The sequence below is a fragment of the Pelmatolapia mariae genome, unplaced genomic scaffold, assembly GCF_036321145.2.
Source record: "Pelmatolapia mariae isolate MD_Pm_ZW unplaced genomic scaffold, Pm_UMD_F_2 NODE_ptg000244l+_length_82687_cov_1, whole genome shotgun sequence".
In the NCBI taxonomy this organism is placed as follows: Eukaryota; Metazoa; Chordata; class Actinopteri; order Cichliformes; family Cichlidae; genus Pelmatolapia; species Pelmatolapia mariae.
In genome coordinates this window covers 1-70,275 of record NW_027051934.1, presented here as the reverse complement: position 1 = coordinate 70,275, position 70,275 = coordinate 1, and the positions used below count along the sequence as shown (strand labels likewise).

The window sequence follows — 70,275 nt, the reverse complement described above, 5'->3', positions numbered from 1 at the left end:
CTGCAGGTAGTTTATTTCACTGCCACATTTCCATATGTGATGCTGGTGGTGTTGCTTGTTCGTGGGCTCACGTTGCCTGGGGCCATAGATGGGATCAAGTTTTACCTGTACCCAGATCCATCCCGTCTCGCTGACCCCCAGGTACAAACATCATTCATGACTTCCCATTGTAAATAAAATGTGGTTTTACTCTTTAACTCCTGCTTAACCATGTTGCATCATCAAAATTCTTACAAACAGTGATGGGTTACTTATGTGTGTGTTAAACTGTGTTACAACTTTCAGTGCATTTGCAAATGATTGCTTTGCTGATGTCACATAGGGTAAAACATTAGCAAATGTTCTGTACAGATGCACTACGTGCAGTCCAACACACACACGCAGACACACATAATAAAAATAAATAAATTTCTCATGTAATTTAATGTAGGGGTGGAAAAATGACCTTTTTTTTTTTCTTTTGCAGGTGTGGATGGATGCTGGCACACAAATATTTTATTCCTATGCTATTTGCATTGGGTGTCTAATTGCTCTTGGCAGCTATAATAAGTACAACAATGACTGCTACAAGTAAGTAAAATGTGTTTTGTTTTTTAATGTAAGAATATCACAAAATATCACAGTTTTAATGAAAGAAGAAGAATGTAACATAAAACATGTAAAATCATTATGACAAAACTGGAAAAAAGCAGGTTTCTTTAATGCTTTTTACTAAGAAAATAACTTTCTTCTTATATTTACCATTATCCAAAAATATCTCCCTTGAGTCATGTGTCATGCCATGGGCGACTGATATGGAAAAAAACAAAAAAAACAAAAAAAAAAAAACAGGTTGTGTGTCACAGTTAGGCAAGAAACATGCAAACCGTGGTTCAGGGGATTGGGAAGCTCATCTTGTAATTGGAAGGTTGCCAGTTTGATCCCCTGCTCTGTCTGTCTTGGTCGTTGTGTCCTTGGGCAAGACACTTCACCTACCGCCTACTGGTGTTGGCCAGAGGGGCCTGTCAAGGCTTGCGGGATGAGCTGTGTGGAATTTAATGAGGACCCAAGATGCAGGCAGCTGAGATGCAGGGGAGTTTTTATTGAGAAGGTGGAGATACAAACAGAAACGGCAGAGGAGCGGAGGAAACTAAACAAAGCCTAAACTGGAAAAAACTAACAAAACAAACCTGAAGCGCTAACTGGAGACCTGGAGGAAACATAGAAACACGCAGGGAGAAACACAGGTTGACGCAGGGAATTAACGCAGACGAACCGGCAACATGCAGGAGAACACACAGGGCTTAAATACACACAGCAGTAATCAAGGGATGGGAGACAGGAGGGGAGCACACCTGGGAGAAATCACAGCTGACGAGACAGGGGAAACGTAAACTGAACACACTCACATGAGACAAGGACCTTCAGAATAAAACAGGAAACTAACAGACACAGAGGACCAGACAAGACACTGAACTTAACAGACTCACGAGCAGACACAGTGACACCATGGGCAGACAGAGGGAACACAGGCAGGCATGAAACAAAATCCTAACACATAGCAAACCTAAACAAAAGACATAACAGAATAAACAAGAACATAGAATAATATAAAGAAACACAAAACACTGAGTCGTCAGACTCAGGACCATGACAGGGCCGATGGCGCGATATGGCAGCCTCGCTTCTGTCAGTCTGCCCCAGGGCAGCTGTGGCTACAACTGTAGCTTGCCTCCACCAGTGTGTGAATGTGAGAGTGAATGAATAGTGGAATTGTAAAGCACTTTGAGGGTCTCGAAAATCGCTATATAAATGCAATCCATTATTATTATTATTATAAACCCTTACTGACTTTAATACAAAATAATTTGATGTAATTTGTTCTCTTTTTATTTTAGGGATTGTGTGTATTTGTGCCTTCTGAACAGTGGGACCAGCTTTGTTGCTGGCTTTGCCATATTCTCTGCACTTGGATTCATGGCATATGAGCAGAACACAGATATATCCAAAGTGGCAGAGTCAGGTGAGTTTATAAAAGAAAGTGTGAAAAGACACAAGGAGCTTTACAATGAACAATTTAGACCTGACAGCATTTATGGATATAATATTATTTACATGTTCGTATGGGAGAATGTTACAAGCTTGTCTTTGTATGTGTAGTGGATGGTGTTTCTCATCTGTTTTTAGAAGAGGATAAATGCCAGCTACACTTTACACCTTACAATCAATATATGCGTGTATACACTCACCGACCTCTGTTAGGTATAACTGGTTAGTAGCAGGTTGGGCTTCCGTTTCCACTGTATTCTCTTATTCTCTCTCATGGGAAATTAATTTCCCACGTGTGGGACTAATAAAGGTTATCTTATCTTATCTTAGGTCCTGGCTTGGCATTCATTGCCTATCCTCGAGCCGTCGCCATGATGCCTTTTCCTCAGATCTGGGCAGTATTTTTTTTCGTTATGATCATCTTGCTGGGGCTGGACAGTGAGGTAGGCTCTGTTTTGGGTTTTTTTTGGGGGGGGGGGGGGGGGTGAAGGGGGAGGGACAGCAGAAAAAAACTGAAATGGAATTATTTTTTAAAAAAGAATTTTAAACTTACTTACGTTCCACTAAATATGATCGTTATCTGGCTCAGGCCTGGTGCAGGTTCTCTGTTCAGATGCAAATTAAAACAGTTTAATCTTGAGCAAAAATTATGCATTTTTAATGGTAAGTATATAACTTAGAGGTTTGTGTTTCAGTTTGTGGGTCTGGAAGCTCTCACAACAGCCATTTCCGACATGAATCCAGCCTTCTTCCATGTCGGCCACCGACGTAAACTCTTGCTGCTTGCTGTCAGTGTTGTCAGTTTCTTCATCGGCCTTGTGATGGTTACAGAGGTGAGAACAAATTTAAAAGTCACATGTTTGTCACAATAACTGCATTTATTTTATATGCTAAAGCTCGAAAGCTAATGAAACTGCTCCACACACAGGGTGGACTATACATCTTCCAGGTGTTTGACTACTATGCCTGCAGTGGAATGACTTTACTTCTCATTGCCATACTGCAGTCTGTAGGTGTTGGATGGGTATATGGTAAGTTCATGAATTACAGAAATATCAAAGTGTCTTCATAATGAAACAAATTTTTCCTCAACTCTGTGTTTCCATCTTTTCACAGGTGCAGACCGATTTTATGACAACTTAGAGGACATGATTGGATACAAGCCTTTACCCCTAATAAAGTACTGTTTGAAATATGTCACTCCAGTAATTTGCACGGTGAGTTGCAGCAAAAGTTAGTAATGCTCTGCAGCCCTTCCCACCCATTCTTGCACAGCACATGTCAGTAATGTCAGACAGACATTATTGATCGAGACAAACTCTCTTATCTAGTAGGTGATCATCAGTTTTGCTGACTTAAATGGTAGCTGTTAGTGCAATATCTTATTAACTCTGACTGACTTCATTACTTAAGTTAGTATTAGTTCTGTGAGCTGGTGAAAAACTCTCCATCTGAAAGTAAAAAATGTCAGTATGTGTTCCAGCATTTATATTCCATCAAAGTAAAATCACATTATTTGGTTATTTTTAGTAATGAACCTAGACAAAAATCCTTCATGGGGAAGTATCATTTTAGCATTTACTAGCCAACAATTTTGGGTGTACAGCTAGCCATGCAGTCTCCCATTATTTGTGAATGAATGAGAAGAGCTTACTGAATTTGAGCATGGTAATGTCATAGGGTCCCACCTTTGCAACACGTCATAAAATTCATGACATTTCTTCCTTCCTAGATATTCCATGACTAAGTGTTACTTTTGGAAAATTGTTAGGTTAAGTACCACAGCAACTGATGGCGTCAGACCACATGAAGTTACAGAGCAAGGTTGCTGACTGCTGAGGTGCATAGTGTGTAAAAGTCTCCAACACTCTGCTGACTCAATAACCATAGAGCTCTGAGCCACCACTGGCGTTAACATAAGCAGAAAAACTGTGGACTAGGAGCCTTATGAGATGGGTTTCCATTCCCCACATAGTATGTAATTTATTCCATATTTAACTCTTCCATTGTAATTTTCAGGGAACATTTATTTTCTCCTTGGTCAAATACACTCCACTGAAGTTCAACAACACACTAGAGTATCCATGGTGGGGTTATGCTCTAGGCTGGTGGTTTACACTCTCCTCTACACTCATGGTTCCCTTCTGGATGCTGTACAATATGAGCATCACTCCTGGTACACTGCGACAGGTGAGCTATTTGTGTATGAATATAAATTTCCAAAAAAACGTTTCCGTTCATCTTTTATTAAAACCAATATTCTTCTTTGTTAGAGGTTCTCCATCTTATGTACTCCAGCCGAAGACCTCCCTCTGACCAAATCAGAGAAAAAGGCTCTTGAACTGCTTGACTTGCCATCATCCTTCGATAACACAGTGTTCTAGAATAAACATGAAAAGTGAAGCAAACTCAGATGCATTTAACAATTAACACAGTTATAAGGAAAATCTAACATTAAATCCAGTGGCTCAACCCTCTGTAGCGCTGCATCATTCCAGTCTGTTCGGAATTTAACCCCTTAAAACACTGATATTTATTTTGTGTCCCCATCTAACTGGCTAGATAAACCAGTGAGATTGATTCAACCAAAAACTACAACCTGAATGAATTCACACAAACAAGAGGTGATTGTAAAAAACTGCGTAAAGACAGTCTGAGCACAAATGTGTAGTTTCCCTGAGTTCGGGATGGCATCTTCATCATCTGATTTACAGTCCAAAACCAGAAGAGGAAACCACAGAAACGTCAGAAATAAGAATATGGAACCAGAGAGGATGTGGAGTTTTGCTTAAAGAAAACGGTTTAGGCCATGATTTCATTTTCTATATTATTGCTTCTGACGATTGTCTTGTTCATGTTTGTTCTGATAACCCATCTCCACAGCAAGGACTAGTTCTGAAATTTCCCTCGTGGCCATTTGCACTGAGCATATTATTTGACATATTAAATTGCTTTAAATTTTAAATTACATTTTAAAGTTCATTGGTAAGAAGCATATTTTTTTCAGGCTTACCCTCATCTGAGTATATTGAACTATCTGCTTTTTCTGTGTCTGATTACAAAGCTCTTTTTTAAACCCCAGCTATTCGTACATCTTTATGATACTAGCACTGTTGTTAATCATAATTTATATCAGAGCTATTAGTGGAATACTTAACATGATATTCATGTGATGAATCGCTGGGAAATTTGTCATGTGGTGAAAAATTTTATGTACCTTTAGCATACGGTACACTGTTTCTGATGCCATAGTTAGAGAAGGGAGAGAAGTTGATGCCTGATTAGTTCTGTCACATTAAAATGTTGCATTTACAATCATGAAAAAAAAATAATGGTGTATTTATTATGAAAATCCTTCTTCTTTTAAATAAAAGGCAGCACAGGGTATTTACACCTACACAAACGTGCCTCATGTTTAAATCAAAGTCTTTTTGGGACTATTGCCTGTTATGGTTTCAAGCAACACCATTTTGCAAACACTCATCCTTTTGTAATGAGCACTTATTAAGAAGAGACAGTGAAATGAAAGGTTTTTGTATACCAAGTGTTTTTGTCTCTTACATTGTATTATTACATTTTGTGGTCAAGGCCTCAGGCTGTAGAACTCTTTGGAGTAAAATAATACTGACAGTTACTTGGCAAACCCTTACAGATCTAACACCTTAGTTACTTTAAGGCCAGTATGAATTATACAGATGGTATAAATTGTAACTAAAAAACAATGACAGAAGGGAGTTTGTCAGGCAATAAGCATCCAATCAATTGAAACCCTGAACACTGTGTTTATCTGAGCCATCTGGCTGTCCCAATACAGAAGTGTTTGTGACCTCTACAAAGTACTGATACTGTAAATATTGTATATGGGTTTTTCATGTAGGCAGTAAATGCAGCATTACGATAACTGCGTTGTGTATTATAAACCTGTTAGAACCAAGGAAAACTCGATATGGTAATAATAATATTGATATAAAAGGCGTTTTTCTGCTGTATTCTCAACTTTCTTTCTTTTCAGAAACCTTCCTTATCAAGTGTCCAAGTTAATATTTTTAATATTTTGTATCATATGTCATTGACAGTTGTGGCAACATTTTTATGTATAACATGTGGAGTGTGATCTAAAAGTTCTGGGAACTGGCCTTTAAAAATCAAAGCAGTGGCGACCCTGAATGGTGATCCTAAGGATTGGTCAGAGGCCAGCTTGAAATCTTTTATGTTGTTGTTTTTTTCTTTGTTGTTGTTTTTATTGTTTTTTCTTTCTTTAAAAAGAAGGTTCTCTGAACTTTTGAATCACACCTCTGCACTGTACAAATTTTGTAATAACACATTTTTTCATGTGAGAAATCATATTCACATTTACACTGTAATTTTTTTTATAATCCACTGTTGCCACTAGATACAACAGGAACAAAAAGGTTTGCTTTTTTTTTTTTTTTTTTTTGAAGTGTTGGTATGATGAACTGAATCATAGCTTTGGTTTGTAAATGTTAATTGAATGATTTTATTAAACAATGTGCCATTCTTTAAATCTGATCTATAATGAGATAATCATATGTTAATATGATAAATATTATTTATGTATTTCCTCATGTCTTCCTATTACTATTTGGTTAAACTGACATGAGAATCATTCCTTAGGATTTACTGCAGCAATGATCAATGAGGTGACTGTGGTAAAATTATCATCTACAGACAGACTTAATAAAATGTATAAAATCTTAATAGATTCACAACTGTTTTGCTTTTTGATTGACACTACACAGATCCAGAGGAGAGTCTGAAAAAGTAAAAATGGCAGTTTTTCTGTGTCCTTGAATGACATGAGAACATTTTAATTTTCTGCTAATGCTTTTAAGAAAACAAGGTTACCTTTAATTCTTCACCTGAATTGTTCAGTCTTGCAGATATGTAATGATAGATTTATTTTATACATCTCTTTTCTTTTCTCTTTAAACATTCCTTTTTTCATTTTGAACATGTAAAGGACATCCACTTTTTCATCCACGCTGTCTAAAATCTGACGTCATACTTGACCTTGGAACCAGGAACAGTGTCATTACATCATCCATTTAATAGCTTTCTAATATCACTGTATCACATGAACCCTCCTTCATTGTTTTTTAACCCAAGATGCATGAATTAACCTAAGAAAAACCTTTAAAAACAAAAACTGTTTACTAAATAGACCTTTTTTATAAGAGGAGAAAAATGCAATGAGTTATCAAATCTAACACCCAGTTTAATCAAGTTCATTTTTTATGTCCTGCAGATTGACCTTTTTTTCAGCTGATGCCATGGAGACAGTAAAACACTACTGCAAACATCTTTGTGTTCATCTTATCCTTTTAATGTTCATGCATGCACCAGTAAAGCTGTGGTCATGGTAATTCTGAATTTCTTTCCTTTAAGTGGTGCCTAATTTTAAATGCAATGTTTCACACAGCTCGATAAATGTCACTACAGTCTGTGTACTAACTAAAGGTAGAGTTTATGTAGTTTCCAGAGAGGCAAAACAAAGCTTAAATTGTGATAAGTTCACTCAAAGGCGATAGAAAAAGATGTAAGTCGAGATGTCGAGAAATTATTTTAAAAGGCAAGGATGAAGCATTCGTAAAACTGGAAATTTAAAGATTGCGTGTAATGTACTTTATGTTTTTTACCTGAACAGTTGATGTGTTTCTAAAGTAGGTTGTTTCCCAATGACATAATGTCTGAGAGCAAGGTAAATTGTGGTACTTTTATGTTTTTCAAAGGTTATGTGGGACAGTGAACATGGGGTACTTTGTAGTATTGTGGTACAGTTCCAGGTGATGGATGCTGGAGTAAGGCCAGACTGTGATTTCCATGGTCACTACCAGGTTAAGACTTGGATAACAGCAGAGATATAAGAGAGAGACACAGCACTGAATAATTATTAATTATAAATTATGGGATAATTTTGAATCAGTAAGGATAGTGTTAGAAATGTATCACTATATTTGTATTAGAATTGGCTAGATATTTTGTATACACAGTTTTTATGATACAGTACTACTGGAATGAAATTTCCTTTAGACAACTGCCCCAGAAAGTACCTGTATACAGTAGATTATAGCACAGCTGCTGAGCTACAGGACTTGCTTCTACAGTAGAAGAGCTTTAGGTGGAGTCATCAGTTTGAATTTACCACTCTTTAGTAACGCTAAAGCCAAATTTACCCTTTATACTGCTCTTATCAGTACCACCTAGGGGTTGGTCAGGAGTTCTAATGGCTCACATATTATCTGCCTATATACTGTAGTCTGCAGTTGGCTGAAAGAGTGGTAACCTTCAGAACTAACACAGGTTAGCTGGCCACAGCCACAAAGAAAAACAAATCTACGGGAGCTTCTATCACAAAGGATTACTGTCCCACTTTAGTGCCTGGACACCATTATTGAATATATTCAATATAAAACAGCTTTTTCCTTTTTTTTTATCTGTACAGAGCTCAGACTGTGTGAAAACTGGACCCGAATTACCCGAACAGGTAGATGATGAAACGTGTTAAAAGCCAGGTGTGTAATTAAAGTTGCTAAGACTTTTTTTCAAGCCATATAATAAACTGGTGACCCTCATTCAGAGGGCCCACCTGTGACACACAATGATATAAGCTTAAGAAAATGGTTGGCTAGATGGATCTTTTTCAAAGACTTATTCTAAATTTCAAATATAAAAATACATACATTATGTTGAATCTATGGCATGAAGAATTAAGGCTGTTCTGGAGGCAAAAGTGGGTGTAACCCCATACTTGGAGGTGTACCTAATGGGCTGGCCGGTAAGTGTAAGTGCAAGTGTAGAAAACTTAGCATCTGATTAATAGTGTCTCAACAAAAAATGTTTCCCTATTTATCAATGTGCTCTTTAAAAATATAATTGGATCATAAAATAGTGGCCTAGAAGATGATCTGTCTATTTGAATACAACAGTTTAATTAATTTATTTATTTATTTGTTTGGTTTTAGAGTGTATATATATATATATATATATATATGTATATATATATATATATGAAGAACACATGAACAAAGGTACCATATGTATTTTGCGGGGGGTTTGTGTGAAAATATATCATATGTCTACATGGCAACGATCATCCAAATATATATGAACATATTTTATGTCATATCTCTAATCTCACATTAGCCATGCCACTGTTTTTCCACTTGTAGGCCAAAAATTCTCCAGCACTTCCAAGTTCTACAGAGCTTTCAGATGTAGCTGAAAGTGTGGTGAAATAGTACGTACATTACGATGTACAATTTATAAAAGCTAGAAAAAAGTACTACTAATCAACACTGCACAAACTGTTTAAATGTTTAGAGCCAGCAGTAGTTGAAAACATTTAGCAACAATCTGCTTACAAACCACACAACAATAATATAGACTAGCACACACACGCACACACACACAAGTAATTGTTTTACACAACATATTTAAGACAGCTAAGGTTTTCATTCTGAACCAGCCAATGTTTATAAAACATTTCAATATTATTGTCCAGACTCTGTCCAGATATTTTATGAAAAGAAAACAGTGTTGGTTTTACAGTTTCCAAAGTGGACAGTTGTCTGATACACATTCACACTCTCGAGATAAAGAAAAACCTGTTTCCAGACTGCACCGACATAGTTGATCACATTATAAAACATACGTTTTTATGAGGTGAAAAAGACTGCAAAATTAATGCTTTATGTATTTACCTTCTAAATTATGATTTTATGTACTCTAAAAGTTATGCCTTTAGCCTGATAAGACTAAACAGGTCAGGAAATATGATGAATGCACCAGAAGAAGAAAGACTGACTCCTTATACACTAAATTCAACTCAAGCTCAGTAGGAGAAATATTCAATTTTATATAGAGTATGATTATTTTGCCTTTAATGTTTTTACAGCTGCCATCAGTTTAACAGACTTAAATTGTGAAGTTCTCCCTGTCATCTTTTTTTTTACTTGATCAATTACAATACCAAACTGGCTTTTTACAAAATAAAGTGTCGTTATTGACTCATGTCTTTAACCGTTAGGATATAAAAGAGTACCTCACAACAGGAATAAATTATTTTAGTGCATGACCACTTTCAGATGCATCTTAGAAAAATAAATAATTCTTGCTCAAAACACAAAAGCTAAATTTGAATTTTATATGTAAAAATAGGCACTCCATGCCAAAGTCTTGCAGGTGTTGATAAAGACCAGAACTAATTTGGCTTCACAGGAAGCAGAAGTTACACGCAATAACCAAATACAGTAAATTTTACATTTCAGAAAAGCAACTAGGATTTTCTTCAGCTTATTTTATTTATGACAGTATTAAGTTTTGGCCAAAGCAAAAATACTGAATTTATTGTTTTTGTTTGTTTGTTTGTTTTTTACTCACCATACTAACAGGACTTGTTACACCAAAAGTACATATTGCACATATAAAATTAGCAAAGTTCAAGTCTGAATCAAAAACACCTTGTGATGCATGCAGCTGCTCCAAACAGGCTTAAAAACAAATACAGATCATGAACGTGGTTTTACAATCAGAAACACTGTGGAGGCACTTCAACACAGTAGCCTAAGGACAAAGTAATTGTGTTTCTTGCATTTTGAGGAAAATAAAAATATATTCTTTCAGGATAAAAGGTGAGGGCTAAAAGTGTTTGCCAGTCTTAACTCAATGTTTCTGTCTCCACTGGAAGGTACGCTCTGGCAGTTCAATAGTCCTTGTGACAGGGGAAAGGCTGTTTGGCTTGCAAATGTCCCTGCTTACAGTCTGCTTTATATGCAGGAATGGTCACGCTGGATTTTGGGATAAAAAAAAGGGTTTGGTTTGGAGGCTTTTTTTTTCATCTTCATTCTTGCCTCTGCTCCCTGGACTTGGAAAGCAAAAAGAAGCTTTCTCTTATCCCTTTCAAATGTCCCCATTACGACGGGCAGTCCTGACTCCTCCGGCGTTGTTTAATGCTCACTTCACCATTGAAGCTGGTCCTCGCACTGTCATCCCACCTTCTCTTTGTCTTCCCAGTCTGTTCAGAAGATACAGGGCTTCAGGTGAATTGCAAATGACTGAAAAAATATACATTAAGACCATTTCCTATAAGGGAAAACTGATAGAAATATTGTGAAAAGAAAAATCAAATCATGGACTCTACACAGCCAAACTATCCAATGGCATAAACTGACATCATCATTTAGATACATGCAGTTAATATTGTTATGTAATCTTGCTTTTTTGCACATGGCATTTTACCTTACTTTAACAGAGATTAATGGGTGAAAGAATCAACCTAACCACTAGAGGTCAGTATAACATTGAAGAAGTACATGAACAATCCAGCCAGACAATTTTACAAATAAATAAACGTAAAAAAAAAATTTTAAAACATTCTTCTAATGTAAAACTTTTAAACCTATGGATCGTGTAGTAAACATCAAATCATTCTGATATTATTCTAGCACATAGTGGTGGATGTCTTCAGAGTGCACGAGTATCTCACACCATGAAATACGAAATGGCTGAACACTAGTTGTAAATGCAAACGTTTTGACAAGTGTGACAGAATGTGGCTCTCCTTAAAGGATGTAAAATGCAAAATTGTCTTCTCCACTTTCTAACAGTTCTGAAGTTTAGTTGCTATCGGTGCCAGGAAAGCATCAGAAAAAAAAGTGTTTTAAATGGGGCTATATGAATATTTGTTAGATTAATTACATTATTATTGTTAATTATTATTACTTATTTTTTAAGTATTTTTAAGTACATTTACTTAAAGAATCATAAACATGTCAGAAAAGAAAAGAAAAAGGAAAGGAAAGGAAAGGAAAGGAAAGGAAAAGAGAAAAACACAAAAACAAGTCATGCTGACTTTCTAAATTTGTCTACAGACCTTGGCGTCCCGTTCTGCAAATTTCTGGAACATGTTAGCATAGGTCTTTTTGTCTTTTTCGTGATGTTCCTTAATCTTGCTTTGACAAATGGAAATCTGAGCACGAGCTGCTCGATTTGCTGAGTTGACTTGCAGCACTTGCTGAAAGTCTGCCAAGGCCAGGCTGAACTCATTGCGGCAGAGCCAGGCTTCCCCACGACGATACAAAGCCTTCTCATTGTTTTCATCAATCTCAATGACCTTTAACGGACACAAAATAAATGAACAGTATAGTAATAGTATAGTAGCAGTTAAACATTCATCAGCTACACGCACAGGAGATGGGCAGACATCAGCTCACCTTGTTGCAGTTGTCCACTGCTTGTGTGAACTCTTTTAATCGCAGGAAACACAAGGCCAAGTTAAGGTGGGAAGTCAGAATATAATCTTGTATCTTCTTCCGTTGCATGTCTCCGGTACCATACTCTATCTCTAGCCACGAAATGATGCGCTGGTACTGGATGACTGCCTGGTAATACCGCCCTGCCTGATGAAGGAACAGAATATATCTTTATAAATCTAAGATCTAAAAAAAACAAACAAAAAAATCGTTTACTGACTTGAGTGAGCACCAGGAGCTGTACCTTAAAATACTGATTCCCTTTACTCTTTACTTCAGCAGACAGATCTAGCTTTTCTTTCAAGTCCATTTCCCAGGAATCTTTAGCCTTGTGAAAACACAGAAAGAGCATAATGACTTTTTTTAGTTGGAGTTAGTGAACTGAAAATATGTCTATAAAATCTATGAGATCAAGTTTGCCTCCAACAAAACTTAAACACATTTATTCCATTTACTTAAACACATTTATCAAACAACATTTATTCCAGTCTCATCTCATCTTATTCAGTAGAAACTAGTGCTCACCCTTTGGAAGTCTTTAAGAGTAATCTCATATACGATTTCTTTGTCTGGTCCTATTTTGTATTCTGGTTTGCCTTCGCTTCCAAAACCATACCTGTAAGCATAAAAATGACCACCTGATTATACTAAACAATAATTACTATTTTGAAGCATGCAATTTCTGCATACCAACATCTGTGTCAACAGTTGACCCGAACCACTTGACATTCAAGCTCCAATTTGTGACATGATTTAAAACTGCTGCTGAAAATTCCCCACATGCTATAACCATCAAACATTTCTAGTAAATACACAAACCCTTTGAAATGACATCAAAGGAATTTTATTTAACTTTTTTTAGATCTGAATTTCTGAATGATATCATTTCTGGATGACATCATTGGACAACTGCTTTCAGTGAAGTTGAATATGGATACAGGGCATATATTTTGAGTGTTTCGAATAAATATAAATCAATTGCAGAACATACAGAACATACACACTGATGATATGCACTGACATATATACTCGGAAAAATGGTGTGTAGTACTTAATGGAAAGGTTTAAATAAACCAAAAAAATGCAAATGTTGTATGTAATTGTAACCTTAATAGGATAAAAGAAAGATTTTATTATATCGGTGAAAAGTCTGTTTACATCTGCAAAAATAGAGAGCTCTGAACCAGATATTAAGAAAATATTTTCTTTAAGGTTTCTTCCTTTGTTAGCTGATTAGTGACTTCACTATATTTAATGTTTATCACTAATATATTTTTTTTTAATTATTGAGAAATATTGAAAAATACAATAAAATTACTTGAAAAAAGCTTTAATAGCTTTGATATTTATGAAATAAAAATGAGATATAAAATAATTAAATTAAAGTTATCATCATCTTACAGGAACCTACAGTCCTACAGTTAAGACACCTTAAATAAAAATTTCATGAGCTAATAATAAACAAAGCGCACATAAATAATTACTGATTGTATTTCATTAACAAAGTGACATGACATTTTTACATTTGTTAGGAACTTACTTTGGTTTTAAGTAAAGTAAACAGCACTCTCCTTTCTGCATCTTGTCCATGGCTCGGTCCACTCCCAGAGGAATGCTTTTATCTTCAGCCTGACCGACAATAAAGCTGACGTCCCTGCAGTCAAACAGTCGGTCACCACACCTTCCCTCCAGGTGCACTGTGAGACACAGGGCACAATTTAATCTATGATGTTGTCAATTACTATACAGATCGTTTATCAAACTGGCACAATGCCAATTATTGATGAATAAACAAATCATGTCGTTACCGTTCACAATTGATCCATCGTTGGGATTAGTGTAACCTTCCCCCTTGACCTTTATTCTTCTCACAATTCCACCATCGCCTGTAAGTACCTCGCCTTCAAACTTAATTAGCTCCATCTGTGTGAACATAGGATATGCCATCACTATACTAACAAATGGTGGTAAACGCAAAATACAAAATTACAGCTCTGCAGAACTTTCAGTAGGTGTGGGAGGTGAATTAATACATAACTAAAAATAAGTAGGAGTTATCACTGAAAAGAAAAAAATTAATGACTTATGATAATGAAATAATAAGAAACGAAGCAAGTACACTGTGTAACCAGACACATACTGTTTCTATGCCTTCTATGTCATAACTAGCCAGCTAGCTAAGAAAACCAAGCCTCACGTATGAAAACATCAGTTTTATCTGTTTTATTTCACTGTAGATCGGTTTAAAGTTGGGAAAGAATATTAAATTTAACTTTTTCTGTATATATGTTTAAAAAAATTATAAATGCTCAAGCATTTTAAGGATAACTAACTACATCTGCAAACCCAAGACTCTCTTGATGTTTGGCTGGAATTCAAACTTCAAAGTTCTGTCAGGTTTGGGGCTAAGTATGATGTCCCAGTAGTCTCAAAACCTGTGCACATGAAAACCAGACATGTGCACACAATTTGAGTACATGAAACAATATGAACAACCAGAAAACCACCGAATGTGGAGCATTCTACGCAGTGCATATCCAGCTCTCTCATATGTGCTAAATACTGAAGTAGTTCATACTTTTTCAGTGTATGTGTATTTTTTTCAATGAGAGCAAAACTTGGTAATGTTTTTTTTTATAATCCTTTATACTCTCTTTTAAGAGTATAAATAAAAAACATATATTGATAAATTTATTAGCTGATTATGTCTGCTTGAGCAACATTTGATGAACCTACAAAGTGAAAGCTGAACTGAAATTACAGAGTTGAATCACCAACTGGGAGAGTAAAACAATCCTTTTTCATGAATATATTGCATTTAATGGAGCCAACATGAAAAGCAGATCAGAAAACTAAATTATACTTAACACTGATTATTCAGGAAAGAGAAGATCTGAACTTTAGTCTCACTGAGCCCCAAACACACTTGTAAAGGTGGCATATGAAACTATGCTGGCTGTATGACTGAGGGGGATTAAAATAGACAAACAAGTTAATTTTGTGACCAGCGAGTTCCATCTGCAGAGACATGCTCCTAAATTATCAAAGGCCCTCAGTGCAATGCTGGATTAATGCGTCACACAAATGACAGCGCCTACCTCAAATACTACTGAAGAGCTGGGAGGAATTTTGTCAGGATTTCCAGCAGCTCCATAAGCATACTCGGGTTTGCACAGCAGTGTGCACACCTCTCCTCTCTGCATGGACAACACAGCAATGTCCCAAGCCCTGAGGACTTGTCCTGTGAGTAGATCAAAAATATTTAAACAATTAAACAAGACTTTGTTGGCTCGTTCGATAAGTTCAAAGGTTATATTACATCATTCAGATATATAAATTTAAAGCAACAATTTTTCCTGCACACATTTCAAACCGATCATTTTGCTGAGGATTACATGAAAATATTGATATTTGTAAATATAAAATATCTAGCTTAGCTTAAAGACTGAAAGAGTTCAACAAATCAGCCAGCATCTCTAAAGCTTACTTATTAAAATTATATGTCTGTTTGTTTAATGCGTAAAAAAATCGAAGTTCTGACAGGCTGATTTTGTTTTCGCTTGAAATGGAGAGCCTTGCATCTTTCCATATATACTGCTTAGGTAAGCTAATCTGATTAAATTAAGCAAACGTGGGAGTTAATACAAGGATCTGACATGCATCGTCAGAACCTTTGTCAGGTCTTTGCTGGATATTTTCCTCTTTCCAAAAGACATGACTTTCAGATGCTGTCTGTCTGAATTTCTTTAGGCCTGTCACTGCTTCTTTTTTTTTTGTCCTTCACTTATTCAGTTTTCTCAAATTTTTCAAGGACATACTGCACACCATTGCCAAGATCACAGCAAAACATGTAATAAAAAATGTGAAGGCACGCTGGTCCACTTCTACATGCATGTCCAAGTTTTGGAGAAGTTGCAATAAGTTGCAGTCAGCTGCAGTACCAGCAGAGGAAGATATTTTATTTCAGTCCAACTTGAAATTAATCACAGGAAAGTGTTTAATCAAACATTGCTAACACATGTAAGTACATACATACAATACAATACAATACATACAATCATTTGTGGCAATTAAGAGCCCTGGAATACAGTTCATACCTTCCTTACTCACTAGCTAGTTCTTGCCTTTAAGTATATTATCTCCCCCTGCTGGTACTGCAACTTCTGTGTGCACGTCCATGTCACGCTTTGGAAAAGTATGTGTGAAATGGATACGGTGGACCGACATATGAATTATACATTTTGCTGTGATATTGGGTTGCAAGTTTTCAGTAGTGTGTTGCTGCAAAACTACTATGCCTCTCAAACTGGCATAGTAGTTGAATTTTTTATGTAAATTAAAGGACTGGACTAAAAATAAGTGAAGGAAATATACATCATGAACATCTTTGAAAGACCTTCCAAAATTCTGGAGAACTATTGGTTGAAACTACTTAAAGGTACAGAATTACAAAGACTGGCTCCTTGGTAGCAAAATATAATACAATACTGCATTTACCTTTAATTAATCAACAGTTAGGGACAGTCATGCCAGTCACCTACCTTTGCCCACATTGAAACAAAAGGGCTCTTTGCGCTCTCGACTACAATCAAATTTCTTCCCAGTGACCAGTTTCCCAGTGTAGTGAACTGTTACTCTGTCCCCAATCATGGGCCTGTCTCCATCTACCCCTGCACGCTTTATAACCTGCAGAAAGAAAGACAAGTGTCTCCTTTAACAATAAAAACTTCTACCATTTAAGAAAGAAAATAAAAAAGATAACTCCTAGATCTAAAAGGGAACAGATAAAAAAAAACATGATGTGCCATATGGTGGAACAATGAGTCCTACTTGTGAATGAATGTCAACAGTCACATGATGACAGTATTGTAAATACCTTGATAACTCCTTGGTCTTTATTGGTTGTTACATCAATGCCCTTTGCAGCAAATAGGGCTGTGGCTGACTGGTGATCCATTGGCAAATCCTGATCAGTTGTCATTTCTGCGCGTGGAAAACCGATATATAACACTGCCAATGATACAAACACACAAGCCTAGATGTTAGCTATCTGACTGACTGCTTGGTCATTAAATTTCCTTGCATCTAATGTTTAAATGGGAAAATTGTGCATAATATAGATCAAATTTGTGGAGCAGGGCTAGAAAAATCACGATATAGGATAAAAATATCAATGTGATCACCACAATCCACCCAGCGAATATGACTTTTACTTCACCTTATATAACTTGAAGCTATTTTAGGGACACATGCTCTAAATCAGTATCTTGTACAAGAAATATATTTACAGTTATTGTTAGCAGCATCCACATCATCATTGATCCCAGCTTTAAGAGGAACACATTTGTAGGCTATCGCACCTTTTCTGATCCCCCAACCCCCCAAAAGATAAAGTAATTACATAACTGTGAATCTAAGTGAAAGTGAACAGCAAGTTGCTCACTTCACTCATTTTATTTTGTAGCACACTCTGTACTCACAGAGTACACGGAGTACTCGCAAAGTGTGTATCTCCAAGACCATTACTTAATGACCTTTGTGTGTGCTTGGAAAAATATATAAACACATCTGGATTTTTATTGGACTCCAAAATGAATTCTTCAGAACCTCATTCGCATAGTTTTACTGTTTATTTTTAAAAAATCCTTTTTAACGTAGCAGAGCCTTCCATCTAAAAGCCTCACATGCACAGGGGAAACACACACCGCAACGCTAAACCTGCAGCATCCTAAACAGCCACATGATCTTCCCAGTGTTTATGATGACACAGATAAAAGTGTTGAATTCAGTCAAGGATCTGAGGTGATACACTAATAAAATATCACAACATGAGGCCCCACACTGTCTGGCTTTCTCTGGTAATGCAATACAGCTCAAACATTGTCTCTTGTGAATCATTTAAGCGGCATCAATGTCAGATTAAAAATTTCACACAACTAGGTGTCATGTGAATTTCTGTTATGCTGCTGACAGTACAAGCACTGACACCTAACCGAAAAATTTTACAGTTCAAAGATTATTGGAAATGTTTTAAACCAGAGACGATACAAAGCTTCGGTTTCTTCATACCAAAGCACTTTAGATTTGGACAAAAATAGTTTTAACAAAATGTGGAAACACAAGCAGCCAAATACGTAAACTGGCTAAAGTCAAAAGTATACAAATGGCAAATTCCAAATAATAAACTTGCTGTTAAAAAAAAAACCTTTGTATATCAAAAACACTTAATATTCAGCCTGATGAAAGGTTTGCTGGCAATAATTTCAATAGCAGCTTTGCCAGACCCATAAAAACTGTAATGACATGTTGGACATGTTGCTTCTCTCATCAAAGCAGCAATCACTGTCTGCATGCTGCTTCTCCCATACACAAAACTACCGTCTCCTCTGGCACAATAATGTTGACATTGTTTGAAAAAAGGCAACATAGTTATGTTAAGCATGTTGGCAAACACCGTTTGCTGATTGTTATCATATGCAGCTGTTGACACATTAACACTTTCTCACATGTCATCGTGCTAGGGATGTTACTAAGGCTAGCACTTTTTTTTCTGCTTTACCACACTCAGAAGCACACTGTCCAGAGAGGCAAACTAAGCAAACACCCTTTGGTCTCCTAACAAAAAGAGAAGCTTCTAATTAGGCTCTCCTATTGGCACATTTTGCAGTGATAACTATAAAACCCTCTTAAAGGAGACCTATTAAGCTTTTCCTTATTTTCTCTCATACAAATGGCTATTAAAGATTCAAAAAAATGAGATGAGCATATGTGCAAGTAATGCCTGTAAAACACCAAAAGCTCAGGCTTAGTATAACATCTCTTATACGGTCATCACAGTGGTTGAACATTGGAGATGCACCAATGGCCCCACCATAAGGACATAAATAAGGAACTGTGAATCATTCAAAGCTACTTAGGTAGGGTCAAAGAATGAGAAGTGTTGAGAGTACACGTACTCCTGCAAAGGCACTACATAGTATAGAACCGTTGCCTTACTGGGGCTCCGTAGTTAGATTACAGAAGCCCCACATGCAAAGAACAACAGCTGTATTTTTTAATGTGAGAGAATCTCTAACAGAGTATTGTTGAGTAATTTATGTATTTATTGCAATCCTTTGTCATTTAAACACTAAGACATGTTTTTTGTCTATGATGTTATTTATTGTTTAATGGGTGATCAAGTAAACCAATTAATGCAGTGGCAAACTGATTTTTATGAGGGTATGTGGGGGGAGAAGGGTTGCTACGGTGGTCTTCTTTGCCGAGGCTGCACCACAGTGCTGGATCTCCTTTGTAAAACGCTTCCTTTAAAATGTTTTTATATGTAGAGGTATACCATTTCGAGCTTAAATGGCCTCTTGGTATCAAGCCAGTTTGGACTCATAGAGTTATACTTCATCTGAACATAATTAAGGTCTTTCCTTTATTTATTTATTTTTAAATAAGGCTTCTACAGTGCAGCGAATCTTTGAGCAGCACAATAACGTATTGCGCAATATACTTGAAATTTATATTTTTCCCACTGACAAGCAAATGTAAACATACTCATTTTAGAATGAGCAAATAAAGAAAATATTTGACTTCAACTGCTTTGGTTTTTGATGATTAAATTGCTGACTGTATGCTGGGAAGCCGTGAGAGAGGGGATTTTATATAAAGGCAATCTTTGTATCGTCTGTGTTTTTTAAGCTGAGATGTTGAAGATACGAGATTATCTCAGTGATGTCACAAGCAGAATTCTTCTCACATCGCACCACGTTTCTAGCTCAAGTTTAGGTAGGGCTGTCAGGACAGACTGTTTCAAATAGTCAAAATAAAAAGTGCTAGTGTCCATTCAGAGTAACGTGAGGGATGCAGTGACAAGGACACAGCTGCTGATCAGACGACAGTTCTAAAATTTCCACAGACTTTATTTGAGGCAATAACCCTTCTTCAGGCGGCATGTTGTTTTACTGGAGAGGAGCAGCAGCTCGCCTACCCTGCATCAGTTTTCTGGATTTTTCCATCAGTCGCCCTGTCTTACGTTATGTTCTGCTGTGGCGACAAAGAGCCTGCAAAGACTAACATTAAGCAACAGCACTTGGTCTGAGTCTCATCAATAAGCAACATGTCCAGTGTACTGAATACCGATAAAGAAATTGACCTCATACTAAATGAGATCTTAGGAAACGTAAACTATGGCGCAACCTGGGCGCCTCAAACCACAGGGTGAAACCATAAAGATCTGTTTTACTGACATTTGCACTGTTTGTTCTGGTTCTTCAGCCTTGTGTCTCCCCTCAAAGTGTTTGTGCACTGAGCACAAACTGTCCATCCCTCATTAGCAGCATCTTGTCTTGTGTCTTTGATATCTGAAGGATTTGGTTTTAGATGTAACTCGTGCATGTGTGTGTGCATTTGTGTGTCTGTACACAATGTTCCTTCTATTCACAGTTCCCCCGCTGGCAAAGCCTGACGGTGTTCACCAATCTAAGACCCCCTCACGTACAGCCCAGTTTCAATTTTTAAACCAAAACAAGGTGATTTAAACGAGTCAAACAGAACCTATATTTACAATTAGATTAACATATGATTTAAATAGGGTAAAACAAGTAGGTGAATGCAGACATATATTAGCATCATTTCAAGTAAAAGTTGTGTGTTCTATCAATTTGACCCTTTTAGCTTTTGCTTTTTCTTTATGATAAATATCCAACTAGATTTAACAATGTAAAGAGGAACAGTGCACAAACAGTGACAGCACAGAGATGATGGCATGTAGACTACATGTACAGCTACTTTGCAGAGGAATGCAGGAACAGAGCATATTAAGACAAAGACACACACACTTCAGCCTATCTGTACGTTCTGCCTCATATCCGTAGTCTGCTGATTAATATGTGAACGTGTGAGTACACAATGTGCATGGCAAACAGACATCCTGAACCAAAGCACTGTTTGACATACGGGATTTTTTCCCTTTCACCCAACAACCCTTTGCAGAGTTTAAAAAGCGACAGGAGTGACTTTTTGAAAATGCTGGCAAAAATTAGATTTGACGTGAAATTTGACACTGCAAACCTTAAAAATAGATTTTTTTTTTTTGTTAAAAGGTAACAGAGAACCCCCCTTTTCCCCCCTTTTTAAAAAAAAAAAATATATATATATATATATATCGTAAATGTCAGTGCTTTTAAAAACAACAACCAGTTTATCTATATTCCGTATCTACCTTGAGGCAGTTTGATTCATCTCTGGGATGTCGCCTCAGCCTCTGTTTTACAAGGCCACCTCTGCTTGTGCCTCAAATCTAACTACCCGTGCGGGGACGCCCGTGTATTTGAAGTTATTCAAGGGGCCACCATCATATCCTGTAACGTTCAAGTGCTCCAGAATAAATGCTAGAGCGCCAGAGTTGCTGGTGTAATTCTCAGAAACAGTTACACAACCTGTAATTTATGTAGGTACACCTAGGCTTACACGTAGTCTAGATATAAACTGTTGTCCTCATCCTTCCCTTCCACAGGGACCCGCAGCTAAGTGCCACATTTACACACACACACACACACACACACACACACACACACACATACTTTCACCTATTAACCCCCACCACCCCCCACAAACACGCGCGCGCGCGCGCGCGCACAGTGCCTTATCAGCCTTTATTTTCCAGCGCACAGTGGGATATAGCTGTAACCTCATGCGTGTGAAGAATTCAGCATCAATTCTGAGATACGTTTTGATTTTTCTCTGTTTTTATATATGTGCGTGCGCGCGTGTGTGTGTGCTTCTAAAAAGCAGTCTTTAAATATAATGAAGGCTAAACCTTCACGATGTATCACAAGTGTCAGTTTAACTCAGCCAGGCATGAATATGCCTTAATTAACTCCTTAATTAAGTCCGTCAGCAGCAGAATAAAGAGGAGTAAATTAAATCACTTACATGTTCTTGTGATCCGATAATAATAATTTCCTCAGCGAGTCGGTCGGTAAATTGGAAAAGCGCGTCTCTTTCACCTAATTCAAGCCCGCCCTTCTCATCTCATATCCATGGTACTAAATGTTCTGCCCATGTGGTTATTAAGCAGCGCTCTTTCAGTCTAGTTATCCCTCCTTCCCTCCCTCTTTACTTTAATCTCCGTCCTCGCCGGTGACGATAAACCTGCCGGTGTAGTAGTAGCCACATGGAGCTCAGACTTCAAAATGACACCGGGGAGGTAGTGAGGCAGAGAAGCACACAGAGAAAGAAAAGAGAGAGAGAAAGAGAGAGAGAGGGGGGGGGGGGGGGGGGGGTAGAGTTGTGGGAGGACGTTTAGAGTAAAATTAAGGGCAGGTCTTGGAAAGCAGCCACAAAGTAACACAATGTTCCGGCTGTACTGTAGCTGTGCCGCTGCTGCTGCTGATGAGAACACTGTGTTCCAATAGACACCCTGACCTGTAACCCGTTCCGTGCCGAGACAGCCAGGCCGGGAACAGCCTGTACCGCAGCAGGCTGTCCTCCCCGCTCAGCTGACAACACGTATCGTCAACAGTACTGTGTAACAGCCCGCCTGCAGACACAGACGAGGATGTGTAATCACCGAAGTAAAAGCACACCTCACTGCCCGATAAGACGCGCGGTGATACGGATTAGCGCACTGTTTCTGTAGACTTACAAAGAAAAGGGGAGGGGGGAAGTAGCGTCTTTGCTTATCGGAGACTTTTATGGCTTAAAGGACAGTTTTCTGTAACTTATTTCAGGGTAAGGACTTCAACAAAAGCGCATGCATGTTTTTTTCTACTATTGTTTCTTTTGTTAATTCCTGGTGGTATTTTTCCATTTTGGCATTTTTACTGGGCGGAGATAATTTGTCATCTTTTCCCAAACAGTCTGTGTTTACATTATTGTGGTGTTTACGGCTTTGCAACAAAGTATGAAGAGCTTTTACTAGTTGGAAAAAAAATACCACTCAACCAAGTTAGATATAAAAATAAAATCAAATATAAAAGATGATTTTCTGTGTATGCTCCTCATGTTACATACTAATTCTCTATTCTCACTGCAAGGTGTAAGCTATTGTTTTACTAACTTTGCAAGTAAAATCTTGGCGACAGCTGTTTTGCTGTCAAACCAGTAACTTGAGACATTTTCTTTATTTAAACCTTATTAAAGTACAAACACATATTGAAGTACTTAGAGTGAAAAGTCCTGCCAGTGTGTTAGGCGTCCATTTAAATGTATAAGCATGGTTCAGGTGGTGCTGTGTGTGATTCTAGTATTATGGTATTCTAGTAATGTGCATCATATTCTATTAACTCTTGTTTTGCGAGTCAAATTTTGGGAACTATACGTTCCTATAAATATAGGCTAGGGAATAGCCTTCCCCATGTGCACTGTGATAAAAATATAAGTCATTATTAAAAGTAGAAGTACTCATTGTGAGGGAACATAAGGGCAGTCCCTGCCAAAGGGCTGAATGATAAATCAATGTGATAACCAAGAACAGATGGTGAATATGCCTAATCCTGTCTCATCCTATAAATCATTATTAATTATCAATTAATCATTAACCTCCCGATACAATAGTTTTCATATTTTGTGGTGAATCAGTAAGTATTTTACTCTGATGTGGATGCTCACTAGAGAACCAGTATGTTAAACCTGTCTAACCCATTACTGTAGTCTAATAATTGCTACTGTATCCTAGTAAATTACAAAATGAAAATTACTTACTGTGAAGTACAGTTCTTCTTAAAGTCTTCAAAGTTTAATTAAAGTAAAAATCTAAAAAAAAAAAAATACCATTGTCTAAGTGTTACTATATGTAATGAGGCACTATAAACACATTATTATTTGGGAGTTGCTTTTTAACCTGGAAATCCACATGAAAAATACAATAATAAATATTCAAAATTGTAAATGTCTTTTAGTTACTGAAGTCATTTTGATTCATTGTGCATTCCACAGGATTAGAAAAAAAGTGTCACATCTAACACACACCTAAAGTGCTCACTGTGACGCAAAATGTTACATAACAACTGAAAGTAGCCAACCTGCTTCACGTGAGCATGAAATGCATTGCATTTTATGAAGGATGCTTTGCAAGTCAAATTTTGTCCTGGTCAAGAAAGACCGCAGTTATCAGGGAGAGATAGTTTTCACCTGAAATATACAAGAAGTCAAAATAGTAGTGAAGTACTAAACACACACCAAAAGAGATGAACGTGAGAGACACAACACCAAGTATTTTAATATAATATTTCAAAATATTATCAGAATGATATATATAAAAACCCAGCAGGAGTTGATTTATGTTGTAAGCAAACTTTTCACAGTGGTCATGTTCTTCTCCAAAGGGCACGTGTTTGAGTATATTTTGACCACGATTCCTAAACAGCCTGTAAGGAGGCTGAAAACTCTCGTCATGTGGAAACCCCAGACTCACACTCTGCATGCTGATGAAATCTTGTGTTCAAACAGCCCTGCCTTTATCTCATTTCTAGGTTTTTTATATTCCCTGATTTGGTTAAAGTAAGTGTTTGCTTATTATCACATTCATAGTTAATATGTTTTCTCTTTCACATCTCTAAAATGAACTCTTTTTTTTTTACTGATGCATTTACTTTGGGGATAAGAGAAGCTAAAATCCATAGCAATAAAAGATTTTTATGGCCTTGCTTTTGTGCTTTTGCTGTTGAGGATGTTGGCATTAATATGTCAATAAACAGTGCTGAAAATATGACACGCTTTATGGCTGCTTCTTGTGTCTATGTTTATCACATTTATTGCATTAAAAACTATAAAATACGCCTCGAATTAATGTCATGACTGAATCATTAACGAGAAGTTAACCAAAATTTGTTCATGTCAGACAGCGAGAGGAAAACTTTCCTTTATAGAACCGAGATGCTCACAGAGCCTCGTCTCTCTAGATGATGAATCCCACCATTATAGGTGGTAAGGATACTGTCTGACCACACTGCTGGCAGACAGCAAGCTGCTATTGAGAGGGAACATGATGATCCTGTTAATTATATAGGTGACATAACACAAGAGAACCTGACTCTGCAAACGCAACAGGGATATTGTCAGCTGGGGTGAGTAATCTTCTGAGCATCTGGTTATCGGAAGAAAGTAGCTTTCACACACATGTGTTTTAGAACATGTTATTCACATTTAAAGAAAAAAAACAGCACAGAAACAGAAAGATGTTTTCGTGTGATGTAAAAACACAACCTCACTATGTGTCACTGCCCGCATGAAACCCTTAAAATAAAAGTACTGATTATTTAAAATAAAACACCATGTCAGGACGGTTAACTCCTGCACAGGCAAAGGTTGGTTTGTTTGTTTTACCAAAATTCGTGAACCGTGGCGTCCTGGTTGCTTTGTCTGGCTTCTTTTTCCCTACACTGTAATGCTTAACTGGAGGTCAAAATGAACTAAACAGGCTTGGGCTGAACTGAGATGCATGAATAGATATGTATAGTGACACATGGCTTGAGATGTTGTTTTCCTTCCTGAAACATCAAGAACATCTTGTTTCTGTTCTGGTGAAAGCACCCAGGCAGGCGAGAAAAAAAAAGAAGAAGAAGAAAATGAAAATTAGATGGTCAAAGGTTACATCAGTGGTCTGTGGCTGTTTTATATAAATATAATGGGGACATACATGCAGTTGTAACTTATTTTTAGAACTTTGTGGCCTTCTTACTGCTACTTACCTATCACTTTGCATCAGAAAGTCATTTAATCTTTGCTAAAACAAAACAGTAAAGGGCAAATCTGATAGGTGTCTAACAGATTTTGCTAAATACTGTGTAAAGTACAAAAATCTGACAGGCAGTTGCAAGAATCCATCTGTCTGAATGAGTATCTTGGTGTAACCAGAAGCACGCGGGTGAGTTCATTCAGGGATACGGGCTGCACAGTCATCAGGAAGTGAAACAGAACAGAATGTGCTGTACTAATCTGATTGAAAAACACTGTGCTGAGTGGATGCTTGAAAAAAGAGATGATTCATTTAAAAAGCTACAAGGAGAACCCTATGGCAGCAGGGGAATATATGCACGGAAAAACAAAGGCAGCTTAATGCTTCATTTGGTAAAGCAAAAGGCAAATGTGAGGGCGAGGTTAAAGAAGCACTTGCTCTCACACAAACATGCGCTCTGCAGCTACAGGCTGAGCAACATAATGCTCTTTGTTTGTGTTCTAGGCATCCGTGTTACGTACAGGGAAGTAATCTCCCGAGTGATCCCTTTTATCCCTGAACTTTTGCCCCCCCTGAAGCAAGAGTTCTTTACTGTTGTGTCTGCCAAGGGCCTGAAATAAATGACTGAGAAATGGGGCAGTGAATAACAGCAGTCCTATTTTCATCACGTCAACACAAACCTTAAAAGGTTGTGTTTTATTGTCAGCATAGTTCAGTTTTGGTGTGTTTTATGTTATGTCTGACATTTATCACTTTGTATAACTGTCCTGAAAGATTTTAACTTCTTTTTGTATTTGAGTTAAAAGAAAAACAGGAGCTTAATGGTTTGCTTTGAGTCTGGGAGAAAATGAAACCTTTTTGAAATCATTTCAAATCAGTTGAAGACTTTTTTAGATCAGGGCTTTCACATAGTATTTGGATGTGTTCTAAGTAAACCGCCACAGGGAATATCCGATTTAAATCTCAAAAACAGAATGCAACTGTAAAGGAGATTTTATTTTATTTTATTTTATTTTTTTATATGTTAAAAATCCCAAATAGGTTTCTGCATTTCATTGAGTTTATATCAATGAACGAAGTGATAGAAACACCTGTCGGTATAATAAAACCAGCTGCGGCATTCAAATTAATCATAACACTGAGTCAAAACTTCCCTTATTTGCTTTATGAAAGGATGTTTCATCGTGGGACTGTGAGGACAGAGTGTACTTTTAAGCTATGTGTACCTAATAAAATGGCGGCTGAGTATATCTGTTTATGCACAGGGCATAATACATAAGAGATTTCCTCATTTGATCCAATGACAACGCTCTGTGGTCTTTTCTGCATTTTCTCACGTTCATTGAACATGTATGATCAGTTTGTTGAGAGGGGGTATCACTACTTTAAACTTTTTTTCTTACTGAACTGGGCTCTAAGGAGCTCAGGAGGGAAACTATTTAGTGGATGGCAAACGGCTTACAATAACTTCATGTACAGTAGAGGGGTTTGTGGGACTCCAAATTATGATGACATCGTGTCATTGACAACAAACTTGTGGTAATAAGCGTTATTATTCTTAATTATTACATAGGGTATCAATTACTAAGAAGTTTAGTACACAGCAATTTAACCTGTCACGTCAGGCAATCATTAAAAGCCTGAGGTTGAAATGACTAATTGCTCAAAAACTAATTTGAATCTGATTGGCTTTATCCAGACATGTTAGATGGTTAAATCACAACACTGTTATCACAAACTGTGTCAGAATGGGATACAAATCAGGGTGTTTCACAACAAGTTTAAATGAAACATTAATGTCTCCAATATGTGTCTAATTAAAGATTACACATATGGTTACACATAACATTGGAGAACAAGCAAAACAGAGTTCCCTATTCATCCATCCATCGTGCGATAAATAAAGACTGAGCTGCTAATTTTTCTCTGACTGTGCCCCTTTGTGACTTGAGGTAAGCCTCATGGTCAGAGATGCACGAAGACTTCTGTTACACAACTCTTCCCCCTTTTCCACACTACGTCTTGAATGTGCCTCTATACGGGAAATGTACATACATTATCTACCCACCCACCTGCGTGCTTCTAAGAGGTCACATTGAGCAATAGCCCTGTCTGTTGATTTACTTGTGTTCCTATGTAACTACTAAATGGCAGGCAGCTGTTTTTGCACTGCTTTATCTTCTTAAGGTCAAACTGAGCAAACTGTGCGATTCTTGTCACAGAACATAGAAAACATCATATCTGTACTATGACTACATTTTATGCACCACAGCAAAAACATTTCCAGTGAATTTTCTCTAGACAGTGGCCTTCATGCTTGAGTCTGTGCCTTTTCTTATCATAATAGTGATTATTGCAGCCAAACGTTAAGACGGTAATCAAATTTCTCATGTTCTCTCGCTCTCTTTTTTTAAAATCTGAGGACAGTCAAAAGGTCAGGGTCATAGTTAAGGCTGAGGGTTTGTTAGATGCTTGAAAAAGGGGGTAAATAAAGGAAGAAACAAGAATTGCTACACATATTTGAATTACTTCAAGCAAGTGTTACATCACTAGGGCATCAACAGTTTGAAGGAAACAGTGTAAAATCCTTTTTTGTTGTAGAGCTACAACACAACTCACAAACACTAAATTAGAGTGGTGTAGAAGTGTAATGCAGCATAAAATGGAAACACTTAAGTAAAATACAAGCATTATAATATTTTTTTCTTGAGTAAACGCACTTATGGGCTTTCTACGGGGTCCTAATATATGCTTAATGTATATGTACTCTATGTATGTGTAAAAATGGCCTGTGTTCATTTATAGATATCACTGCAATTCCTCTGATAGCATTTGTGCTTTTATTTAAACATTTTTGACTAATTATTTTCAGTTTCAGTTATTTCCCTTGAACACCTCTAAAGTTTTTTTTTTCTTTTTTCCATGAGGTGATGGGGTTTAAAATGTTACAATAATAAGAACATCTTGACATTTTATTTTTTCAAAGGTTAGCTTGACATGGCGGAAGAAAGGAAGATATTTTTTTCAGGCAGAAGAGCCTTACGTGTTTACACAGGGGAAATCTAGTATTGCAGTAAATATCTGAAAAAGATTACTGGCTAGAGGACACAGGAACAAGAACAGATGTTAAAAAAATCTTCAGCCTTGTAGCACAGATAAGGTCTGAAAAGAAAAGCACCAGTAAGAAGACAGAAGCAAGAATATGACATCTGGCCAGAAAACCCACTGTCTGTCACCACAGTTATAACACTTTTTTTCTTAGATCATTTTAAAAATAAGTGTTATTGCGGTATATAGAGTACATGGTGTACATACTTTAAATGTAAAGTTAGGCTATAATTTTACTAGTTCAACTTGTATCCCCTTTTTTTTACATGGTTGTACATTTTACTTGACCTCTATGAATAAATGAAACAATGCCATTTACAAATAAACTTGCTTTGAGTTTGATTTTAACAGCGTAGATATAATTTAAAGTGGCTCGGGGCAGGGATAGGTTTACCTAGAGCCAAAGTAGACTAAAAGGGATTATGAAGTTTTACTCAATGTAATAGCAGCTTTTTAGAACTGAAGAAGGTTCTTGGATGAGAAGTGAAACGTCTTCACAAAACTTAAAGTCCAGTGGCTCCTTAGACTAATAGCAGCTTGGTTCACTTTATTATACCTTGATTATCCTATGAAGTAACAAATATAACAGTAATATTAAAATATGATGGAAGTAAAGGCGCTTTTTAAAAAATTCAGTCACGTAAAATGTTCTAAACTTTCTCTGGTTACATTTTTCTGTTATAAAAGTTGGGTGAAGATCGCACACGTTTGCCAGTTTAATGTGTTGTGGCAGACATTCCACTTTGGTACAGTAGGTGGCAGTATAGGCATTTATCGGTGTTTTAATGGCGTTTTACACACGCAGAAGAAGAGTGGGCTTTTTCTTTTTTTCCCCTCGGTCTTCCGCTTTACTCGAGGCGCTAATAAGCTAACAGGCTAGGCCTGGTGTTCAAACGAGCGGCGTGAAATCTTCTGCAAGCGGGTTTTCGTTGAGTTTTAGCTGTAAAAAGGTGAGTTATATTCCATACAGGAAGGTAGGTTCGGTCTTCCACACGTTTCTCGTGTGAATTCAGCTAGGATGCCGATTCGCATCGCGATGAATTCTTTTGTAAATCGTTTCGCGGTAATAAATGCTAAATTTGCTAGCGTAACGTTAATGCTCGCATGGTTGGTTTTGGGGGGTGGTGGAAAACTTTGCTGCATTATCGTTCGGATGAAAAGTTGGACTCAAAAGTAATGTGTAATATTCAGAGGAAATGTCTTTTTAGATTAACTAAAATCCAATTTTAATGTTACCCGTCAACAATCAAGCTAAAGCGAACTATTTTTGGTGCTGTTAGCCTGGAAATGTATAGCCAGTGTTAAGGCTCAGGAGCCTGCTAATAGAAGCCAACCCATTTTCTAGCTTATTATTGTATTATATATTATATACCTCTGACCAATTAACCAACATAGTTTTATTCACCATTCATCCGAAAAGCACCAAAGAAACACTAAAGAGACCTCCCCCCGCCCCCCCCAAAAAAAGAAACGCGTTGGTTTTGAATCTTTCTTTTTCTTTTTTAAAGTGTGCGGTTGTTAAATATTTAAAAATCCTGTGTAGGTACTGCAGTTATAAGCAACCCAGTCATGTATAAACCTGAATGAGACTCTTTGTTAGAAAAGGCTTTGCAGTGCTGCAAAGTGAATGCAAATATAACAATTCACTGATACCAGTTAGGTAGCTTTAAATGGGGCCATAGATTAACTGTTCTCAGAGCTGTTTGACTGTAACTGTTTCTTGTAATTTTGTTTTGTTTTTTCTTTTCAGGGACAACAGAGTGTTGGACTTAAACAAGAAGAAATTTGAAATGGGAGGTATGACAACTCAGAAAGTTAGTCGTGTAGCTTTTCTTGCTTTGTTTTGCAGTAGGGAGGTGCCCTGGTGTCCCATGAAACAACACAGGACATTCTAAGTGACTGTAAAAGAATTACAGTATTTGTGAACTTAAGGGGTGTGTCCAAAGACCAAAGTATTTTTTCCTGAGGCCAGCGTGGTTCCTAAGAGCAATGTTCTTGGAATTGCTTGGAATAGGAGTGGCATGTATTGATGGTATTGTTAAAACGCCAGCAGCAATGGGGCACTGAGCATCTCTCCCAAGCTTTGTGATTGGGTTGTTTTACTGGTTGCCAGGCCTTAAGATCTTCAGCTTTTGGTAGAAAGCTGTGCTTGTCACTTTTTACCCCATCAAGCAGAACTGGGACAAATGCCATGCAGACAGGCTTTCCCATTGCACGCATGCTGACAACCATCTGAGCAACAATGGATGAGAAGTGAATGTTGCTTCTCTGAGTATCCATGTCTACCACAATATTGATGTTAAATATAAAGGCCTAGAAGAACAGTTCGTTCACCAAGTCAGTAGCAGTCAGGTAAAGTAGATGTTATGTATCATAGCAACCAAATTGTCTCTGCTGAAAATGTGCGGTGACTTCTAAGTGCTCTCAAGTATTCTCAGCTGGACATTTTCAGAGGAGTGCCTAGCATTATCGTCAGTCAAAAAGTACTTTGCTGGACACAGCCCCTAATTCAAACACTGCAAAGCTAACAGATGGTGACTCCACTGAATGAGTTTGTCAGCAAAAAATATATATATTCTCTAAATATGTGCACATTACACAAGAAGTTAAAGAAGACAAAAACATTTACTGAATTAACCTGCTGCATGTTTTTTGTGTATTGGTTGCAGTGTGTTTAAGTTCAGCTGCTCATGCAAGCACTTTACAATGTTTTTTTTGTTTTTGTTTTTACAAACCACAACCACTGTTTGTTCTGTGTCATGGTGGACTCATGCTGTCTCGTCAAATTTTTTTTCACAATCTAGTTACATGTGGCTCCATCACTATCATGATAGTAGTACTCACAGCACTTTAAGCTCTTACTGTGGACAGTCTAAGATGCAGGGTGGTAGACTGAGCTTTCACCCCAGCTTTTTTTTTTTTTTTTGCTGAATTGTTTTTGTTTTTTGTTTTTTCAATAAAAAGAAGTTGAAGATTGGTGAAATAAAAGTAAACAAGGACTGGCATTAGTTGACTTTATTTTCCATGGTTGGCTGCAGAAAAATTGAAGTCTTTTAAAGTAAGGCTATGTACAGTAGATATGAAAACTTTGAGGTGGGGGGGGGGTCTTTGGATTAGTCAACATAGAAAAATAAAATATTTTAAAGCAGGTTAACATAATTTACATTTAATTTGCACATTTTTTGATGAATGATACGTAATTTGTTCTACTTCATCGTTTGATGTGCGTTTGTGTTTCTGTCACTTTTAAGACCCTGCTTTTCATCGAGACTGTCCCCTCGACTGCAAGGTTTATGTCGGGAATCTGGGAAACAATGGAAATAAGACGGAGTTAGAAAGAGCGTTTGGTTACTATGGTCCTCTAAGAAGTGTTTGGGTTGCCAGGAATCCCCCAGGTTTTGCTTTTGTAGAGTTTGAAGATCCCAGAGATGCCTCAGATGCTGTGAGAGAATTGGATGGCAGGTAACTCCTTCAACATGCTACACTTATTAGTAGTTGTGTTTGATTTTTGCATTGCTTTCTGCTCATTTGTTGACTTCTGTTCAGAACCATGTGTGGCTGTCGAGTACGCGTTGAGTTATCCACTGGAGAAAAGCGCTCCAGGAGCCGTGGCCCTCCTCCATCCTGGAGCCGATACCCTCGAGATGATTTTAGGCGACGCAGTCCTCCTGTTAGACGCAGGTATGCATTTCCTACTTGACAGTTATTTTACTGTTTTATTTATCTGTAGACATTTTCTTTTCAAACAACATTCTCACTTGCAGTGTTCAATAACAGTACAAATGACAAAGCACACATTCATTAAATACAAACTTATTTTTCAGCTTCTGACTTTGGCAAAACAGTTTTAGATCGACTAAATGGCCAAATATATTGGCAAAAATCTAGTCTTTTACCATCTCAGACTATTTTTAGTTTTGTCATAGTCTAAACTGAAACTAAGCAAGGAATCAAGTTTCTGACAGCTTGAAACAAATTGTTTGCACACTTGCATTCAAGCGTTCTTGCCTTTTTTATTTCTTTAAAAATTAAAAAAAAATAATCTGTGGCTGTATTCACAAAGTGTCATACTTTCTTTTTAAAGCAAACTAAAAGTGCCAGACTAAAGCAAAGAGGGAAAAAAACCCATTTACATAGTAGGCACTCATTTCATTACAGTTTTCGCTCATAAACTGGAGATCTCAACTATTCTTTGGACATGTGATTGTGCTGTTGTGAGTACAGTCGGGTAATGCCCGGTGAATTCGCATCCAACAAATCCTATCCTGCCAGCTTTCTCACTAAAATTAAGCACATTATTTCCAGGCTCTATAAGACAGAGCTCTAGGGTTTCTAACCCATCTCCCCCAACCCAGCAAGTGATGAGTGTTTTGTTTAGTTTTTTCATTTTTCCTTTTTCATTTTCATGTTTCTACTAATTGGCCACTTGAGAGCTACATTCAAACTTTTCGATATTTTGTGAATACGGCCCCTGATCCCACGAAGATTGAAGTAATAATTTTGATACAATTTTTTTTTTCATTGTTTTATCATTTCAAGGATATGTTAGTGGCAGCTTGTGTAAACGGTAAAATCTTTTATTAAAATATAACTGTTGAAACAACAAGCTCTGCCAGAGTGATATTATTTTACAAAGACATCTTCAGAAGCATAGTTAGCCCTTCATCTCCCATCAAATATTTTTACACTTACATTCTGCAGGTGTAAATTTTATTTATATTTTTTTTCTGAGTTCAGTTGCCATCTATTAATAAAACTGAACCCCGTTTCAGAGTCACCACCACGCTTCTCACCATCTGAGTCAATCAACTAGTCTTCTTTCAGCATCATGTGACTGCTGACCAGTGAGCCCAAATCAGCTTGGCTGGTGTTGTCACATGACCCAGGCGCACCGCCAGTCGTCAGGTTCCACCAAGCTTTTGGTTCCTGAGCATGCAGTTCCCAGCATCCTCCTCCTTCCTCCAACCTTTACCCAATCGACAGCGGTCCACTTCACATTATCAGCCAATCAGCGTCTTTACTCTTTCTATTCTCCAAACATCTACTGTATCAGCGGGGACAGCCCTTGGCTTACATCCCTTCCCATCCCCCACCCCCCAAAAAAGGCAGGGAAAATCTACAACTACCCCCTCGAACCAGCCACCAGGCAACTTCATATCTCCAACATTTGCATCTTGTGGCAAATCTTCTCTGCAATTCGACCTCCCTCACCATCAGTCTGGCTTCCTTGCGTCATTTCTATCTTGTCCAATTCCCCCAAAAATAGTAAGTTTCTTTTATCCTGCTCTTTGTAGTTTTAATGCTTAATCTAGCTTTCATAGCTGCTTGACAGTTTTCTTCAGCAGTTATGTAATTTGGAGAAAATTCAGTGCAGTGCTGCAAAAACCGGTCAAGGAATTTTGACCACCATTCTTTAATTTCCATTTCAAAAATGAACTACATTTATCTGGTGTTCATTGTAATTGTTCTACTGAGTGCATTTTCAGGGCTCGACATTAAGCTATCTTGAGTGATAACCACAGGAAGTAAACTTTGTTTCTTTGCAGTTTTAATGTGTTTTTTTTTTGTTTGTTTTGTTTTGTTTGTTTTTTTTTGTTTAAAGACCCTTTTACTTGTAGGTTACCCTATTTTTCATTGCCTTAGGATGTGTCCCACATGAAAGTTTCTTTTAACAAAAAACAAAAATAATCAGTCTTTCCTGTGTTGCTGCTAAAGGAGGTATTTTACTTTTTGGGGAACATTGTGCACAAGGAGGATCACAGTAGATGGGTGATTGAAGAATGTTTTTATGTTTGTTTTAAAAAAAGGAAAAAAGCTGTCACATAATTTGTTTGGTCTTTCTCTCAGACAAGCCTTAATGCCGAGCCTTGATTTTGTTTTACATTCTGATATCTTGCTCCATGATTTGTGTTCATTGGACAAAGTTTCCTTATAAACATTTGACCAGTTCATGGATACAGACGATCATTCTGTTAACAGACCAGGAAGTACGTGTAACCACGTTTCCACATGTAACCCATGTTTCTGTAGGGATCAAGAAAAACTAATTTCAAAGGTTGTATTAGAGATGGGAAATGTTAAACATGCTCTCTTAATATTTCTAAAAAAAACGTTTTCTTCTTAATTTTCTTTTTAACTCCTCCCCCCTCCCCTACATTGTAGATCACCAAGGAGACGGAGCCTCAGCCGCAGCCGCAGCAGGTAGCCATGTCACCATTTGTCTTTCCTTTTTTTTTTTTTGCCACACATTTGTCTATGGCAAATGATAAAAATCGTTAAAAAATTTTTTTTCAGGTCTGTTTCAAGAGATAGACGCAGATATCGGTCTGCTTCCAGAGAGAAGAACCGTAAGCGCTCAAGATCCTTCTCACGATCGAGGAGGTAAATCAAAAGAATTTTTATATTTATTGTTCTTGAACTTCAAACTTAATATTAAGCTAACAAATTTTTTCCCCAATCAATTTTGCATTTATTCACTGGTTGGTTTGTTTTACAGTCGTTCCCGGTCTAATGAGAGGAAATGAAGATCTTGGAAAGCTCATCTACTGGCTTATGCTATGGTTACAAAAAAGTACATTTTTATAGTCTTTTCTTTTTAGATTTTGTTGGGTAGCTCATGGCAGTTTAAGGTTGGCTATGTTGGGGTCTTAATGGTCTGTTGAATGATCAAGAAGGGTGTAAACTGTTTTTTGTCTTTTTTTTTCTTTGTTTGTTTGTTGTTTGTTTTTTGGGGGGGGGTTTTGTTTGTTTGTTTTTTTTGGGGGGGGGGGGTTAAATTCTGCCTTGCCCTGCATGCTTTGAAAATGAGTACTTGGTTTTACTTTTTTTTAAAAACTGTTTAAAGTCATCATTTCATTTTATCTTCTGTTTTTTTTGGTTTGGTTATTTATTTTACTATTCTTGGTCGGGTTACTGTGACATGGTATAGAGGGAGTGGTGTGTTTTGTTTTTTGTTTTTTTTTTGTGGGGGTTTTTTTTTTTTTTTGGTGGGGTTTTTTTTTTTTCCTCATACGAGTAACAGAAAAGCAGACTCTTAACAAATGCTGTAAATATGGTGCTGTTATTGTAGTCTATCCCTAAAACATGATCATCTGTAATTATTTTTTTTAAATGCCTTCCTTTGCAAAAGAAAGCATTGACTCGATTCTTTTTTCTTTTCTTTTTTTTGAATGTCTGAGCTCCAACAACATGTACTGATACAGTTTAACATCTTGTTCAATAAATGTTTTTCCAAGGTGAGTTTTCTGTAACATTTGCTTTGTTTTCATAGTTGCATATACTATAACTAAAAAGGCAAATGCTGAAAATGAACCCGTTTTAAATTCAGGAAGTACTACAGTTTGCTGCAAATGTAGCCCACACAGGAAGCTTGACACAGTTGCCATTGAAACACACCCCCATGTGTGAAAAGTAACTCCTATTGAACAGAGGCATGACTTGACATAACACAGCAGCTCATGCTGTGACACGAGGACTTGCCAGATTTCGGTGGTAAGTACATGTGGTGTTATAAGTTTTTTGGGGTTTTTTTGTAGAAGACATTTAGCTAAATTTACACAACTCATCAATCTTATGTTTAGGTAAATGAAATTGCTGCAATTTAAAGTTCACGGCAGAGTTTTCACTTGCTTGCCTAACATTTGGTGTTAACACGTTTGGTGCACATGTTAATGTATATTGGTTTCTTGCATTGTTTTGAATTTTTTTTTTTTTAATATTCCGTCAACTACTTTTAGTGTTCTGTTCTAAATTTGTATGCTGTAGATTGCAGCTTGATTTGCAAATACATTGCATGACTGAATATTTCATGTTTAGGAGAAAGGATTTCAAGTCATGTCTTCGCAAAATGCAAAGAAAAAGCGACTTGGGTCACGACGAGTGGCACCAAGCCAAAATGAAGTACCTAAGGCTGATGAGTACCTCTTAACAGAAACTTCCTCTGTGGCACAAGGCTACGCAGCAGACAAAAGTACTGAATCTTTAAATGTTTTATCCAGCCGGGAGGATTCTAAACCAGAAACTCGACATTCACCTTCAGCAGAGGTCGCATTTAACCGGAGAAAAATTGGGTCTAATCGGAGAAGTAAAGGAAAGCAGTTGGTAAATGATTTAGAAACTGAACCTTACCTCAACCCTGGAAAGGAACTTGAGAAAAAAAGCAGGGGTAATGAAACCTTTGAAACAATACAAACGCCATGGGCAGTGGAACTTAAGCAGCAGGAAGAATTCAGTCAAGGAAGTGATCATGTGTCTGCACTAGCTAAGGACTGTTCAGAAAGTACACCTGATCAAAATTCTGAGGGTGAAATGGAAATTTTAACTCCTGAAATCAATAATCTGCAAGAGTGCAACCCTTGTAAAAATGAGATCAAGCTTGAAGAGATTGACAAATCTGACATGCAAAGTGAAGAAATCAAAGAAAACATGCATCCTGTGGCTCAACAGTCATCCAGTGACGTGCCAGATGAGGAGCCTTCAATTGTGTATTCTGTAACAGAAATACAAAGTACAGAAAGAGATGACAAGAAGTTGCTCAGGCAGGATGGAAGGTTACAGGGTAACAACTTGGTAAATGAGTCACATGTAGAATTTGAAGCTTTAGAGGCAGTCACACCAAACATAACCACAGATAAAAACAGCCCGGAACAAAATATTGAAGTCGTGTTCAGTGCTGAGCAGGAAACATTTTCATCATCAAAAGAGAAGTTGACTGCAAATGAGGATCCTTGTAGCTTATCTGAAGTTAGAGAAGCATGGCAATCAGAAGGTGCTATGAATAAAATACATGAAGTGAACATTAAGCCCATAGAAATACAGGACATGTACCAAAATCAGTACTCCTCTAAAATTCAGGGTATTGATGTCACGGAAAATGCTGTTACTCGCTCTGGAAACCCAGAAGACCAAACTGAAATGAAGGATACTCACTCGTCTGACATGAAAGTGAAAAACAATGTATTTCACACAGAGCAGGACAATGTTAATGAAAAACAATATGCATATCCTGCAAATAACAGACATCCGGAGGGCTTACAGAACGAAAATGAGGATAATCAGATGTATGATTCCAAGCAACAAGTGATCACTGACATAGCAGTTAGTTGGTTGGTAGCCACTGAAATCAGCAATACTAACAAGTCTCAAGTCATGGTGCAAACTGTTGATGAATCTGTGTCAAATAATTACAAACTAAGTCAGGATCAAAGAAAAGAAGGACATTTAGAAACTCTAACTGAGGAAAATGAGGACAGTGATGTTGATATGAGCAATGGTTCAGTACAAACTATACCATCTGAAGTAAATACTCTTTTGGAATCCCAACTTGAAAGCAATGATGTGACTTCAATTGAGCAAACCCACACTGTCTATGACTCCATTGGGAAAAGAAGAAAAATGGGATCCACTCGTAGAATAAAAGGAAGACAGCGTGACAAGGAATTTAAAGATGAAGATGCAATTGGTGATGAAACCCCTGAAACAACAGAAATGTCAGCAACAGAGGCTACAACACCTGAAGAATTACTGCAAAGAAACGAGCATGATGTTTCTCTGCCTTTACCACATGACAGCTCCAGTTTTACAGTGTCTACACCTGCTTATTCTCCTGAGGTCCAGAACCCAACAGCAACAAGCCATCCTGAGATTAGCTTGAACAGTTTAATTCCTGAAAGTGAAAACCTTCACGAAAATCAAGATGAGCAAGATTTTAAAGCGGTTTCAGATAAACCATTGGACTCTGGGATGGAAGAAGTGGATGAATCTGAAACTGCTCTGCGTGAAGAGGTCAAAGATGCCAATCACTCAGATGAAACTATCAGGAAAATGCATGAAGACGAGGTTGAAAGAACAGAAATTCAAGAAGTGCTGCAGAATGATTTCTCATCTGAAAATGTGTTTGATGATGCCACAGAAAACTCTTCCTTTACTTCTGGAGACTTAGGCCAAACTGAAAATAGCAACACTTACCAGTTTCAAGTGATGGTGCAGAGTCCTGATGAATCTGTAACCAAAGTGGAAGTTTCAACTCCTGATGACAAACAACCTGAACAGCACTTTGTGACTCAGGAAAACGAGGAAGGTGACATTTCAGACAGCAAAGGTGGTGGAGTCTCTCCACAATCTCCAATCTCATTAGGAACTGCACCTTTTGAGTCCCAACTTCAGGACAATACTGTGAGCACAGATAAGCAATCCCATGCAGTCACTGAATCCAGGGGAAATAGAAGAAAAATGGGATCCACTCGTAGAATAAAAGGAAGACAGCATGATAAGGAATTTAAAGATGAAGATGCAATTGGTGATGAAACCCCTGAAACAATAGAAATGTCAGCAACAGAAGCTACAAGACCTGAAGAATTACTGCAAGAAAATGAGCGTGATGTGTCTCTGTCTTTGCCACATGACACCACCATGTTCAAAGTGTCTACACGTGCTTATTCTCTTAGCATCCAGAGCCCAACTGCAAAGAGCTATTCTGAGATTAGCCTGGACAGTTTAATTTCTGAAAGCGAAAACCTTAAGGAAGATAAAAATCAGACAACCTTTAATGTGATTTCAGATAAACCACTGGAATCTGTGATGGAAGAAGTGGTTAAATCTGAAACTGCTCTGACTGAAGAAGTCAAAGATCCTCATCACCCTGATGGCAACCAAGCTAAGCAGCACTTTGTGACTCAGGAAATCAAGGGAGGTGATGTTCCAGATACTAAAGACAGTGGAGTCCCTCTGCAAACTCAACTCTCATTAGCAACTGCACCTTTTGAGTCCCAACTTCAGGACAATACTCTGAGCACAGATAAGCAATCCCATGCAGTCACCGAATCCAGGGGAAATAGAAGAAAAATGGGATCCACTCGTAGAATAAAAGGAAGACAGCATGATAAGGAATTTAAAGATGAAGATGCAATTGGTGATGAAACCCCTGAAACAACAGAAATGTCAGCAACAGAGGCTACAACACCTGAAGAATTACTGCAAAGAAACGAGCATGATGTTTCTCTGCCTTTACCACATGACAGCTCTAGTTTTACAGTGTCTACACCTGCTTATTCTCCTGAGGTCCAGAACCCAACAGCAACAAGCCATCTTGAGATTAGCTTGAACTGTTTAATTCCTGAAAGTGAAAACCTTCACGAAAATCAAGATGAGCAAGATTTTAAAGTGGTTTCAGATAAACCATTGGACTCTGGGATGGAAGAAGTGGATGAATCTGAAACTGCTCTGCGTGAAGAGGTCAAAGATGCCAATCACTCAGATGAAACTGTCAGGAAAATGTATGAAGACGAGGTTGAAAGAACAGAAATTCAAGAAGTGCTGCAGAATGATTTCTCATCTGAAAATGTGATTGATGATGCCACAGAAAACTCTTCCTTTACTTCTGGAGACTTAGGCCAAACTGAAAATAGCAACACTTACCAGTTTCAAGTGATGGTGCAGAGTCCTGATGAATCTGTAACCAAAGTGGAAGTTTCAACTCCTGATGACAAACAACCTGAACAGCACTTTGTGACTCAGGAAAACGAGGAAGGTGACATTTCAGACAGTAAAGGTGGTGGAGTCTCTCCACAATCTCCAACCTCATTAGGAACTCCACCTTTTGAGTCCCAACTTCAGGACAATACTGTGAGCACAGATAAGCAAACCCATGCTGTCACCGAATCCAGGGGAAATAGAAGAAAAATGGGATCCACTCGTAGAAATAAAGGAAGACAGCATGATAAGGAATTTAAAGATGAAGATGTAATTGGTGATGAAACCCCTGAAACAACACAAATGTCAGCAACAGAGGCTACAAGACCTGAAGAATTACTGCAAGGAAATGAGCATGACGTTTCTCTGTCTTTGCCACAAGACACCTCCATGTTTAAAGTGTCTACACCTGCTTATTCTCCTGACATCCAGAGCCCACCTGCAAAGAGCTATTCTGAGATTAGCCTGGACAGTTTAATTTCTGAAAGCGAAAACCTTAAGGAAGATAAAAATCAGACAACCTTTAATGTGATTTCAGATAAACCATTGGATTCTGTGATGGAAGAAGTGGTTAAATCTGAAACTGCTCTGACTGAAGAAGTCAAAGATCCTCATCACCCTGATGGCAACCAAGCTAAGCAGCACTTTGTGACTGAGGAAATTAAGGGAGGTGATGTTCCAGATACTAAAGACAGTGGAGTCCCTCTGCAAACTCAACTCTTATTAGCAACTGCACCTTTTGAGTCCCAACTTCAGGACAATACTCTGAGCACAGATAAGCAATCCCATGCAGTCACTGAATCCAGGGGAAATAGAAGAAAAATGGGATCCACTCGTAGAATAAAAGGAAGACAGCGTGACAAGGAATTTAAAGATGAAGATGCAATTGGTGATGAAACCCCTGAAACAACAGAAATGTCAGCAACAGAGGCTACAACACCTGAAGAATTACTGCAAAGAAACGAGCATGATGTTTCTCTGCCTTTACCACATGACAGCTCCAGTTTTACAGTGTCTATACCTGCTTATTCTCCTGAGGTCCAGAACCCAACAGCAACAAGCCATCTTGAGATTAGCTTGAACTGTTTAATTCCTGAAAGGGAAAACCTTCACGAAAATCAAGATGAGCAAGATTTTAAAGTGGTTTCAGATAAACCATTGGACTCTGGGATGGAAGAAGTGGATGAATCTGAAACTGCTCTGCGTGAAGAGGTCAAAGATGCCAATCACTCAGATGAAACTGTCAGGAAAATGTATGAAGATGAGGTTGAAAGAACAGAAATTCAAGAAGTGCTGCAGAATGATTTCTCATCTGAAAATGTGATTGATGATGCCACAGAAAACTCTTCCTTTACTTCTGGAGACTTAGGCCAAACTGAAAATAGCAACACTTACCAGTTTCAAGTGATGGTGCAGAGTCCTGATGAATCTGTAACCAAAGTGGAAGTTTCAACTCCTGATGACAAACAACCTGAACAGCACTTTGTGACTCAGGAAAACGAGGAAGGTGACATTTCAGACAGCAAAGGTGGTGGAGTCTCTCCACAATCTCCAACCTCATTAGGAACTCCACCTTTTGAGTCCCAACTTCAGGACAATACTGTGAGCACAGATAAGCAATCCCATGCAGTCACTGAATCCAGGGGAAATAGAAGAAAAATGGGATCCACTCGTAGAATAAAAGGAAGACAGCATGATAAGGAATTTAAAGATGAAGATGCAATTGGTGATGAAACCCCTGAAACAATAGAAATGTCAGCAACAGAAGCTACAAGACCTGAAGAATTACTGCAAGAAAATGAGCGTGATGTGTCTCTGTCTTTGCCACATGACACCACCATGTTCAAAGTGTCTACACGTGCTTATTCTCTTAGCATCCAGAGCCCAACTGCAAAGAGCTATTCTGAGATTAGCCTGGACAGTTTAATTTCTGAAAATGAAAACCTTAAGGAAGATAAAAATCAGACAACCTTTAATGTGATTTCAGATAAACCACTGGAATCTGTGATGGAAGAAGTGGTTAAATCTGAAACTGCTCTGACTGAAGAAGTCAAAGATCCTCATCACCCTGATGGCAACCAAGCTAAGCAGCACTTTGTGACTCAGGAAATCAAGGGAGGTGATGTTCCAGATACTAAAGACAGTGGAGTCCCTCTGCAAACTCAACTCTCATTAGCAACTGCACCTTTTGAGTCCCAACTTCAGGACAATACTCTGAGCACAGATAAGCAATCCCATGCAGTCACCGAATCCAGGGGAAATAGAAGAAAAATGGGATCCACTCGTAGAATAAAAGGAAGACAGCATGATAAGGAATTTAAAGATGAAGATGCAATTGGTGATGAAACCCCTGAAACAACAGAAATGTCAGCAACAGAGGCTACAACACCTGAAGAATTACTGCAAAGAAACGAGCATGATGTTTCTCTGCCTTTACCACATGACAGCTCTAGTTTTACAGTGTCTACACCTGCTTATTCTCCTGAGGTCCAGAACCCAACAGCAACAAGCCATCTTGAGATTAGCTTGAACTGTTTAATTCCTGAAAGTGAAAACCTTCACGAAAATCAAGATGAGCAAGATTTTAAAGTGGTTTCAGATAAACCATTGGACTCTGGGATGGAAGAAGTGGATGAATCTGAAACTGCTCTGCGTGAAGAGGTCAAAGATGCCAATCACTCAGATGAAACTGTCAGGAAAATGTATGAAGACGAGGTTGAAAGAACAGAAATTCAAGAAGTGCTGCAGAATGATTTCTCATCTGAAAATGTGATTGATGATGCCACAGAAAACTCTTCCTTTACTTCTGGAGACTTAGGCCAAACTGAAAATAGCAACACTTACCAGTTTCAAGTGATGGTGCAGAGTCCTGATGAATCTGTAACCAAAGTGGAAGTTTCAACTCCTGATGACAAACAACCTGAACAGCACTTTGTGACTCAGGAAAACGAGGAAGGTGACATTTCAGACAGTAAAGGTGGTGGAGTCTCTCCACAATCTCCAACCTCATTAGGAACTCCACCTTTTGAGTCCCAACTTCAGGACAATACTGTGAGCACAGATAAGCAAACCCATGCTGTCACCGAATCCAGGGGAAATAGAAGAAAAATGGGATCCACTCGTAGAAATAAAGGAAGACAGCATGATAAGGAATTTAAAGATGAAGATGTAATTGGTGATGAAACCCCTGAAACAACACAAATGTCAGCAACAGAGGCTACAAGACCTGAAGAATTACTGCAAGGAAATGAGCATGACGTTTCTCTGTCTTTGCCACAAGACACCTCCATGTTTAAAGTGTCTACACCTGCTTATTCTCCTGACATCCAGAGCCCACCTGCAAAGAGCTATTCTGAGATTAGCCTGGACAGTTTAATTTCTGAAAGCGAAAACCTTAAGGAAGATAAAAATCAGACAACCTTTAATGTGATTTCAGATAAACCATTGGATTCTGTGATGGAAGAAGTGGTTAAATCTGAAACTGCTCTGACTGAAGAAGTCAAAGATCCTCATCACCCTGATGGCAACCAAGCTAAGCAGCACTTTGTGACTGAGGAAATTAAGGGAGGTGATGTTCCAGATACTAAAGACAGTGGAGTCCCTCTGCAAACTCAACTCTTATTAGCAACTGCACCTTTTGAGTCCCAACTTCAGGACAATACTCTGAGCACAGATAAGCAATCCCATGCAGTCACTGAATCCAGGGGAAATAGAAGAAAAATGGGATCCACTCGTAGAATAAAAGGAAGACAGCGTGACAAGGAAGTTAAAGATGAAGATGCAATTGGTGATGAAACCCCTGAAACAACAGAAATGTCAGCAACAGAGGCTACAACACCTGAAGAATTACTGCAAAGAAACGAGCATGATGTTTCTCTGCCTTTACCACATGACAGCTCCAGTTTTACAGTGTCTATACCTGCTTATTCTCCTGAGGTCCAGAACCCAACAGCAACAAGCCATCTTGAGATTAGCTTGAACTGTTTAATTCCTGAAAGTGAAAACCTTCACGAAAATCAAGATGAGCAAGATTTTAAAGTGGTTTCAGATAAACCATTGGACTCTGGGATGGAAGAAGTGGATGAATCTGAAACTGCTCTGCGTGAAGAGGTCAAAGATGCCAATCACTCAGATGAAACTGTCAGGAAAATGTATGAAGACGAGGTTGAAAGAACAGAAATTCAAGAAGTGCTGCAGAATGATTTCTCATCTGAAAATGTGATTGATGATGCCACAGAAAACTCTTCCTTTACTTCTGGAGACTTAGGCCAAACTGAAAATAGCAACACTTACCAGTTTCAAGTGATGGTGCAGAGTCCTGATGAATCTGTAACCAAAGTGGAAGTTTCAACTCCTGATGACAAACAACCTGAACAGCACTTTGTGACTCAGGAAAACGAGGAAGGTGACATTTCAGACAGTAAAGGTGGTGGAGTCTCTCCACAATCTCCAACCTCATTAGGAACTCCACCTTTTGAGTCCCAACTTCAGGACAATACTGTGAGCACAGATAAGCAAACCCATGCTGTCACCGAATCCAGGGGAAATAGAAGAAAAATGGGATCCACTCGTAGAAATAAAGGAAGACAGCATGATAAGGAATTTAAAGATGAAGATGTAATTGGTGATGAAACCCCTGAAACAACACAAATGTCAGCAACAGAGGCTACAAGACCTGAAGAATTACTGCAAGGAAATGAGCATGACGTTTCTCTGTCTTTGCCACAAGACACCTCCATGTTTAAAGTGTCTACACCTGCTTATTCTCCTGACATCCAGAGCCCACCTGCAAAGAGCTATTCTGAGATTAGCCTGGACAGTTTAATTTCTGAAAGCGAAAACCTTAAGGAAGATAAAAATCAGACAACCTTTAATGTGATTTCAGATAAACCATTGGATTCTGTGATGGAAGAAGTGGTTAAATCTGAAACTGCTCTGACTGAAGAAGTCAAAGATCCTCATCACCCTGATGGCAACCAAGCTAAGCAGCACTTTGTGACTGAGGAAATTAAGGGAGGTGATGTTCCAGATACTAAAGACAGTGGAGTCCCTCTGCAAACTCAACTCTTATTAGCAACTGCACCTTTTGAGTCCCAACTTCAGGACAATACTCTGAGCACAGATAAGCAATCCCATGCAGTCACTGAATCCAGGGGAAATAGAAGAAAAATGGGATCCACTCGTAGAATAAAAGGAAGACAGCGTGACAAGGAAGTTAAAGATGAAGATGCAATTGGTGATGAAACCCCTGAAACAACAGAAATGTCAGCAACAGAGGCTACAACACCTGAAGAATTACTGCAAAGAAACGAGCATGATGTTTCTCTGCCTTTACCACATGACAGCTCCAGTTTTACAGTGTCTATACCTGCTTATTCTCCTGAGGTCCAGAACCCAACAGCAACAAGCCATCTTGAGATTAGCTTGAACTGTTTAATTCCTGAAAGTGAAAACCTTCACGAAAATCAAGATGAGCAAGATTTTAAAGTGGTTTCAGATAAACCATTGGACTCTGGGATGGAAGAAGTGGATGAATCTGAAACTGCTCTGCGTGAAGAGGTCAAAGATGCCAATCACTCAGATGAAACTGTCAGGAAAATGTATGAAGACGAGGTTGAAAGAACAGAAATTCAAGAAGTGCTGCAGAATGATTTCTCATCTGAAAATGTGATTGATGATGCCACAGAAAACTCTTCCTTTACTTCTGGAGACTTAGGCCAAACTGAAAATAGCAACACTTACCAGTTTCAAGTGATGGTGCAGAGTCCTGATGAATCTGTAACCAAAGTGGAAGTTTCAACTCCTGATGACAAACAACCTGAACAGCACTTTGTGACTCAGGAAAACGAGGAAGGTGACATTTCAGACAGTAAAGGTGGTGGAGTCTCTCCACAATCTCCAACCTCATTAGGAACTCCACCTTTTGAGTCCCAACTTCAGGACAATACTGTGAGCACAGATAAGCAAACCCATGCTGTCACCGAATCCAGGGGAAATAGAAGAAAAATGGGATCCACTCGTAGAAATAAAGGAAGACAGCATGATAAGGAATTTAAAGATGAAGATGTAATTGGTGATGAAACCCCTGAAACAACACAAATGTCAGCAACAGAGGCTACAAGACCTGAAGAATTACTGCAAGGAAATGAGCATGACGTTTCTCTGTCTTTGCCACAAGACACCTCCATGTTTAAAGTGTCTACACCTGCTTATTCTCCTGACATCCAGAGCCCACCTGCAAAGAGCTATTCTGAGATTAGCCTGGACAGTTTAATTTCTGAAAGCGAAAACCTTAAGGAAGATAAAAATCAGACAACCTTTAATGTGATTTCAGATAAACCACTGGATTCTGTGATGGAAGAAGTGGTTAAATCTGAAACTGCTCTGACTGAAGAAGTCAAAGATCCTCATCACCCTGATGGCAACCAAGCTAAGCAGCACTTTGTGACTGAGGAAATTAAGGGAGGTGATGTTCCAGATACTAAAGACAGTGGAGTCCCTCTGCAAACTCAACTCTTATTAGCAACTGCACCTTTTGAGTCCCAACTTCAGGACAATACTCTGAGCACAGATAAGCAATCCCATGCAGTCACTGAATCCAGGGGAAATAGAAGAAAAATGGGATCCACTCGTAGAATAAAAGGAAGACAGCGTGACAAGGAATTTAAAGATGAAGATGCAATTGGTGATGAAACCCCTGAAACAACAGAAATGTCAGCAACAGAGGCTACAACACCTGAAGAATTACTGCAAAGAAACGAGCATGATGTTTCTCTGCCTTTACCACATGACAGCTCCAGTTTTACAGTGTCTATACCTGCTTATTCTCCTGAGGTCCAGAACCCAACAGCAACAAGCCATCTTGAGATTAGCTTGAACTGTTTAATTCCTGAAAGGGAAAACCTTCACGAAAATCAAGATGAGCAAGATTTTAAAGTGGTTTCAGATAAACCATTGGACTCTGGGATGGAAGAAGTGGATGAATCTGAAACTGCTCTGCGTGAAGAGGTCAAAGATGCCAATCACTCAGATGAAACTGTCAGGAAAATGTATGAAGATGAGGTTGAAAGAACAGAAATTCAAGAAGTGCTGCAGAATGATTTCTCATCTGAAAATGTGATTGATGATGCCACAGAAAACTCTTCCTTTACTTCTGGAGACTTAGGCCAAACTGAAAATAGCAACACTTACCAGTTTCAAGTGATGGTGCAGAGTCCTGATGAATCTGTAACCAAAGTGGAAGTTTCTATGCCTGATGACAAACAACCTGAACAGCACTTTGTGACTCAGGAAAACGAGGAAGGTGACATTTCAGACAGCAAAGGTGGTGGAGTCTCTCCACAATCTCCAACCTCATTAGGAACTCCACCTTTTGAGTCCCAACTTCAGGACAATACTGTGAGCACAGATAAGCAAACCCATGCTGTCACCGAATCCAGGGGAAATAGAAGAAAAATGGGATCCACTCGTAGAAATAAAGGAAGACAGCATGATAAGGAATTTAAAGATGAAGATGTAATTGGTGATGAAACCCCTGAAACAACACAAATGTCAGCAACAGAGGCTACAAGACCTGAAGAATTACTGCAAGGAAATGAGCATGACGTTTTTCTGTCTTTGCCACAAGACACCTCCATGTTTAAAGTGTCTACACCTGCTTATTCTCCTGACATCCAGAGCCCACCTGCAACGAGCTATTCTGAGATTAGCCTGGACAGTTTAATTTCTGAAAGTGAAAACCTTAAGGAAGATAAAAATCAGACAACCTTTAATGTGATTTCAGATAAACCACTGGAATCTGTGATGGAAGAAGTGATTAAATCTGAAACTGCTCTGACTGAAGAAGTCAAAGATCCTCATCACCCTGATGGCAACCAAGCTAAGCAGCACTTTGTGACTGAGGAAATTAAGGGAGGTGATGTTCCAGATACTAAAGACAGTGGAGTCCCTCTGCAAACTCAACTCTTATTAGCAACTGCACCTTTTGAGTCCCAACTTCAGGACAATACTCTGAGCACAGATAAGCAATCCCATGCAGTCACTGAATCCAGGGGAAATAGAAGAAAAATGGGATCCACTCGTAGAATAAAAGGAAGACAGCGTGACAAGGAATTTAAAGATGAAGATGCAATTGGTGATGAAACCCCTGAAACAACAGAAATGTCAGCAACAGAGGCTACAACACCTGAAGAATTACTGCAAAGAAACGAGCATGATGTTTCTCTGCCTTTACCACATGACAGCTCCAGTTTTACAGTGTCTATACCTGCTTATTCTCCTGAGGTCCAGAACCCAACAGCAACAAGCCATCTTGAGATTAGCTTGAACTGTTTAATTCCTGAAAGGGAAAACCTTCACGAAAATCAAGATGAGCAAGATTTTAAAGTGGTTTCAGATAAACCATTGGACTCTGGGATGGAAGAAGTGGATGAATCTGAAACTGCTCTGCGTGAAGAGGTCAAAGATGCCAATCACTCAGATGAAACTGTCAGGAAAATGTATGAAGATGAGGTTGAAAGAACAGAAATTCAAGAAGTGCTGCAGAATGATTTCTCATCTGAAAATGTGATTGATGATGCCACAGAAAACTCTTCCTTTACTTCTGGAGACTTAGGCCAAACTGAAAATAGCAACACTTACCAGTTTCAAGTGATGGTGCAGAGTCCTGATGAATCTGTAACCAAAGTGGAAGTTTCTATGCCTGATGACAAACAACCTGAACAGCACTTTGTGACTCAGGAAAACGAGGAAGGTGACATTTCAGACAGCAAAGGTGGTGGAGTCTCTCCACAATCTCCAACCTCATTAGGAACTCCACCTTTTGAGTCCCAACTTCAGGACAATACTGTGAGCACAGATAAGCAAACCCATGCTGTCACCGAATCCAGGGGAAATAGAAGAAAAATGGGATCCACTCGTAGAAATAAAGGAAGACAGCATGATAAGGAATTTAAAGATGAAGATGTAATTGGTGATGAAACCCCTGAAACAACACAAATGTCAGCAACAGAGGCTACAAGACCTGAAGAATTACTGCAAGGAAATGAGCATGACGTTTCTCTGTCTTTGCCACAAGACACCTCCATGTTTAAAGTGTCTACACCTGCTTATTCTCCTGACATCCAGAGCCCACCTGCAACGAGCTATTCTGAGATTAGCCTGGACAGTTTAATTTCTGAAAGTGAAAACCTTAAGGAAGATAAAAATCAGACAACCTTTAATGTGATTTCAGATAAACCACTGGAATCTGTGATGGAAGAAGTGATTAAATCTGAAACTGCTCTGACTGAAGAAGTCAAAGATCCTCATCACCCTGATGGCAACCAAGCTAAGCAGCACTTTGTGACTCAGGAAGTCAAGGGAGGTGATGTTCCAGATACTAAAGACAGTGGAGTCCCTCTGCAAACTCAACTCTCATTAGCAACTGCACCTTTTGAGTCCCAACTTCAGGACAATACTCTGAGCACAGATAAGCAATCCCATGCAGTCACTGAATCCAGGGGAAATAGAAGAAAAATGGGATCCACTCGTAGAATAAAAGGAAGACAGCGTGACAAGGAATTTAAAGATGAAGATGCAATTGGTGATGAAACCCCTGAAACAACAGAAATGTCAGCAACAGAGGCTACAACACCTGAAGAATTACTGCAAAGAAACGAGCATGATGTTTCTCTGCCTTTACCACATGACAGCTCCAGTTTTACAGTGTCTATACCTGCTTATTCTCCTGAGGTCCAGAACCCAACAGCAACAAGCCATCTTGAGATTAGCTTGAACTGTTTAATTCCTGAAAGTGAAAACCTTCACGAAAATCAAGATGAGCAAGATTTTAAAGTGGTTTCAGATAAACCATTGGACTCTGGGATGGAAGAAGTGGATGAATCTGAAACTGCTCTGACTGAAGAAGTCAAAGATCCTCATCACCCTGATGGCAACCAAGCTAAGCAGCACTTTGTGACTCAGGAAATCAAGGGAGGTGATGTTCCAGATACTAAAGACAGTGGAGTCCCTCTACAAACTCAACTCTTATTAGCAACTGCACCTTTTGAGTCCCAACTTCAGGACAATACTCTGAGCACAGATAAGCAATCCCATGCGGTCACCGAATCCAGGGGAAATAGAAGAAAAATGGGATCCACTCGTAGAATAAAAGGAAGACAGCGTGACAAGGAATTTAAAGATGAAGATGCAATTGGTGATGAAACCCCTGAAACAACAGAAATGTCAGCAACAGAGGCTACAACACCTGAAGAATTACTGCAAGAAAACAAGCATGATCTTTCTCTGTCTGTGCCATATCGTGAAAATTCCCTTAAAAATCAAAATGATGGAGATCCTAAAGTGATTTATGATAAACCAGTGCAGGCTGGGATGGAAGAAGTCAAAAAAGATCAGCACATAAAACTTTTAGGGCAGGATGGAAGTTTAGCCAGCAATATTTTGTTAAGTGGAACAACAGAATGTACCATTACAGTTGAGAAAACAACTGACCAATCTAGCCCAAGAGAAAGCACTGAAGTTCAATGCAGTGTTGCACAAGAAACATTTTTAGCATCTCAAAATGTCTTGACTAGAAATAGGGAACAACATGAGCATTGCAACCCAACTGAGGTCACCAAAGCTAACCAGTCAGAGAGTTCATCAATGCATCAGACTGACTACAGCTCAAGTACAGAGAGTCACCAAACACCCTTATCTGAAACAAATATCTCTTTGGATAATTCTCAGGACATTACAGAAATTCACACAGGCCTCAGCCGTACAGGGAATAGAAAGAAAATGGGTTCAAGCCGAAGAAATAAAGGAAGACAGTGTGTCAAGGACCCTGATGCATACCAGGAACCTAAAGATGACATTTTAGAAAAACCCACAAGTAATGACAAACTCAGAACAGTTGAAATGTCACCAGCAACAGATATAACAAAGGAGGAAGAAGAAAAAGACCTCATATCCATGGACAAAGAAGTGCAGATTACCTCAACAGCAAAAGAAGGCAAAAATAAAGAAAAGTTGTTGGAGGAAGATGCATTTTTCTCACAGAATAATATGGATAGCAATACAGATGGACTTCTCAAATCTAACAAAGATTTCAATGAGGAAAATAAAGTTGTTCAAGATGCTATGAATTTAGATCAGCTTACAGGATGTGACACAATTACAAAGCACCTGATGCAATCACCACAAGCCTCAGTTTGTGAAGTTCCCTCAGACATGCAGCATATCTCGTATCATGCTGGCATCGAAGGCTCTAGCTCTCTGAAGGTGCTTGATAAAGAAGAAGCGTTGGAGGCAATGGATGCAAGCAACGGCCAGCAAGAACAAACTCAATCAGGTAACAGAAATACTTTGCAAATAAATCCAAAACAGAAGAAGAGAAAGATAGGTTCTACTCGCAGGAGTCAACTCAACAGAAAAAAAGAGGAAGAAACAGACAACACAGATGAAACCAAAGAAAGTGACTTTCACACCGAAGCTGACGTGAGGAATATTGACAAGATGGACGTGGGAGAGTTACTGTTAACTACAGATATACCACAAAATGAAACTGCACAACCGTTATTCTCTGCTGTTCATAAACAACAGGAAGCTGATGAAACCTTTTCTGTACCAAGCAGTACAGAGATCAATGTGATACCAGTAGTAGAAGATTTTAAGGCCCCTCTTCCTGAACAGTCTTCCTCTCTCCGTGAAGAAACTATCGGTCTGGTTACATGCGTTATCACAGGTGGTGTAAGAGAAGTTATTGTGGAGCCGCCACAGCTAGACAATTTTACAAACACTGAGACTCAAATAACCACTGTGGTCACGGGTAGAAGCAGACGCTCCATAAATCAGTTGCTGCCCCCAAATACCGAGGCTGCCACAGACACTGGCATAGCAGAAGAGAGCTTAGTGTCTTCTGGTGAGGCCAGGCAAAATACACATAGCGATGAGGAAAGGCCAGAGAGCATAAAAGTAGTACAAGATCAAGATGCTAGTGAGAAAAATCCAAGCAACTTGAATGAATTAGCTCATAATAAAACTCAAGAGATGAGGAGTGAAAGTCCAAATTTACATTTGAGCAACCGGAGAAGAAAGATGGGCTCCACCCGCAGGAATCTTGGATCCAGAAACAAAGAAGAGCTGCATCAAAAACAGGAGGTAGATAACGAAGCGAAGGAGACTGGAACAGACATCGGGGAAACTGAAAGTGTCTCCAGAATCAAAGAAGAAGCACTTCAGCTTCACACAGATCACAAAAACAATGATGGCGACCAAGGAAAACAGAAAGTATTTGAAACAGTGGAAATCAGCCCTCCGGGTCAGTCTAAATTCAAACCTCTGCCTGAGCAAACAGTTGAAGAGAGGCCTGCTTCCCAAGACCAGCTAGCAGAAACAGAGCATCACACTGCAAATGATCTCCTGTCTACATCCTTAAAAGATGATTTGGTGTCAGAATCAGCATCTGGAGGGAGGAGAAGAAAATTGGGATCTAACCGAAAGTCCCGTGGACATCAGCGTATAGAAGACCAAACAGGAGAGGGCACAATAATAGATGATCAAAGTGGGACAGATGCCAGAATTTCAGAGGTAAGCAGCAATGTTTTGGGGTCTTTGTTTTGTTTAATTTTATAGTATTTAGTAGAAATCTTAATTGTTTGCAATTTTTTCAAAACCTCATGCACAGACTACATTTAAATTTGACTATTAAATGCAATTCCTTATTGAACTTTGTTGTATTTATAATTCTATGCATAGTTGTGAATAGTGAATAGTTATTATTGGACAAGTGTTCTTTCACATGGGCAAGCCTACATTGTTATTTACACCCCATTTGCAGTAGACACTTTGCAAACTGGATTGTTTGTGGCAAGATCATTGTGACACAGGGAACTAAAAAGAGGAACCTGAGGTTTACATAGCATGTTTCACATACAGCAAACGAGAACATGTGTTCACCTTCTTCAGAAACCTGGCAGATAAGGGCTTTGAATGAGATCAGCAAATAATGGCTTTAAAGATGTCACAATAAATTATTATTATTGACAAAGAATGAGAAACCAGTATGTCAGATATTCCAGCTTCAGATATTATTAGGAGACGACTGATTACTAGATGATAACTAATCCAAGTAGAATAATTTGCACTTTCACATCATGAAATGAGTTTGTCATGCACATTTAGAAGCATAAAAAGCCCTACTTTTCTTTCTGCAGGTTGGAAAACGTGATAAGAAACCATCATCAGGCCCCTCAAAGAGTGAAGAGCACTCAAAGACTGTGAGGTAGGTCTAACACACAAATATTTTTAAAAAGGCTGGGGTTGTCCAGCTACCTAATTAGCTTTCAAGTCTTGGCTTTCCTACTTGACTTACTCACTGTAACTCATAGATAAGTCCAAATTTGTTACAATGTAGTCTGTTATGTGTTATACTGAATATTCATGTTCATATTGCATATATAGCAATGGACAATTGTAATATCAGTCACCTCAAAGTTCACTTTGTAACATCCAAAAGAAAATGTCCATGAGATTGTTGAAAACATTTTACAATTTGTTAATCTATTTGAGTCACATACAAAAGGAAAGTATACCTGTTTTTTTTTTATTCTGAGCTTTTACACATAAAACATAATAACACTGTGTCATTATGTAGTTAACAAAAACTAAGCCAAAATTCAGAAGGAGTGTGTGTAAAACTAAGTAGACTTTTACACACACACCTTTATAAAGCCAGAAGTGTCCCTTTCCCAACGATTCCAAAACATTCAAGACACCTGCTAATCTTCCCAAAAGTGAACGTCCCAACAAATTCACCCCTAGGTCAGACCATGCAATGCCATGCTGCCAAGAGAAATCCTCTTCTCTCTAAAAAGAACATGGCAGCATGGCTGAAGTTTGCAATATTGCATCTGAAAAATCCACAGACTTCTCGAACAATGTCCTTTGCACAGATGTGACCAAAGTAGAGATGTTTGGCCATAATGCACATAAAATCCAGGCCTCAACGTAAATTAAATGTGGTAGCAAGACCTCATGAGAGCTGTGCATTAACAAATGCCTGCAAACCTCAATAAAAAGGAAGCAATGTCTGAAAGAAGAGCGGGCCAAAATTCCTTCACAGCAATGTGAGAGACTGATAAAGTCACAGAGAAAACAATTACTTCAACTTAATTCTGTGAAAATGCAGAATCATAGGGTGTATTTAGTTTTTTGCACACTGCTTCTGCATTTTGACTTAGTATTTGTTAAACTAATAATAGCATGGAGTAATATGTTCTGTGTTGTTGTTCCTCTGACGCTGTAGTTAAAATAATTTAAGAACATGGTAATGACTGGATGATTTCTTGTTATGCCTTGATAAGGTAAAAACTTGTGTACCGCATGGTACTTTCTTTCTTTTTGCAAGCTTTAAAAATACAGTTATGCAGTTACTACTGTACACTAGCTTAGCAGTAGTGTATGCACTGTTTTCAGCTGACCTGCTTAGAGATGAGGTGTGAATGTCACAAGAGTGGTGTGGTTTAACAACACACAGCTTCCTCATCTCTATTGTTTTAAATAAATAATCACAAATCAAGTGAATGACAAAATTCCTTGTCAAATGTTCAGTGCACGGCAACTCAAATATGAGCTCGAGACATTCTGAAAACTGACCATTTCAACCTTGCAAATCCTTACGCTGTATATGTCATGAAGTTTGTTTGATTGTCTTTTCCACAGTGAGAAGACTTCAGCCCAACCTTGTAATGCTGGAATCTTTCCTAGTAAAGAGAATCAAACATTTTCTCTGGGTAAGAAGATGATCAGTGCAGCTAACCAATAATTATAGGGAAACTTTACATTTAAAGATGATGTATGACCAGATATTTTAATTTCAGTTGATAATCCGGGAGTGGTAGACTCCAAATCAAAGCGCTACAATGTGGTGATGATTGGAGACAGCAGTGTGGGAAAGACCTCCTTCATGAAAAGAGCTCAAAGTGGGAAGTTTTCTTTAGATATACCTGCCTCAATCGGTAAGATCCTGGTGTTAATCTCACAATTAATCCTACTAATGTGTATGCACAGTGATGTACACTCTAAATATACACGTAAATATTGTTTATAGGCCTGGATTCGCTGATGTGGCCTGTTGTAGTAGATGGAAAGCCTATGATACTACAGCTATGGGACACAGCAGGTCAAGAAAGGTAAGTCTCAATTTTCCTCTTAGAATGAATCATTGAGACACATTTTTGATGTTTCACAGAACATTTAAATTATATATCACTAGCCGCTCTACATTTCTTTATATTTTGCGGATACCAGTAATCTGCTGTAGATTGGTTTGTAAGCCTGCCAGTTATTATTTGGCCCTCCATTTGTCCAGTTTCCTAAATTTATAAGGACACACAGCACACCATGCCAAGAAGTGACAAAAAAATTGGAAACTGGCAACTCTTTAGGAATCATGTTGTTGGTTAAAAAAAAGCATAACAGTTTTATTGACTGTCAAACTGTGTTATTTTTTGGCATTTTTCATAGATTCAAGTAAAGAAATGGGAACAAATTATGTTTTTCTGACAGGCTGCTAATAACAAAGTGTCCAAAGATACAATTTAAAATGGGTTCTTTGCTAAGTGTTTCCTTGCTGTAGACAAAACAATGTATCTCCCCTTGAGTCAGGTGCCATGTTATGCCATCTACGCTTGAATTATTCAAAGGTCAATTTTACGGTACAAGGACTGGACTAAGAATGAGTGAAAGAGTAGCCAATATCCAGGAAAAGGAAAACTTTGAAACACCTTCAGAAAACTGGAGAACTATTGCTCAAGACCACTTTAAGAATTACAAGAAAGTCCTTCCAGGCAAAATATAAAGAAATGAGGGGTTTATCAAGACTTTTGCACAGTTTTGTTGCTGAAAGAAGCCATATTGGAGAGAATACATTTAACAGGTTTTTTGAGTTTTTATTAATGTTTTTTCTAGTCTGTTTTGAACAGTACATATATTATAATGTACGTAGGTGATTAGCTCACAGTAGGCTGCCTGTAGGAGAATAACAAATATCACAGTCGTCAGTGTGTTACGTATGACAGTATCAAAGTCCAACTTGTCTGACTTTTCACAGCCCTGGAATTCAGGTTATCTTTTACATTTCACGTTAGTTAAATTCTGTAAATGAGCAACTTGTCTGAGTATAAAAACACTGGGAGCAACACGTCTGCATTTCTGTGACGTCATAAAGACAAAAAGCACAGTTTGTCCATTAAAGTGCGTCAATTATCTAGTCGAAATTCTGAATTCTGCCCAGCCTTGTGATTTTCTCCTTCATAGCATGGGTTTGTCAGGAGTAGAATTAAACCAGGTGGAAAAAGCAAAGATGACTTCATAATGAGTGCAAAAAGTCTATCCTTCTAATAAAGCAAGAAAAATTGCAAACCCTGTGCATGACAGTTCATGTCTGCTTACTCATTTCTATCATACTGCTCATAAAACTAAATGTTAACTACAGACTTGGATGCACGAGTCCCAAACTACAATACAGCGACATATCCTGAAGGAAACATACATATCCAGAGAGAGAGGAAAAAAAAGAAGCAAATTTCTATATCAAGGTTTTCTAAACAACTACTGCTTTTTGGAGTTTGTTTGAGCCAGACTTGAACAGTTTTATATCTGTTTTGTAAATAAAGCCAATCATCAGAGAAGACGCCATCTCTTTTTTAAAGGTACAGGCTATTATTTTGTGGTTTATGATGTCCTGAATGTTGTGCCACATGCAGTCTTGCTGTTCTAGGGAGTGGCTGTGTTTTTTTCAGTGTGTAGATAAACTTCCCCGATGGCCAAGGACACGCTGTCCCGCTGTTCCGAAGCCTGACAAGGAAGGCTTCCATGTAGGCGACACCCAGTGTTCAAAGCAGTCTGTACACCTTGGAATTCAACCAAGATCTGCAGTTACTACATGTAACAGTGTTTACTTAAGTAACACTTGCTTTTGTAGATAGATACAGTATAGCAGCCAATTTCAACATGTAACAGACAATATGCTCAGATCAGAGTCTGTGTATTTAAAGACTGCTCAAGTGTAACTGGTTTCAGAACTGGTTTGGCACTCCTCAATAATGTTTTGTATTCCAGGATACAATGCAGATTTTGTTCCAGTGACAGAGGTGGACTCAACACGCATGCAATTTAAAGATGCTCACTTTTAACTGCAGATTTTAGGCAGACTCGTGTTGGATAAGTTCAATTAAAAAACATAGCAAGAGTGAGAAAGCGCTTGAGACATGCAGTTCCCCAAGAGTTTGCAAAAAGCCTCCTTAATGTCAACAATAAAGTGAAGCTTATTCCAACTCTTCACCTAATGGGCAGGCTTCTAAGATCTATTTATTTTATTTTTGCTACAAAAACATCTGGATTGACATTTACTTGTTCAAGGAGGGAAGTCTGAGACATGGGTGCATCTTGAAAAATATGTTCAGGGTAGCCTCTGCAAAATGCATTAAATGACAAATTTGTGACATTAACTTTTGAGTGAATGTGAGGAAAGTAATTAGAATGTGCTACAGTATGCAGAGCTAGTGTCTTCCTGGTTTCAAAAAGGAAGTATTAATAGATCACCTCTGATGTCATGCTTTTCTGTCTTTAAAGGTTTCACAGTATCACTAAACAGGTCTTCCACAGAGCCCAGGCCTTTCTCTTGATGTATGACATCACCTCCACCAATAGTTTTTCCGCAGTCAGTTACTGGGCAAACTGTATTCAGGTATGTCTTCCCTTTCAAACTTCAACACCTATTTTTTAAACAGATGTTGAAATAACTAGTTAAACATGCTATGTTGTCAAAACAGTAATTTACTTTTATATTCATTTAGTGTATTTGGTTCTAATAGGCGGGGCTACACTGGCCACTTCATTAGCACACCTGTTCATCTGCTTCAAAAAAAAGGAATGAGCTAAGCACATGCGAGTGCATTAATGTATGTAGACATAGTCAAGACTACCTGCTGATGTTCAAACAGAGCATCAGAACAAGGAAGAATGATGATTTAAGTGACTGTGAACATGGTTGTTGGATCTATTTCAGACACTCATCTACAATAAACTTTTCTCTCACAACCTGCCTTGTTGCAAGAGATCAGAGAATGGTCAGGCTGCTTCAATCTGATAAGCAGGCAACAGTAACTTTAAAAAAAAATTTACAAATAACCACCATAAGGTATGCAGAAGAGCATCTCTGAATGCACAATACTTATCAGCTTTGAAGGAGAAGGGCTACAGCAGCAGAATAACCCACCGGGTGCCACTCCTGGCAGTTAAGAACAGGAAATTGAGGCTACATTCACACAAGCTCATCACAGTTGGTTAACGGTAGTCTGGAAAAACGTTGCCTGGTCTGATGAGTTTCGATTTCTGCTGCAGCATTCGTATGCTGAGGTCAGAATTTGGTGTAAATGACATGAAAGCATGGATCAGTCCTGCCTTATTCAGGCTGGTGGTGGTGTTTAATGTTTGGGGTTTTTTGGCAAACTCTCTGGGAAATGTTTTCAGTGCCTTGTTGTATCAATGCCAGGAAAAATTAATGTTGTTCTGAAGGCAAAAAGGGGTCCGATGGGGGGTACTAACAGGTATACCTAATAAAGTGGCCTATAAGTGTGATACTGAAGTGTGTATTTAAAACAGCAGCACATATTTTGATTATTAGTAGAAAAAAGTATTGATAAATCTTAAACATCAACTATTTATAGTGGACGGGACGTGAGTGTCTGAAACAGTTTAACTAGCCTGCAAAGTTAGACTAGTTTGTAATAACATGTGCAGATTATCAAAATAATTCCTGTTCTGCAGGAGTCTGCTGCTGAAAATGTGACTGTTTTGCTTCTTGGAAACAAGAGCGACTGTTCTGAACGACGGGTTAAAACTCATCAGGGGGAAATTCTTGCTAAGGTGCGAATATGTTGCATTACACCCACTCATGAAACAGTCACATTCAGTTCAGTAGTTTTAATGATCAAAACACCCACAGTGAGTGCAGATATTCATTCAACTCCACAGGAATATGACTTCGAGTTTATGGAGTGCAGTGCTGCCACAGGTGAAAACGTGATCCAGTCTTTGGAAGTTGTAGCCAGGTATGTATATAATTGTATTGTTTTTCCTCTAAAACCACATATTTTAAGATATGCCCTGTAAAGTCGACTGCTGTGTCATCAGCTGATTGCACTGTTGCTGTGTTGTTGCCAGGAAGCTGAGTCAAAGAATTGACTCAAGAGAAGAAGCCACAGTGTTGCACAAAGAGCCAGAACAGAAAAAAAGCTCAAGATGTTGCTGAACAAATGTGTTTGTCTTTAAAAAAAAAGAAAAGAAAAAAAAACAAGACAAGTGGTGAAATCCTGAAAACAAGAACACGCTGTACTCATCTGGCTTTCTTGTAACTCAGTGCATTATATTATATTACTTGTATTACATGTCTGCATATTTTCAGTGTCGTTATATTTAGATATACAATTATTTCTTCAAAGGCCTTATATTAGAATAGTAGTTTATAGTTAGTAGTGACCAAAGTTATATAGTTAAAAAAGTGAAGGCTTTTTCAGTGTTTGCTTAATAACTACCCAATAATTTAATGCATATACAAGCTTACTGTATTTAATTATATTTGCACCGTGTGTGTTTTATCTTGCAATATGACAATTTTTGTGCAATATTGTGCAACTTCAAATAATTTCAAATCACATGATTGACATTTTTCCAGATGAAGCTGTAACAACTAAAATCACAAGTTTAAGCTTTTAGTTACAATTTCACAAAGTTCATCTCTGTTGTTGTACATCTACTAAATGTTTAGTCTACACCCTCTTCACTTTATGGATTTACTATACTGAAATTTAATGTAAATGTGTATATAGTATGATTAATTTAAACAGGAGAATACCCCATTCAGATATTTCCAGAGATCAAGAGAACATGTGACCTAGAGCAAATCTAGTACAGTGGTAAATAATTATTATATTAAATATATATTAAACATAATTATACTTGCTTTTTTGTGATTTTGTTTAGCCTTTCTTCTAAGTTGGCATTCATCTTAATTCAGTCATCACAACTGTCAGGTCTGACACATAATTATGAATAAACATTACTCCCCTATAATTATAGTGCCAGTGACATGATCAACAGTTATATATGTAAATGTATTTTTATGTTCCCGTGCATATCCTTTGTGACCAAGTAGCTTTAAACCAATTGTTTTAATGGCGTGTCTCATGATTAATAAATCTCCAGATAAACAACGTCTGCTTGTGTACTTAATTTGTGCCCTTGTGGAAGTTATAGGTTTCCAGACTGACAAAGACAACTGTGTTAGCAGTGGAACAACAAGTCCAACAATGGTATGAAGAGCATGTCAACAATGGCGCCACTGCAATAATCTCATATAGTCCCAAAGGAGGTGTTGTGGGAAAGAGAACTGGACTGATCCCATGTTTTTCATGTACCCACCTATGAGAAGTTCAGTTGAGTAATGTGGTTATTTCTGTTATTTCTGTTTCAGGCTTAAACATGTTAAAAACAACAACAACAACATCAAACTACCTGGCAATGGTAGATTTTTCTGCTATTGCAGATGAGCTTAACATGGTTATAGTTTTTTGTCTTTCAGCAAGCAAAAATAGAAAAATGCATGCACATCCACATCAGAACAAGGGCAGGTGGTGAGCCAGAAAAACAAGCCAATGATAAAAGTTAAAGAACAACAGCTCAGGCCCTGCAGGGCTCCAGTTTTGCCTATTTGGAGCTGGATCCCTGCTGTGCACGAGCTGTTGAGAATTCAGCTCTTTTCCCCATAAATAATTTCACATTACTAAGTTCTTTAATCTTAGACATCACCATAATGCCGTGAAAAAAAAACCCCAAACATTTTAAATTGAAGCAGAGTGGTTTTATTTCAAGTTACCATTTTTATCCTGTGGCACAGACCCTCTATCATTTCTCTCAATGGGAAAGCTGGCTGCTTTTCTTTGGTTTATTTCCCACATACACTGAAACTTAACAAGGATCAGACCTGAGTATGACTCCAGTTAGTCTAATCACTACTAGTTTGAGATTACTGGTTTAAATTTAATCAATGTCTGGAGCCAACAAAACAAGTGTAATGTTGACCTTTGGCCAGCTGGGGGAGTATTTATGCCAGTAAAGCATGTATTTGAACTCATCTACAGACCTAAAAAAAAACAACAACAAAAAAAAACCCAAACCCACAGCAATTAAAATGATACCATAATCAAACACGTGCATTCTTTTTGCTCTTTATTATTTTAAATTAATTCAGAATATAAGAAATAATATTAACATTAAGGAATTAAGCAATACTACAGCACTGCAAAATACAGTTTTTGTTTTCCACCACAGTGAATTTTATATCGATTGATGTGTGCAGACTTCTGGGTTTAATTCAATGGGTTTTACAAAAGTATTGCTTTAACTGTTTACAGCCATTTGTATACACATCCTGTATACAAATCCTGGTCAAATGTTCACTGGGATTTCTAGTCTGCAAACCTCTTTCCTGACTGAGCTAAACTGTGGGAAGTTATGCAGCATCATAAAATATTTTTTTGATCGGGTCATAGGTCAATGATAGGCCTTAAGTGACCAGTTATTTTACACGACCTACCTAGCCACTCCTTCATTAATTTCACTTTGTTGAGTTTCTGTGATATTGTCTTCAGACGTTTGTAATGCAGAGGTCTTGTTCGCTGCCTTAGAACGTTTTTTATTTTTCTTAGTGGAATGATACAACTGGATGGCTTGCATGACATCAGCAGCAGTCCAGTGGTGATGGATCAGAGCGTCCTGTAGGGTAAAAAGTCCGTCTCTGGTGCGTCGTACTCCATTACACACTGCTGTGCTACGCAGTTCCAGTCCTATCTCATGCACAATTTTACGCAGATACTTCTGAGTCTCATTTAGACACTGCACCTCTGTTAAAACAGGAGACATGTTTGAAACCTGACCCGCATTTTTTTTTTTTTTTTAAATCATCAAATATGTTTCATGTGTTCAAGTGAAGATTACCTAATGTGAAGTTGGGAGGCTGGAAGCGAATGCAACGCAAGCCGGTCAAGATGGGTGTCGATTTCCCCTCTGGACCCAGTAAACCTTGCACAGCCATCTCATAGGCTTCCTGTGAGCGCATGTCTATGTTGGAATACCTGTACAGCAAAAAAGAAACTAATCAAATATCATTTAGTACTGTTGCAAATATTTACAGAGGGTCTTATGCAAAAGCAGAGGGCAAAAGATGCCATTATTAGGTTTACAGAAATGTAACGTCTTACGTCAACAACGTTTTTTGGTTGACTCCCTCCAGCATTGACAGCACTCTCTCCAGCTTATCCTGTGTGATGTGATCTAGGAGACAGCTTTTTTTAAGTATATCTAAAGGGACATCAGTTCACATAACAAGTGTTTTGCTTATATTCTTGCACTTCAGGTATATAAATTAGAACTGCTCTTATAAAACCTTTAAAACCACATACACAATTCAGTCACAGGCAGGGCTGAACTGCCATAAGGCAAGAGGTGGAGTACACCCCATACAGGTCGGCATTCTGTTGCAGGGCTAACAAAGAGATACAGACAACTCACATTCACACCTACAGCCAATTTAGAGTCACCATAAGAGTCACCATATTTTAGAGTTAAACTGACATGCATGTCTATGGACTGGAGAGAAACCAGCACAAGGACTGGGAGAACATAGTCCTCACAAAGACTCCAGCAGGTTAGTGGATTCGTAGCCAAGACCCCTTCCCTGCTGCGAGGTGACAATTCTAAACACAACACCTTTGTGCCGCCATGATACTTTATCGAAAAAGACTTTGTTATTTTAAGTGAAAGATTGAGGAAGCTCAAACTAAAAGAGAAATGATTCATACCATAGGTGGACCTTTCCACAACTCGACCTGTGTTAGTGAAATTATCTGTTGCAGTTCCAAATTCAGCCTCCAGGGTATAATCCTGCAACAAATATTGTAGAATTGGATCTGTCAGCGTTGGATCTGAACTGCATCAGTTTATGTCTGAGAGAAAATTACAAATTACCCTCGTCACTCTTGTGGTGTAGAAATCATTCAGCGCCTTGTTTCCATTCCCAATGGCAAGAACTACATTTTAGAAATATGTGGATATTCTCAGATGATTCACAAAACGAATGCCAACACTGTAATTAACAAATTAAATTTTTCAAATGAACAACTCTAAAATTATACCTAGAACACCAGAGGAGAAAGCATCGAGGCGATGTCCGACTCCAACCCGAATATGCTGGAATTCAGGTCCTGTGACTAAGATCAAAATGAAACATTATATTCACTCACTACAGTGTTATTCACCACACCTGAGGTTTAATTTACTCCAGTCACATCTAAATTGAAAGCAGATTTCATAGATGACCTGTTACAGGGTAAAACGGTGGAGACACAGAAATCTGAATCAATCAGAAAACAGTTATAAACACTGTTCAATATCAAAGTGGGAAAAAAAAAGTTGTGAAAAAGAAAGTACAACCTCTTTTAAATCAAAGGTTTTATGTGTCAAATATCATCTGCTATCAAAAATGACGCAAATACAACCTAAGATGAACAACAACACGACACACTGTGTCTCATTTATTTATCTCGGCTTCTGAAATGCTGAGGCAGAGTGTAAAAATGGCCAATGACCATTATGGCCAAACATTTCCACTTTGGTCTCATCTCTCTATATTATAATAATCACTCCAACTGTAGAATGGTGGACTTCAGATTGTTTGGTATGACCTTATAACATGTCCCAGGTTGATATGCAATAACAACTGCCTCATTCTGTTGTCTCTTTCTGCTTTTATAAAGGTGGTCACACTGGCTGATGATCAATCAATCAAAGTGTACACACAATTGTGTATTTGTTTTTTTCCACACACTGCCTCTGAAATTTGGCTTAATTTTTGTTAAATAAACAATGACACAAAATTATGTTATCCACTGTTGTTCATCCGAGGTCATATTTACCAAATGTGAAGACTTGCTGGAGACCAGAGGATTTTTTTTTTTAATGTTGCGACATGTGAAACTGTAGAAAAGAAAGAGAGTGTACTTTTTTCACTTGTTCTGTAAAAGTAACAGATTTTAAGTTTTGTCTTTTTTTTTGTAAATGGAGGGCTGTGAACTTTGCCACCTGATGATTTCCACTGAAAAGAGAGCAGAGATGATTTACTGCAAACTAAAGCATCTGACTGTGTTGTGAAGGTGTTTATACTTTAGAGGAGGCGTGATAGGGATGAGAGGTTGGTGCAGCTGATTTCTATTTTTCACAATGATGCTGACAAAACAGCTGCATGGACCATGAGGTCAGATAAATGTATCTTAATGTATCTGTTAATGTATCTTCAGAGCGGAGACAACACTTGTTAAAATTTTCAGTAAGGTGGATTTACATACCCAGAGGGTGCTTGGACAGTACAGGAACCGATACTGCTGATACCGTGAGTCCTTTGGACGCTTCACTCTCATGTCTGGGTTGTGCTAAGAGTCGAACCTCGTGGGGAAGTGGCTGGGAAGGCGCAGCATTCAAACCTGAGGTGTAATACACGCACAGGACATTCAGATGTTAAGTTAAAGGCATGCTGAGTATTAGCTGCATCGTGGCTCAGTTTAACAGCACGCATGGGTGACTGATAACAGGACCACAAGATACCAGTGAAAAACAAACTACACTCACCTTTAAGAAGATTTGTCTCGATGCTGTCCCGTACCAGTTTCCAGTGAACACCAGCAGGTTTGTAGACACAGAACAGGCCCTCTAACTTCCGAAACATCCGAATAGCTGGAGTTGCCATTATTCAGCAGCATCAGATTATACTTACGTCTTGGAAAAATAATAAAACTAATTAAAAAAGACTACATGTCATGGAAATGTTGACGAGTGACAGTTGTTTTGTTTCTACTGCCACTTTATGCCATGTGAGTCTACGCGCATGCGTGCATGATGACGCTTTTCATTGCTTCTTTTTGGCCATACCGCCATCTACTGGAATGGATGTATGTGTACGCTATTTTAGTCCTTATATAAGTAGAGAAACGCCACCAGAGCTTCCACCAGAATTATTAAACAGCCGCTTATTGTGTGTAGTAACAAGCTGGGAGACGTGGAAGAATAATTGGTATTTTATTGGGGGGTTTTATGTTTTTTTGTGTGTGAATTATTACTGTTTGTTTCAGAAGATGGCAGTAGCAGCCGCCACTCAGAGAACAGAGGGGAAAAGAGGACGAAGAAGAAAGCAGGTAGCTAGCTTTAGTCGCTGTTTACTTTCGTTGACAGCTGAGAAGACTTCAGTAACATTTCGGCATTTTTCTAATTTGAGGTTTTTGCTGTAAGGTGAAGCTTTGGTCTCTGCCGTTAAACTGCTGTGTGCTGACAGGTACGTTAGTTTGTTTTCACGAGACACTGGTCAGAGAAACGCTACGTAGTTATTCTCAAACTCCACTCGTACATATCCAATTATGGTGAGCTCGGAGGCAAGAAACACGTTGCTAAAACCAAATATGAGTTGAACTGAAACCTGGAGCTATACAACGAAACAGGATTTGGACTTATCCAGCGGGGTATACCCCCATGGTAATTGTGCTGCCAACCTAATATGTTCCAGGTTAGAGATCAACAGGTATGAGGTCATTGCACACTGACCAGCCAGTCCTCCGTGAAAATAATATCGCCATTCCTGGAAGATCAGACACCTCTGTACGTGGATAGTAGAAGGGTCTGAAGTATTTTAATAGCATTAGACGACCTGCGCAGCACAGTGGTATGATGTTAGTACCGTTGTTTCACAGCAAGAAGGTCCTGAGTTCCTCCACAATCTGGGCAGAACCTTTCTGCGTGAGTTTTGGCTTCCTCCCAGAGTCCAAAGACATGTGGTTAGTTATCGTTAGTTATTTGGTTATTCTAAATTGGCAATAGGTGTGAACGTGAGTTTGGATGGTTGTCTGTCTCTCTGTCTGTTAGCCGTGCGTCATATTCGTGACACAGTAAAATATTTGAAGCAGTAATGCCAGGATTATGTTGCAGTTTCAATGTAAAACACGAATCTGACACGAATCTCCACAGTGTCACCTACTGGCCACTTTCACTATCATCACACCTTGGTAGGTACGACACAGACAAGCAGTTGTACAATAGATCATTAATGACTATGGATCATTAATGACTGTGGCTAATAAACGCTGTGGTTCAGCAAATATTTTCTTGGTTTTCTGTTCATTGTCTGGTTATTTGTTCTTGATGTCCTCTGAGCCTCTTCAGGCTGGTCATGTTGTTATATGTGTCAGACTATAATTAAAACATATTCAATAATAAAAGTGTAATAAAAATACAGGAAATGTTGTTGACCAGTGTTCAAATTGGTCACGCTTAGTATTACAGCAGCAGTTTTGAATGTCTTAAAATCGTCACCCTGACAAACAGTTCCTGTAACAAGAAAAGAAATAATGGTAATAATATTCAAACATGTTTCTCTGTGAGAAACAGCCTGATTAGATAACTCATATTTTGCTCAGCTGTTGTCTTCTCTCTTTGGTGTCCATCAGGTGTGATGCGAGCTCCTCTGCGTTGGGTGCTGTGGGATGTGAAGGACACCCTGCTGAAGGTGCGCTCATCTGTGGGAGAGCAGTACTGCAAGGAGGCAGAGCGTATGGGCTTGAGCCTCAGTCCTGTGGAGGTCGACGCTGCTTTCCGGCAGGTTTATCGACAGTATTCCAGTAGATACCCAAACTATGGCATCAGTCAGGGCCTGAATGGACAGTCATGGTGGAGGGGGGTGGTGCGGGACACTCTCTCTCAGTGCGGTGCACAGGAGCCAGAGTTGTTAAACACAGTAGCCAACAATCTTTACCATAACTTCTGCAGCGCAGATAACTGGGAGGTAAATGATCACTGACACGTTCATACACCTAAAACACCTTGTTTAAAGATTTTAAACAGTTCCTTGAATAATGCTTTTTTAAATTTTATGCAACGATATATAAATAAAGGCTACAGGATGTGTATTTTTTTAACTATAATCATCATAATAAGCATTTCATACTGAACCAGAAAAACAGAGCACATTAAATATCTGACTTGTAAAGCAACTTAAACTTTGCCCCCGATGTTAGAAGAAAGTCATGTTAAACCGTATAATATTCCTTTGTTTCAGGTATTTCCAGACTCAAAGAAGGCTCTGGAGAGTTGTTCTTCTCTTGGACTGAAGCTGGGTGTGGTGTCCAACTTTGACAACCGCCTGGAAGCAATCTTACATGTTTGTGGGCTGCTGTCATACTTTAGCTTTTTAATAACATCAGAAGAGGCTGGTGTAGCAAAGCCCAGTCCGGCCATCTTTAGTCAGGCACTGCAAAAATGTGGTGTGCCAGCTGATAGAGTAGCTCATATTGGGGACCATTATGTTAATGATTACCTCACTTCTCGGTCTATGGGTATTCACGGCTTCCTTTTAGACAGACATAAGGATGGCCAACTAGATGTTCCTCAAGAGCATCGGCTGAGTTCACTGGATGAGCTGCCGTCACGGCTCCAGCAGCATATGAACTAACATGAGTCATAAGACAAGATAACCTTTAGTCCCACACGTGGGAAATTTGTTTGGTTACAGTAGAAACAAATGGTGTCAAGTGAAATCTACTCAGAACAACACTGGCTTAATTAGCGAAATAATGTATGGACTGTTGACTTAAGTATATCAAACTACTTCATCCTCATAAGACAAATGAAATGCTGATAGAAAAATGTAAAGAAATCTTAACATATTGTATAGTTATACGTATGTGCACCTTTCATGTCTTTGTATTATAAAGTATGTTGGGAAAAATAAACCTCTAACTATACTGTGTCTCTGAAAATAGAGAATATGAAGTGAGGCAGCAAACTGTCAGACCTTCGACAAGGTTCTGAAAACATTTCTGAGAGATTGTGGTCCATGTTGATATGATGGCATGCAATTGCCATATGCTGTTTGGCATGTGCGCATCCATGATGCAAATCTCCTGTTCCCCACATCCCAAAGGTGCTCTGTTGGATCAAGGTGTGGAGACTAGAGCCCATTTTAGTGCATTGCCATGTCCAAGAGAACTTTCAGATGATCTGAGCTTTGTGACATTAGAAGATGGGAACGCTGTGGTCATAAAGGAATGGTCATGTTCAGCAATAATAATCAGGTCATTTGGTACATTGTCCCAAAGGATAGATTCTTGGTTCTCTGATGTTTTAAGCCAAATTCTGACCCAACATCTGAATGTCACAGCAGAAATCGAGACTCATCAAACGAGGCAACTTTTTTTTCTTAATCTACTGTCCAAATGTGTTAATTTTCCTGTTTGACTGAAGTCCCTGTGTGGTCGTCAAGGTTCAAGGTGTTATGCGTTCAGAGATGCTGTTCTGCATACCTTGGATGTAACGTGTTTTGATGCTGTTGCCTTCCTATCAGCTCAAAGGAGTCTGGTTATTCTCTGACCTGTAGTAGCCACAGTGCATTTTCCCCCAGAGAACTGCTGCTCACTAGGTATTTTCTCTTTAACCAACTATTCTCTGTAAACCCTAAAGATGCTTGTTTGGGAAAGATCCCAGTTGATCAGTGGTTTCTGAAATAATAAGACCAGCACAAATAACCAGTGAGGTCGTATTGAGCACATCTATATGGCTGTGTGCATTGACTTGATTTATATTTTATTGATGTCAGTGACTTTAAGGTGGGTGACTGCAAAAAATCAGCACTGAAGTCTACAGAGAAGCAAAGACACAAACTATAATGTCATATCTGCTCATCAGGCTAAAATGTCTGCTGGCACCAAGGTAGAAGACAAGCCCAGAAATGTTTTTGCAGCACACGGGACATGTCAATTCTTTTACCATCTTTTTTAATAATTGGTTATTTGGAACTTGTCCCCACATTTATGGAAATTATACAAAACAACCGAGTAACCATCTGCTCTGCGCAGAGCTGCTATGAATTGTGGGCAGCAAATGTATTTGCAATTGATTATGTCAAGTCACATAAAATAAATAAACATTCTCTGGCTCTATATTAAAGCAGCCACAGAAAAACTAAAGACATATTCAAAGCCAGAGTCATGGAAACAGAACAGGTACAAAACTCTGCAAACATCCACAGATCAGCTGAAATATCATGGCAGGAGTCTTGCTGTAAAATAAAGTGTCCTGAAAGTTGGCTGCATTCTCTCAATTTCTGCTCAGCATCAGCTATGCAGGTACATTTCTTTAAAAGGTTATTCATTAGCAGGCCGCTTTACAGGAGCTAATAAGCTCTGATCATCCCTAATGATATTTTTCAGTGCTTAGCAGTGAGGGGAACAAGGCAGGGTTGCTTAACCCTAATACCTTTGTAAGTACCCACTTTAAACCATCTGGTCAGAGGCAGATACCGGGAATGTTGGACTGAGGATCAAAAGAGCTGCAGAGAGACCGAAGTGGAATTGCTATTTACAGCAAAGCTCCAGCTTCTTATAGAATATGGATTGACATTCTTCCAAAAAAGATTTAATGTTCTTAATTTTCAAAAGAGAAGTGTTCACAGTGTTCATAAAACATGAATCAACACTATTTTCCCCCCAAGTTGTATTTTCACTTTCTTTGAGTCGTGTCCAGTTGAATGTTTTCCCCATTCGACTGTTTGTACGTTGAAGGGTATTGTATATCTTTAGGGAGTCATCCGTA

At 38.4% G+C, this 70,275-nt stretch overlaps 6 protein-coding genes across 9 annotated transcripts in view; 4 read left to right on the top strand and 2 right to left on the bottom strand.

Annotated features, from left to right (window-relative positions):
* Positions 1-10,514, top strand: part of LOC134622842 (sodium- and chloride-dependent GABA transporter 2-like) — a 22,354-nt gene extending 11,840 nt beyond the window's left edge. For both annotated transcript variants that reach the window (XM_063468171.1, XM_063468170.1), the window contains exons 7-15: positions 7-141; positions 467-570; positions 1,878-2,002; positions 2,359-2,471; positions 2,724-2,861; positions 2,957-3,059; positions 3,145-3,245; positions 4,048-4,218; positions 4,302-10,514. In XM_063468171.1, coding sequence (XP_063324241.1) covers positions 7-141; positions 467-570; positions 1,878-2,002; positions 2,359-2,471; positions 2,724-2,861; positions 2,957-3,059; positions 3,145-3,245; positions 4,048-4,218; positions 4,302-4,412 — 1,101 coding nt within the window. In that variant the 3' untranslated portion in view covers positions 4,413-10,514. The remainder of the gene's footprint in view (positions 1-6; positions 142-466; positions 571-1,877; positions 2,003-2,358; positions 2,472-2,723; positions 2,862-2,956; positions 3,060-3,144; positions 3,246-4,047; positions 4,219-4,301) is intronic.
* A 112-nt stretch (positions 10,515-10,626) lies between these two features.
* On the bottom strand, positions 10,627-22,509 carry LOC134622843 (peptidyl-prolyl cis-trans isomerase FKBP5-like). The gene is made up of 11 exons (XM_063468172.1): positions 22,224-22,509; positions 17,176-17,309; positions 16,841-16,985; positions 15,398-15,540; positions 14,108-14,222; positions 13,840-13,996; positions 12,825-12,915; positions 12,544-12,627; positions 12,261-12,446; positions 11,921-12,160; positions 10,627-11,062 (listed from the first exon to the last, which is right to left on the bottom strand). Exons 2-11 carry the CDS (start codon positions 17,278-17,280, stop codon positions 10,961-10,963), a joined length of 1,368 nt encoding a protein of 455 aa, XP_063324242.1. The 5' UTR covers positions 17,281-17,309; positions 22,224-22,509; the 3' UTR covers positions 10,627-10,960.
* A 7,407-nt stretch (positions 22,510-29,916) lies between these two features.
* Positions 29,917-35,823, top strand: LOC134622848 (serine/arginine-rich splicing factor 3-like). Its single transcript, XM_063468179.1, has 7 exons — positions 29,917-30,026; positions 30,827-30,873; positions 32,328-32,538; positions 32,623-32,757; positions 35,239-35,277; positions 35,371-35,457; positions 35,573-35,823. The coding sequence occupies exons 2-7, from the start codon at positions 30,867-30,869 to the stop codon at positions 35,598-35,600; spliced, it is 507 nt and encodes a 168-aa protein (XP_063324249.1). The 5' UTR covers positions 29,917-30,026; positions 30,827-30,866; the 3' UTR covers positions 35,601-35,823.
* A 7,052-nt stretch (positions 35,824-42,875) lies between these two features.
* LOC134622847 (titin-like) lies at positions 42,876-60,789 on the top strand. The gene is made up of 9 exons (XM_063468178.1): positions 42,876-53,115; positions 53,742-53,809; positions 55,249-55,319; positions 55,407-55,544; positions 55,637-55,718; positions 58,162-58,276; positions 59,359-59,457; positions 59,566-59,642; positions 59,755-60,789. The coding sequence occupies exons 1-9, from the start codon at positions 42,910-42,912 to the stop codon at positions 59,840-59,842; spliced, it is 10,944 nt and encodes a 3,647-aa protein (XP_063324248.1). The 5' UTR covers positions 42,876-42,909; the 3' UTR covers positions 59,843-60,789.
* A 658-nt stretch (positions 60,790-61,447) lies between these two features.
* On the bottom strand, positions 61,448-65,503 carry LOC134622846 (pseudouridylate synthase TRUB2, mitochondrial-like). The gene is made up of 8 exons (XM_063468176.1): positions 65,272-65,503; positions 64,992-65,126; positions 63,783-63,857; positions 63,616-63,677; positions 63,450-63,531; positions 62,850-62,922; positions 62,587-62,723; positions 61,448-62,492 (listed from the first exon to the last, which is right to left on the bottom strand). Exons 1-8 carry the CDS (start codon positions 65,387-65,389, stop codon positions 62,182-62,184), a joined length of 993 nt encoding a protein of 330 aa, XP_063324246.1. The 5' UTR covers positions 65,390-65,503; the 3' UTR covers positions 61,448-62,181.
* A 103-nt stretch (positions 65,504-65,606) lies between these two features.
* LOC134622845 (haloacid dehalogenase-like hydrolase domain-containing protein 3) lies at positions 65,607-70,238 on the top strand. Of its 3 annotated transcripts, XM_065469792.1 has the most exons (4): positions 65,986-66,467; positions 66,619-66,695; positions 67,137-67,471; positions 67,745-70,238. In XM_065469792.1, exons 1-4 carry the CDS (start codon positions 66,358-66,360, stop codon positions 68,135-68,137), a joined length of 915 nt encoding a protein of 304 aa, XP_065325864.1. In that variant the 5' UTR covers positions 65,986-66,357; the 3' UTR covers positions 68,138-70,238. The 3 variants fall into 3 exon arrangements, with proteins under 3 accessions (XP_063324245.1, XP_063324244.1, XP_065325864.1); XM_063468175.1 differs by lacking the exons at positions 65,986-66,467; positions 66,619-66,695 and adding an exon at positions 65,607-65,834 and having other exon boundaries at positions 67,745-70,237; XM_063468174.1 differs by lacking the exons at positions 65,986-66,467; positions 66,619-66,695 and adding an exon at positions 65,841-65,971 and having other exon boundaries at positions 67,745-70,235.
* Positions 70,239-70,275: the final 37 nt, after the last annotated feature.

What these genes read in the sequence shown, in the direction of transcription:
- LOC134622843 (XM_063468172.1), bottom strand. Translation starts at nt 17,280, where the DNA reads ATGACAACTGATCAGGATTTGCCAATGGATCACCAGTCAGCCACAGCC. An exon ending in TTGTTTCAATGTGGGCAAAG is followed by an intron (nt 15,541 to 16,840) that starts GTAGGTGACTGG and finishes ATCTACTCACAG; the next exon opens with GACAAGTCCTCAGGGCTTGG. An exon ending in CGATGGATCAATTGTGAACG is followed by an intron (nt 13,997 to 14,107) that starts GTAACGACATGA and finishes TGTGTCTCACAG; the next exon opens with TGCACCTGGAGGGAAGGTGT.
- LOC134622848 (XM_063468179.1), top strand. An exon ending in GTGAGAGAATTGGATGGCAG is followed by an intron (nt 32,539 to 32,622) that starts GTAACTCCTTCA and finishes ACTTCTGTTCAG; the next exon opens with AACCATGTGTGGCTGTCGAG. An exon ending in CTCAGCCGCAGCCGCAGCAG is followed by an intron (nt 35,278 to 35,370) that starts GTAGCCATGTCA and finishes ATTTTTTTTCAG; the next exon opens with GTCTGTTTCAAGAGATAGAC.
- LOC134622847 (XM_063468178.1), top strand. Translation starts at nt 42,910, where the DNA reads ATGTCAGCAACAGAGGCTACAACACCTGAAGAATTACTGCAAAGAAAC. An exon ending in AGGGGGAAATTCTTGCTAAG is followed by an intron (nt 59,458 to 59,565) that starts GTGCGAATATGT and finishes TCAACTCCACAG; the next exon opens with GAATATGACTTCGAGTTTAT. An exon ending in TCTTTGGAAGTTGTAGCCAG is followed by an intron (nt 59,643 to 59,754) that starts GTATGTATATAA and finishes TGTTGTTGCCAG; the next exon opens with GAAGCTGAGTCAAAGAATTG.
- LOC134622846 (XM_063468176.1), bottom strand. Translation starts at nt 65,389, where the DNA reads ATGGCAACTCCAGCTATTCGGATGTTTCGGAAGTTAGAGGGCCTGTTC. An exon ending in CGAGACAAATCTTCTTAAAG is followed by an intron (nt 65,127 to 65,271) that starts GTGAGTGTAGTT and finishes ATTACACCTCAG; the next exon opens with GTTTGAATGCTGCGCCTTCC. An exon ending in TTTCTCCTCTGGTGTTCTAG is followed by an intron (nt 63,678 to 63,782) that starts GTATAATTTTAG and finishes TCTAAAATGTAG; the next exon opens with TTCTTGCCATTGGGAATGGA.
- LOC134622845 (XM_065469792.1), top strand. Translation starts at nt 66,358, where the DNA reads ATGATGTTAGTACCGTTGTTTCACAGCAAGAAGGTCCTGAGTTCCTCC. An exon ending in CCAGAGTCCAAAGACATGTG is followed by an intron (nt 66,468 to 66,618) that starts GTTAGTTATCGT and finishes ATTATGTTGCAG; the next exon opens with TTTCAATGTAAAACACGAAT. An exon ending in TTCACTATCATCACACCTTG is followed by an intron (nt 66,696 to 67,136) that starts GTAGGTACGACA and finishes GGTGTCCATCAG; the next exon opens with GTGTGATGCGAGCTCCTCTG.